The sequence below is a fragment of the Myodes glareolus genome, chromosome X (assembly GCF_982192425.1).
Source record: "Myodes glareolus chromosome X, mMyoGla1.1, whole genome shotgun sequence".
NCBI lineage: Eukaryota > Metazoa > Chordata > Mammalia > Rodentia > Cricetidae > Myodes > Myodes glareolus.
Genome location: NC_142053.1, coordinates 132,687,767 through 132,759,855, shown reverse-complemented (window position 1 = coordinate 132,759,855; position 72,089 = coordinate 132,687,767). Strand labels below are relative to the sequence as shown.

The following is a 72,089-nucleotide window of genomic DNA, read 5'->3' as shown; positions in this document are numbered from 1 at the left end:
AGAAAAAAACCATATGATCATTTCACTGGATGCTGAAAAAGTATTTGACAAAATTCAACACCTCTTTATGATAAAGGTGTTGGGGAGATTGGGGATACAAGGATCATACCTAAATATAATAAAAGCTATTTACAGCAAGCCGACAGCTAACATCAAATTGAATGGAGAGAAACTCAAAGCTATTCCACGAAAATCAGGAACACGACAAGGCTGTCCACTCTCTCCATACCTCTTCAATATAGTGCTTGAAGTTCTAGCAATAGCAATAAGACAACATGAGGGGATCAAGGGGATTCAAATTGGAAAGGATGAAGTTAAACTTTCATTATTTGCAGATGATATGATAGTGTACATAAGTGACCTCAAAAACTCTATCAAAGAACTCCTACAGCTGATAAACACTTTTAGTAATGTGGCAAGATACAAGATCGACTCCAAAAAATTGGTTGCCCTCCTATACACAAAGGATAAAGAAGCAGAGAGGGAAATCAGAGAAACATAACTTTTCACGATAGCCACAAATAGCATAAAATACCTTGGGGTAACTCTAACCAAGGAAGTGAAAGACCTATTTGACAAGAACGTTAGGTCTTTGAAGAAAGAAATTGAGGAGGATACCAGAAAATGGAAAGATCTCCCTTGCTCTTGGATTGGGAGGATCAACATAGTGAAAAATGGCAATTTTACCAAAAGCAATCTATAGATTCAATGCAATCCCCATCAAAATCCCATCAAACTTCTTCACAGACCTTGAGAGAACAATAATCAAGTTTATATGGCAAAACAAAAAATCCAGGATAGCCAAAACAATCTTATACAATAAAGGAACTTCTGGAGGCATTATCATCCCTGACTTCAAACTCTATTACAGAGCTACAGTATTGAAAACAGCTTGGTATTGGCATAAGAACAGAGAAGTCGACATATGGAATCAAATAGAAGACCCGGATATTAACCCACAAACCTATGAACACCTAATTTTCGACAAGGGAGCTAAAGGTATACAATGGAAGAAGGAAAGCATCTTTAACAAATGGTGGTGGCATAACTGGATGTCAACCTGTAGAAGAATGAAAGTAGATCCATATCTATCACTATGCACAAAAATCAAATCCAAATGGATTAAAGACATCAACATTAATCTGACCACTTTGAACCTGATAGAAGAGAAAGTGGGAAGTAGTCTTCAAGACATAGGCACAGGAGCCCACTTCCTAGGTAGAACCCCAGTAGCACAGACAATAAGAGAATCAATGAATAAATGGGACCTTGTGAAACTGAGAAGCTTCTGTAAAGCAAAGGACACTGTCAGTAAGACAAAAAGGCTACCTTCTAACTGGGAGAAGATCTTCACCAACCCTTCAACAGACAAAGGTCTGATGTCCAAAATATACAAAGAACTCAAGAAACTAGACACTAAAACTCTAAATAACCCAATTAACAATGGGGTACTGATCTGAACAGAGAATTCACAACAGATGAACTTCGAATGGCCAAAGGACACTTAAGGTCATGCTCAACCTCCTTAGCGATCAGGGAAATGCAAATCAAAACAACTTTGAGATACCATCTTACACCTATCAGAATAACTAAAGTCAAAAACACCAATGATAGCCTATGCTGGAGAGGATGTGGGGTGAGGGGAACACTCATCCATTGTTGGTGGGAATGAAAACTTGTGCAGCCACTGTGGAAATCAGTGTGGCGCTTTCTCAGGAAACTGGGAGTCAACCTCTCTCAGGACCCAGCATTCCACTCTTGGGAATATACCCAAGAGATGCCCTATCATACTACAAAAGCATTTTTTCAACTATGTTCATTGTTGCACTATTTGTAATAGCCAGAACATGGAAACAACCTAGGTGTCCCTCAATAGAAGAATGGTTAAAGAAGGTGTGGAACACATACACTTTAGAGTTTTACTCAGCGGGAAAAAACAATGACATCTTGAATTTTGCATGCAAATGGATGGAAATAGAAAACGCTTTACTGAGTGAGGTAACCCAGACCCAATAAGAGGAATATGGCATGCACTCACTCATAAGTGGATTCTAGCCATAGTTAAATGTCTTTGAGTCTATAATTCGTGATTCTAGAAAAGCTAAATAAGAGGGTGAACCTGAAGAAAATCATAGTTATCCTCCTGGATATTGGAAGTAGACAAGATTGCCAGGCAAACTTGGGTGCACGGGGGATGGAGGGGTGGAAGTATTGGGAGAGGGCTAGAGAGAAGAGAGAGGGGGAGGATTGGGGATAGCTTGGGGGAATGGGATGGGGAGAGGGAGGAAGGATGATTATGGGAGCGGGAAGGTATATATCTAAACTAAGGGAGTCATTTTAGGGTTTGCATGAGACTTGATGCTGGAGGGGTTCTCAGGCCCAAGGAGAGGTCCCCAGATTGTTTCCTGGGCAGCAGAGGAGAGGGTGCCTGAACCGGCCTTGGTCATATCCATACTGATGAATATTTTGCATATCACCATAGAACCTTCATCTGGCGATGAATGGAGATAGAGACAGAGACACACATTGGAACACTGGACTTAACTCCCTAAGTCCAAATGAGAAGCAGATGGAGGGAGAACGTGAGCAAGGAAGGCAGGATCAGAGGGAACCCTCATCCAATGATGAATGGAGATAGAGACGGAGACCCACATTGGAGAACTGGACTGAGCCCCCAAGGTCCAAATGAGGAGCAGAAGGAGGGAGAACATGAAAAAGGATGTCAGGACCGCGTGGGGTGCGTTCACCCACTGATACATGGGGACTGATCTAATGAGAGTTCACCAAGGCCAGCTGGACTGGGACTGAACGAGCATGTGATCAAACCGGAGTCTCTGAATGTGGCTGACATGGGGGCTGACTGAGAAGCCATTGACAATGGCACTGGGTCTTGTTTCTTCCGCATTTTCTGGCTTTTTGGGATCCTAGTCTGTTTGGATGCTCACCTTCTTAGACCTGGAGGGAGGAGGGAGGACCTTGAACTTCCCACAGGGCAGGAAACCCTGACTGCTCTTAGGACTGGAGAGGGAGGAGGAGAGGAAGTGGGGGGAATGGGAGGGGATTGGGAGGAGGGGAGAAAGCGAAAATTTTTATAAAGAAAGAAAGAAAGAATGAATGAAAGAAAGAAAGAAAGAAAAGAGGTGTCACTTTACCAATTCTGCTCAGAACAAGTGGTTTCATAAGCTACTAGTGTCGAGCTTTTGTTATATTGTGTTTATACAGCTCAATTAAAAATGTAATATATAATTAAATAGAAATTTGCAGACTTAATCATCTGAAATAATCAAACTTAAAGTCATATCAGTTAGTTTTTCTAGATATACAAAGATATATTTCAGATAGGTATTCTTCAAACATTTCAAAATATGGCAACTAAGATGTTTTAGTAACTTATACTTTTCATTACAGTGAAACACGTCTTTTCTTGGCAGCACCAATGTATTCCAGTGAAGATGATGAACATCAAAGAAACTCTGTGTGGAGTCTGATCTCTTAGTGACAAAAGCTAATTATGTGTGCCAAGAAACTGCCATTGCCTCAATTGCTGACAGTTACTGTAGGGGAACCTTCCCCAATCTCCTTGGTTATGGATGATCCTGGGTAGTGCCGCAGAAATCAGGATACAGGGGATGCAGAGTAGGAGATACAACTGCATACTTTATTGCAAAGCCAGTGCTCTTTTTATAATACTCAAATCACGATTCAAACTAGGTTCCCATAATACATGAAAATAGTTTCATAGACTAGTCACTTTGTTGCAAATAATTTCAAGAGCTTCGTGCCCTAGCTAATCTAAACAAAAAGCTTGGTGTTAAGGGAATAACTCTTGTTGTAATATAATATGTAAAAACACCTCATCAGAAGACAAATCATAACCTAATCAGAGTCTTTGAACTACAGTGCACATCTGTGTTCTCAAGGACTGACCATTGGGAAGGCACTCTACTGATGGGAGAGGTTTGCCTCCTCCTGACTTGATTTGTCAAGCCTATCAGTAAGAATGCTACCTCAAGTCGCCGTTGCACAGAATTTTTATGCAGTTCAAAACCAACCCTCTACAAGTTACTCTCTACACTGGATGAGGAGGACCCACGAAAGGCGACTGCTAACCTTTACAGAAAAGTCTGTTCGATATGCTAGGCCTATAGGCCAAAGATGGATGCCCCAATGTTACAGAGGAACCTTGGGTGACTCTCCAGGCAGCTAGTTAGCTGTTTCTGTCATTTTTCACACTTTCTGGAAGTCACTTTCTTACACTTCCTGCTTACTCAGGTAATATTTCCTTCCCCGGCCTCCAATTGAGATGAAGACTTTATAGTTATAATTATAGTTTTTCTTAATTATGATAAAAAGGAGATTAGATATAAAACTTTAAACTCACCAAGATAGAGTAGATAATTAAATATTTTCTTTAATTTTGTCAAATAAAAGTAGACTAAATATAAATTACTAGTAACTAACTGTAATTCCTACTTAATAACCTTTATTGTCTGTAGTTTCCTATGTTAAAGTTGAAATCTTCCTTTTTAATAAGACAGAAAATTGTAAATGCTGTGGGATAACCCTTCTATATGCTGTGAATATTTATTCTTCTCATTGTGTAATAAAGAAGCTATTTTGACCTATGGTAAGGCAGAATAGAGCCAGGCAGAAATTCCAAGCAGAGATACAGGAGAAGAAAGGTAGAGATACAGGGATGCCAAAAGCCGCCCAAGAAACAACATACCAGTAGACCAATAAAAGAGATGGCCACGTGACAATATATAAATTAATAGAAATGAGTTAATTCAAATGTAAGAGCTAGTTAGTAATAAGCCTGAATTGTCAGGGCCTGGGGTGACTACTGCTACAGTCCTAGCCACGGCGGGTTCATATGTTCCATGTTAGGGTCAGGAGACTTAGAAAAGTTAGACAGGAGGAATAGAGCTAAGAAAGAATCACAGAGACATAGGATAGTCCTGGGAGGGCAACTCCTGAATGCTGAATTCTGACTTCTGAGTCTGCCCATGTTTAATTATCCATGCACAATTATACCCCAGTACAACAAGGGGAAGAAGACAAAAGACTGTTTTAACATGATACAAAGAACAACTAGAGCACTTACTTGTGTCAATACTTTGAGACATCAAGTCATTAATTCTTGAGAAAAGCATTTTGTTGTTTAGGCAGTGAGCCCACCCTAGACCAAGCATCCTGAAGGCAACCACTTTCTAGATGAAACCTCCTAACTCAAAAGAAGGAGCAGAAGTGTGCTTGAATTCTCTGACATTTGGTCAGGATGGAGTCAATCTATCTGTGTGGACCATCTTAATTTTCAAAACACCTAGTAATCACACCCTAAGTCAGGGTATGTAGCCACACTTGTTGCCAACAACTTTGAGCAAGCCAAAACTCTCTGACCTCCAGGCAGGATGGAAATAGGCTCACATTTTTGGGCCTCCACACTGAATTATTGGCCAAATGGTTTATAATTAATATTAAGCTTCTGAGTGATTTAGAAGTGGCTGTGGGACAGGAGAAGGACAGAGAAACCTCCATTTATACACAGGCTCTTTGGAGATCTAACTGCTCAATTTTAATTTGGTATATATCTCAGAGTGTAGTGGCATTTCATTTATATTTTAATAAATAAAGCTTACCCGAAGATCAGAAAAGTAAAACAGCTATACTGGCCAGCCTTACAAACCAGGCAATGGTGACACACAACTGTAATCCCAGTAACCACAATGACACATACTTTTAATCCCAGTAGCCTTGCTAGTTTGCCATAGAAACCAGGTGGTAGTGGTGCATGCCCTTAATCCTAGTACTAGAGAGGATTATAAAAGGGGGGGGCACAGGGAGGCAGATCTCACACACAGTCTCATTCTGAGATTCCTGGAGACAGGATTTCCATTTTGGATTGAGATAGAGGTAAGAGCCAATGGCTGGTTCTTTTGCTTTTTTGAACTTCAGGTTGAACCCAAATTTCTGTCTCTGTGTTTTTATTAACTGTGCTACATGAGAGAGAACCTACCTCAGACAAAAAGGGATCAGGAAGTGTTTCTCCAGGAAGAAACCAAATGAGTTGATTCAGCCAACTCTGAAGGATCAACCAACTAGAGTGTCCTTGAATTCTCAAGGAAAGTGGATGAAGCATGCAAGGTAAGAATGGGAAGTACTACTCCAGGGTTGTATTCCAAGAAGTACTTCACAATGGAGAGGTGGTTCTCGAATGATCCTGCCTAAATTAGCATCTTTGATCTTCCTGACACTGGCTACCCCAGGATCTGTTGACCTGTTGAAATGCACGTGCCTATGGACACCCAGGATTTCCCGTAAGTCTAAATTGCATGATTCCAACCGGGTTTGCAGCTCTTCACCTAAAGAGATGGTCTGTATGCTGACGCTCCCCATCTCAATTCCTCACCTCAGTCTCTTTCTGCCATAGCTAGTCTATCTTCCCATTTCTCTGTAATAACCTCACAAATACTCAATACTTTATGAAGGTAGTATTAGATTTTAGAAACACACCATTGTGTGCCTTTTTCATCGAAGATCCCAGAATTTGAAAAATATTTACTGTTTGATTTTTAATCAATAGTACGAAAGAATTGATCTATAGTAGGAAAATCCTTGCATTTGATTAGAATTTGTGTGTTCTCCACTTGATTTCTAAGTAACATTGTCTCCTATGTTGGCAACATGTGAAAGCAATGACACCAGTCCCAAGTCCCTAGGCTTTACTTCTAGAGAGCAGAACTCCCAACTTTGCCTTTCACAGAGTGACAATGTCCCCTTCTCTGACATGTGCCCCACATTCAATCTTTCTCTCCTTTTGATTTTACTTTATTTAACAAGGGAATTACTTTCTCCCTTATTATAAATTGATTTTTAGGTTACAATTGAGAGTTGTGAGAGTCCTCATGATATCTTCATACACATATGTATTTATGCCTACATGTTCATGTGTGTCTGTAGAAGTGAGCTATCCATTATGACTACATGTGCACACAAAGATTGGCATGGCACTGCCCTCCTATGTAGTTTCTCTACTTCATTTTCTCCCACTGAACCTGTAGTTCACAGTTTAGGCTACCTTGAATACCTAGATTGGATGGACTATGTGTCCCCTCCTTTCAGTTCTGAGATTACAAGCATGTGGGGTCATGCCTGGCTTTTACATCCTTAATGGAGATGCAAACATAGTATCCATGCTATATCAGTAAACCTCATGTTACACTATCTTACTTAGTGTTCTGATGCTGTGAAGAGACATCATGAACACAACAAATTTATAAAGGAAACCATTTAATAGGGGTTGGCTTCAGTTCAGAGGTTTAGTCCATTATCATCATGGCGGGAACCAAATGGCATGTAGGCAGACATGGTGCTGGGGAAGAAGCTGAGAGTTCTACATCTGGATCAGCTGGCAGCAGGAAGAGACAGTGATACTGGGCCTGGCTTGGGCATTTGAAACTCCAAAGTCTACCCCCAGTAACACATGTCCTCCACCAAAACCACACCTATTCCAACAAGACCACTTCTCCTAATGTCATTCCCTAGGCATTCAAATATGAGCCTGTAAGGGTCATTTTTATTCAAACCACCACAGCCACTGACTCATATCCCAGGCCCCAAACCATTTGTGTTCTTGACAATTCTTCTATCAAACAAATTAGTTCAATATTTCAAAATTCAAATTTCAGTCAACATTTCAGGACAAACAGGATACAGCTAAATTGTTTTCCAGAATGTGACTCAAATGTCATCTAACCCATTTCCTAATAGTGTCCTTATTAGCATCTGAACCCTCCTGTGCATGGCCTTCACTGCCCACCTTCCTATCTGAAACCTGACCTTTAAAATGCCCAGCTGAATGCCCCACTAACCTATGTTTATAATTGTATATGCTTTTCTCTGGCTAGAATTTCCAACCCCACATATATTCTTTACAGACACTGGTTGACGGCTGAAGAACTTCACAGTCTGGTTTATTAATAGCTATGATTCCACTTCTGGTTGCGAATTTTCTATATGAACTTAATGAAAGAAAAAAAAAGAGACAAAAAGGAATGGAAACGAAAGGACCTCACTGTTCCTAGATATAATGGATGAGAAAGCTTATTGTAGATAGGTGAGGAGAAAGTGTGTTTATTGTAGATATGTGAGGAGAAAGTGTGTTTATTGTAGATAGGTGAGGAGAAAGCTTATTGTAGATATGTGAGGAGAAAGTGTGTTTATTGTAGGTATGTGAGGAGAAAGTGTGTTTATTGTAGATATGTGAGGAGAAACCTTATAGCAGATATGGGAGGAAAAAGTGTGTTTATTGTAGATAGGTGAGGAGAAAGTTTATTGTAGATACGTGAGGAGAAAGTTTATTGCAGATATGGGAAGGGAAAGCTTATTGTAGACAGGTGAGGAGAAAGCTTATTTTAGATGTGTGGGAGAGCATGGTCAGAGGCAGGGACATCGGGGAGAGTGCAGAGTGGACATGACTAGGCTGAGCTGGGCTGTGTAGGGAGAGGGGGAGGGGAAGGGAAAAATGTAATCAGGTGCTGCACCCAGGAGGACAAAGATCCAAAAATGAAGAGAGGGGCAAGTAATCAAAATGTCTGGATTATATAGGGAAGGGCCAATGGCAGAAGAACAGCTCAATCCCTGCACTGAAGGCTTCAGGGCAGAGAGAGGAGTTTGCTGTGAGCCACACCCTGAAACAGGTAGGGACTGAGAGGTGCTGGGAGAGCCTGGAGGCCAGGTCTGCTTTGATATGTGAAATACACCCTTCAGCTGTGTGTTCCTGGTGTGAAACTCAACACTTACTACATTATTTGCACAAAAACTTGAAAGAGGCAACTGAAGTGAGAAGGGATCTTTTTGGACTCAGCACTGAAGAGAACAATCTGCCATGGGTGGGAGCCTGGAAGCAAGGGCTCTCTCTGTGTTGGTAAGAGCTTGTGGCACAGCTCATTCACCCCATGGCAGCGGGCCAGAACACAGAGAGCCTGGGCAGGAAAGCCATCTGCCCGTAACCCCTCATGCACCATTCCTATTCCCCGAGTCTAATACCTTTCTCATGTCCAAAGGGTTCCACAGCTTTTCATAACAGCACCACTAACGGAGGTTACGGTGCCAAGACAAGAGTGTCTGGGTGGACATTTCACATGTAAACCATGACAGACTCACACTGTTTGGTGTCTTTACACAACTGCATCCTGTGGGATCTCAACATGTTCTTGTTTGGCATATTTCTTTATTCTGCATTGGAACACATTTGCATTTACCAGTTATCACACACACACACACACACACACACACACACACACACACTAATGTCAAAGCTTACAGAGGTCTTTGACATAAAGTCAGACCAGTGTGAACAGAGTGTGGGACATAGTCCATGAAACAATGCTAGCACAGTGCTTGCCACTCAGTGAGGTCAGTGTGATTATGGAGTGTTCCACAAATGGTGAGAACAATGTCCACCAAGCGGTACATGATGAGAACAATGGTAACACAGTGTTTGTGGTGGGTAAGAAAAAATGCTAGCAAATTTTTCACATTGTAAGAAGCCGGGTTGAAGGTGCCAGAGACTTCTCGGCAGTGAGAAATACTTTCTGCATTTCCAGGGGATCTGAGTTGTGAGTCCAGCGCACACATCAAGTATCACACAACCCCCTATAACTTCATCTCCAGAGGTTCTGCACCCATTTCCTGGCCTCCATAGATACACGCATGCTCTCTCTTTCTCTCTCTCTCTCTCTCTCTCTCTCTCTCTCTCTCTCTCTCTCACACACACACACACACACACACACACACACACACACACACATACACACACACACACGTGAAAATTAATATAAATCACATGAAAACAGAGAATCAGGTCTGAGAATTTTCTTGGAACAGAGTAAGAACACTATTGATTAACTCTTCATTGTGATAACCTTTAATTTCTTTGTGCCCATGATCCTGAAGACCCACCATGTTCTTACCATGAACTTTTGTGGGTTTTCCCCTCCTATCTGGAACTGAGACAATGTGAGAGAAGGAAAAGAAATTGCAGTGCATTCCCATTGTTGCTCACCCGGTCATCAACTCTCTCCAGTTCTCTGCAAAGCCTGAATACTCTCAGAGTATTCTGACTCCCCTCGGAAGCTTTGAGTTAGAGCAGAAAAGCAAGCAAATACATCTTGTTTCCTGTACCGTGGATACATGGGTTTCTTGAACATACAAGACTTTAGGATAAGGGCCGTATCCAGGGAAAAAGTATCAGGATCTGCTCTTGTCTATCTAGGTGGAGTGTGATTGTCTGTGTTGAGGACAGGGTACCAGACAATGTAGACTATAAACTGAAGGTGTTACATGTTTGCTATTTGCTCATTATCCATAATACATAATACATGTACATTTTTGTTTATGTTTTAAGATTATATGGCAGGCCTTCTAAATAATCTTTCTAATGAAATCTTGTCCACTCAGCCCTGACCCAAAGAAAGGAGCTTCTTACTCTTTAGTCAGGCATCCTGACTGAAAGGCCTTCGTAGACCCTCTCTGCCCATGCAACTTCACTGCTATGGATATGGCCTTTATCAGTATCATTGATGGAGAATCCCATGGCCTGCTTCTTGCAAGTCATGAAAACCAGGATATTGACTAAGACTCATGGAAAGAATCAAAATGTTTCTCCTTCACCACGCAGCATGAGCAGAGGGATACAGGGGGAGTTCTGGGATGTTTCCTATTTAATAATACCCACAGGAACTAAGGCCTGCAGGAGATAAAAGCCCAGGGCACAGACTTGATCACCGTGCTGGCTGATCTCTGCTTTCAGCCCTGAACAGAATGCAAAGGGTCAGGATGTTCAGCAACTCCCTGGACATTTTCCCATGAAGAGAAGGAACATGAGGGAGGAGGACCAACTACAGGCTCAGAAGAAGCCCCACCATAAAAAGGGAATAGGGGAACCTGAGCTTCTCTGACCCACAAATTCCCGCTAGTTAGGTTAGGCCTGTCATTCTGATGCAGTTTCTTTTCATAAACCCATTAGCGCAACAATCTCTTCTCAAAAAACTTTTAGGAACTGGGGAGTGATGGCTTAAATCCTGTCACTAGGAAAGCAGAGGCAGACAGATCTCTGTGAGTTTGAAGCCAGCCTCGTCTACAGAGTAAGTCCAAGACAGCCAGGGCTATATAGAGAAACCCTGTCTTGAAAAACCACACACACTTTTGTGCTGAGGCGATCCATTAAAACGAGTGAGTGTATGCCATCCCTGGGAGGGACTGTCTGGGAACAGAGTACAGGGCCCCTCCAACTCCTGGTGCAGGGGCTTCTTTGTTCCACACGACCCTGCCTCCCCCAAGCCTGCCCTATTGTCTGCAAGGTCCTTGGCCCAGGAACAGTTCCTGCTCCTGCACAGAGGTTTTCCACCCAGAGGGGTGAGTGTCTGCCCACCCAGCCTGAAGGTCCCCTGAAGGGAGTGCAGGGCACCTCCAGCTCCTGCTCCAGGGGCTTCTTTGTTCCACACGACCCTGCCCTCCCCTCAAGTTCACCCTTTCGTCTGTGGGGTCCTTGAACTACCAGAAGTCTCTGTTCCTGTGCTGAGGAAATCCATCCAGACAGGTCCTTGGCCCAGGAACAGTTTCTGCTCCTTCACTGAGGAGATCCACCCAGAGAGTCAGTCACAACAAAGATTGAACCAAGATGCCAAGATTCTCCTAGCTGCATTGAAGGAAGAGATGGGCAGACGCCAATGCAAGAATTCCTCCAACAACCTGAAAGGCAACATGACAACTCCAGAATCCAGGGATCACGCAACAAGATTTGAGCACCCTATTCCAGAAGAAGTAGAAGAAATCGACTTTAAACGTAACATTATGAAAATAATAGAAGACCTTAAACAGAATATGAGATACTGCTTTGAAGAAACAGAGAAGACAAGCAAAAAGGTAGAAGAAATGAATAAATCTCTCAAAGATACCCAAGAAAGCCAAGAAAAAGCAATCAAACAGGTAATGGAAACAGTTCAAGACTTGAAAAATGAAATGGAGGTAATGAAGAAAACACAAACTGAGGGAAGACTGGATATGGAAAATTTGGATCAACGAACAGGAACTACCAAGACAAGTATAAACAACAGAATACAAGAGATAGAAGGAATCTCAGAGACTGACGATACTATAGAGGAAATAAACTCATTGATTAAAGAAAATAAAAAATCCAACAAATTCTTAACACAAACCATCCAGGAAATCTGGGACACCATGAAAAGACCAAACCTGGGAGGAACTTGAACTTCCCACTGGGCAGGAAACCCTGACTGCTCTTAGGGATGGAGAGGGAGGAGGAGAGGGAGTGGGGGGGCTGGGAGGGTGGTGGGAGGAGGGGTGGAAACGGAAACTTTTATAATTTAATAAAATTACTAAAAAAAAAAAAGAAAAGACCAAACCTAAGAATAATAAGAGTTGAAGAAGGAGAATTACAGCTCAAAGGCCCAGAAAATATATTCAACAAAATTATAGAAGAAAACTTTCCCAACCTAAATAAGGATATTCCTATGAAGGTACAAGAAGCATACAGAATATCAAATAGACTGGATCAAAAAAAAGCATCCTCTCGCCATATAATAATCAAAACACAAAACATACAGAATAAAGAACGAATATTAAGAGCTGCAAGGGAAAAGGTCAAGTAACTTATAAAGGTAAACCTATCAGACTTACACCTGACTTCTCTATGGAAACCATGAAAGCTAGTAGGGCCTGGATAGATGTGCTGCAGACACTAAGAGACCATGGATGTAAGCCCAGTCTACTATATCCAGCAAGGCTTACATTCACCATTGATGAAGAAAACAAGATATTCCTGGACAAAAACTGATTTAAACAATACGAATCCACAAACCCAGACTTACAGAAAGTATGTGAAGGATAACCTCAACTCACAGAAGTGAACTACACCCACAAAAACACAGATATCTGATAACCCTCTACCAACATAACCCAACAAAGAGAAACACACAAACACTACTACTGAAAAAAAACTGGAATTAACAACCACTGGTCCTTGATATCACTTAATATCAATGGATTCAATTCACCGATAAAAAGGCACAGGTTAAGAGAATGAATACAAAAACAGGATCCAACGTTCTACTGTTTACAAGAAACACACCTCAACCTCAAAGACAGACACTACCTCAGAGTAAAGGGTTGGGAAAAGGTTTGCCAATCAAATGGATCAAAGAAACAAGCAGGTGTGACTATATTAATATCTAACAAAATTGATTGCAAACTAAAATCAATCAGAAGAGATAGAGAAGGACACTTTATACTCATAACAGGAACAATTTATCAGGAGGAAGTCTCAATCCTGAATAAATAGGTCCCTAATATAAAAGCACCCACATATGTAAAAGAAACATTACTAGAACTCAAAGCATACATCAAACCACACACTCTAATAGTGGGTGATTTCAACACTCCTCTCTCACCAATGAACAAGTCAACCAGACACAAACTTAACAGAGAAATAAGAGAACTAACAGATGTAATAAACCAAATGGACTTAACAGATATCTATAGAACATTCCACCCAAGGTATATAGAATATACCTTCCTCTCAGCATCTCTTAGAACCTTCTCAAAAATTGATCACAAACTCGGTAACAAAGCAAACATCCACAGATACAAAGAAATTGTAGTAACTACCTGTGTATAATCGGATCACCATGGAATAAAGTTAGAATTCAACAACAATACTAATCCCAGAAAGCCTACAAACTCATGGAAACTGAACAGTCAACTACTGAACCACCTCTGGGTCAAGGAAGAAATAAAGAAAGAAATTAAAGTCTTCCTTGAATTCAATGAAAATAAAGACACAACATATCCAACCCTATGGGACACTATGAAGGCAGTGCTAAGAGGAAAGTTCATAGTACTAAATGCCCACATAAAGAAAACGGAGAAAGCACACATTAGAGACTTAACAGCACACCTGAAAGCTCTAGAAAAAAAAGAAGCAGATTCACCCAGGAGGAGTAGAAGACTAAAAATAATCAAACTGAGGGCTGAAATCAACAAAATAGAAACACAGAAAACACTCCAAAGAATCAATGAAACAGAAATCTGGTTTTTGGAGAAAATCAACAAGATTGACAAACCCCTATCCAAACTAATCAAACGGCAGAGAGAGAACACGCAAATTAACAAGATCAGAAATGAAAAGGGGGACATAACCACAGACACAGAGGAAATTCAGAGAATCATTAGATCTTACTACAAAAGCCTGTATGCCAGAAAATTGGAAAATACGAAAGAAATTGACTTTTTTTAGATAAATACCATATTCAAAAATCAAAACAAGACCAGGAGAACAACTTAAACAGACCTGTAATTCACGAAGAATTAGAAGCTGTCATAAAAAACCTCCCTACCAAAAAAAAGCCCAAGACCAGACAGTTTCAAAGAAGAATTTTGCCAGAACTTCCAAGAAGAGCTAATATCTATACTTCTTAAGGTGTTTCACAAAATAGAAACAGAAGAGTCATTGGCAAACACCTTTTATGAAGCTACAGTTACTCTGATACCAAAACCACACAAAGACCCAATCTCACTCATGAACATCGATGCAACAATTCTCAATGAAATACTGGCAAACCGAATCCAAGAAAACATCCAAAAAATTATCCATTATGATCAAGTAGGCTTCATGCCAGAGATGTAGGGCTGGTTCAACATAGGAAAATCTATCAATGTAATCCATCATATAAATAAACTGAAAGAAAAAATTATATGATCATTTCATTAGATGCTGAAAAAGCATTTTAAAAAATTCAACACCCCTTAATGATAAAGGTCTTGGAGAGATTAGGATACAAGGTTCATACCTAAATATAATAAAAGCAATATACAACAAGCTGACAGCTAACATCAAATTAAATGGAGAGAAACTCAAAGCCATTCTACTAAAATCAGGAACGAGACAAGGCTGTCCACCCTCTTAATACCTCTTCAATATAGTGCTTGAAGTTCTAGCAATAGCAATAAGACAACATAAGATCAAGGGCATTCGAATTGAGAAGGAAGAAGTCAAACTTTGTTATTGAAGATGATATTATAATATACATAAGTGACCCTAAAAACTCTACCAAAGAACTCCTACGCTCATAAACACCTTTAGTAATGTGTAGGATACAAGATCAACTCCAAAAAATCAGTTGCCCTCTTGTACACAAAAAACAAAGATACAGAGAGGGAAATCAGAGAAACATCGCCTTTCACGATAGTCTCAAATAGCATAAAGTATCTTGGGATAACTCTAACCAAGGAAGTGAAATATCTATTTGACAAGAAATTTAACTCTTTGAAGAAAGAAATTAAAGAGGATACCAGAAAGTGAAAAGATCTCCCATGCTTTTGGATTTGGAGGATCAACAAAATAAAAATGACAATTCTACAAAAATCAATCTATAGATTTAAGGTAATCCCCATCAAAATCTCAACAAAATTCTTCACAGACCTTGAGAGAACAATCATCAAATTTATATGGAAAAACAAAAAAACCCAGGATAGCCAAAACAATCCTATACAATAAAAGTACTTCCAGAGGCATTACCATCCCTGACTTCAAACTCTATTACAGACCGACAATAATGAAAACAGCATGGTATTGGCATAAACCAGAGATGTTGACCAATGGAATAGAATCAAAGACCCAGATATTAATCCACAAACCTATGAACACCTGATTTTCGACAAAGGAGCTAAAATTATACAATGGAAGAAAAAAGACATCTTTAACAAATGGTGCTGGCATAACTGGATGTCAACCTGTAGAAGAATGAAAATAGATACATATTAGGACCACACACAAAACTCAAGTCCAAATGGATTAAAGACCTCAATATAAATCTGACCACACTGAACCTGATAGAAAAGAAAGTGGAAGTAGTCTGCAATACATGGGCACAGGAGCCCACTTTCTACATATAAACCCAGTAGCACAGACAATAAGAGAAACAATGAATAAATTGAACCTCATGAAACTGAGAAGCTTCTGTAAAGCAAAGGACACTGTCATTAAGACAAAATGGCAACCTACTGAATAAGAAAATATCTTCACCAACCCCTCATCAGTCAATGGTCTGATTTCCAAAATATATAAAGAACTCAAGAAACTAGACATTAAAGCTCTAATTAACCCAATTAAAACTGGGATACTGAACTGAACAGAGAATTCTCAACAGAAGAAATTCAAATAGCCAAAACACACTTAAGGTCATGCTCAACCTCCTTAGCGATCAGGCAAATGCAAATGAAAACAACTTTGAGATACCATCTTACACTTGTCAGAATAGCTAAACTCAAAAATACCAATGATAGCCTATGCTGGAGAGGATGTGGAGTAAGAGGAACACTCATCCATTGCTGGTGGGAATGCAAACTTGTGCAGCCACTGTGGAAATCAGTGTGGCGGTTTCTTAGGAAACTGGGAGTCAACCTATCTCAGGATCCAGAAATTCCACTCTTGGGAATATACCCAAGAGATGCCCAATCATACTACAAAAGCATTTGTTCAACTATGTTCATAGCAGCACTATTTGTAATAGCCAGAACCTGGAAACAACCTAGGTGCCCCTCAATAGAAGAATGGTTAAAGAAGGTGTGGAACATATACACATTAGAGTTTTACTCAGCAGTAAAAAACAATGACATCTTGAATTTTGCATTCAAATGGATGGAAATAGAAAACACTTTACTGAGTGAGATATCCCAGGCCCAATGGGATGAATATGGTATGTACTCACTCATAAGTGAATTCTAGCCATAAACAACAGACATTGAGCCTATAATTCGTGAGCCTAGAGAAGCTAAATAAGAAGGTGATCCCAAAGAAAAACATGTATTTATCCTTCTGGATATTGGAAGTAGACAAGATTGCCAGGCAAAAGTTGGAAGCACAAGGGTGAGTTGGATTGGTTGAAAGGGGAGATGGGTAGAGAGAAGGGAGAAGGGGGGATTTGGGAGAGCTTGGGGGAATGGGATGGTTGAGATGGATGAAGGGTGGATATGGGAGCAGGGAAGAAGATATCTTAACTAAGGGAGTCATTTTAGGGTTGGCAAGAGACTTAGCTCTAGAAGAGTTCCCAGATATCCAAGGGGATTTCCCCAGCTAGGTCCTTGGGCAGCACAGGAGAGGGTGCCTGAACTGGCCTTCTCTCATAGCCACACTGATGAATATCTTGCATATTACCATAGAACCTTCATCTGGTGATGGATGGAGATAGAAACAGAGACCCACATTGGAGCTCTGGACTGAGCTCCCAAGGTACTTATGAGGAGCAGAAGGAGGGAGAACATGAACAAGGAAGTCAGGACCGCGAGGGGTGCATCCACCCATGGAGACAGTGGGACTGATCTAATGGGAGCTCACCAAGGCCAGCTGGACTGGGACTGAATGAGCATGTGATCAAACCAGACTCTCTGAATGTGGCTGACAATGAGAGCGTACTGAGAAGCCAATGATAATGACACCGAGTTTTGATTATATTGCATGTACTGGCTTTTTGGGAGCCTAGTCTGTTTGAATGCACACCTTCCTAGACTTGGAAGCAGAGGGGAGGTGTTGGATTCCCACAGGGCAGGGCACCCTCACTTCTCTTAGGACTGGAGAAGGAGGGAAGGGGGAGTGGAGAAAGTGGGAAGGAAATGGGATAAGGGGAGGAGGTGGAAATTTTTAATAAATAAAAAAATTTAAAATCCACACACATATACACACAGAGAGAAAAGGAGTGCTATAGGTCTTCAATGCTGGTTACATGTTCTCCTCCCTCATATACAAGGCATTGAAACCCACCCAATTTGTGTGGTAATATGTCACCAATCTGATGTCTTCACAGACACAGGAGAAAGACATTCTGAGTGTGTATATGTGTGTGGAGAGAGATCTGAAGACATGTGTTTGTCTTTGGGAGCTTCATTTCCTTGTCCCAAATACTATAATTCCCACTTTCTGAAAAATCTTACAAAGACTCTTGATCACTGAACTCACCCTGACCAATCCACAGAATGTCTCACCTTACATGTCTCCTCTGGTTTACAAATGTCTTCCCCAGAACTCTTGAAACAGGTACTGTCTTCACATCACTGGGAACCGTGTGGCATCTATGTTCACAACCTGACTGTCCCTAAGTTCAGGACATGTTGAGATCATGTTGAGGAAGACAGCATGGAGGAATAGTCGCACCTAGCACCTGCAATCAGAGTGTGCTTTTCTTTGCCTTAGATTGCCTATTTCTGAGAGCCATCATGGTTGGGATGAGAGGGATTCCATTCAGCTTACATGAATTGACTTTGATTCTTTGAGAATAGTCCAGCTCCTGTTCGGAGTAGGTTTTCCTGGAGTATGTCTTAAACTATAGACAAAAGAGAAAGATGTTGATTTCAGCAGGCACAAACACTACATGCTTGTATCCACATGTGCACAGTGAAAAGTGATTTCATAGAAAATAAGACTCAAAGAGCAGTCAATGAGAATTTGGCAATGGAGGCCTGAGTAGAGAAAGGTAAAATGGTAAGTACCAAGTACAGCAAGTAGGAATAATGTCTAGTTGTTTTGTTTACTCCTTGACTGCGTGATTGGTTAATTTTCTGGTTTTTATTTTTGTGAACTTGAAATAAATTCAAGTGTTCAGGAAAAAGAAAAATAAAGTTCAGAAAATGCCTTCATCGGATCGGCCTGTGAGCAGGTCTGTGAGACATCTTCTTTAATAGTAAGTGGTGTGACAGGGTCTAGAAAACTGTGGGCAGTGCCATTTGTGGGAAGTTGGCCCTGGGAGGTACAACGAAGGTAACCAAACATGACCCTGGAGCACAAATCAGCAAGCAGTATACACACATGCCTTCTACTTCAGTTCCTCCTTACAGGATCCTGCCTTTTTTAGTTTTTGCTGTAAGCTAAAATAAACAATTTCTTCCCCAAGCTTTTAGTTAAGGTGTTTATCACAGCAATAGAAAGTAAACTAAGAAACTATTATTGAGTGTGTTCATGCAGCGTGGGATTTGTGTATGTGTGTGCTCGTGATGTGTGGGGTGTGTGTGTATGTATGTGTGTGTGTGCCTATGTTTGATAGAGCCCAGTGGAAGTGGAAGAAAAGTTGGGGAGTAGATTATATCATCCTACATGTAAGAAATAAAATCTTCTTTCTTTTTGAAAGATATCCTAAGCTAACTTAGGTCTACCAGATGCAGCTGAAAATAAAAAGAAAAAGGAAACTCAACTCTTGCTATTTTGTACTATTGCAACTATTCCCACCCTCACGCAAAATCTACCAAACTACTCCCATGCAGACTAGACAAATAGAGTAGAAATTCATCAACAAGCAAGTTTGCCTACATGATCACACACATGATAAGCTTTAAAATAACAGGACAAAACTATGACAGTTTTTTGGTTTGGAAAGGACAAATGTAATCATCAGAGAAAAAGGTGATGCCTACATTATAGAAAGCCCTTCTGACTACTCAGTAGGAGCTGATAGGGGGAACACATCATGCATTACGATTAACTGATTTCTGTGCTAAGGGTGCCTTCCCACTCTTCCAAGGTAGAGGATAACTCATTTCACTTTAAACTGAGACTGTACCTTTATTTCCCAAGCACCCAGACCTGAATAATCACACAAAAACTATACTAATTACAACACTGGCCAATGACTAAGGCATATTTAGGGCTCGCTCTTATATCTTAAATTAATCTACACATATTAATCTGTATATTACCACAATGCTATGGATTACTGGTAAGATTCTAACATCTTTCTCCTTTAGCAACTACATGGCATCTCCCTGACTCCAACTTCTTTCCTCCTCTATCTCTTCTGGATTGCCTGCATTGTTCTATTCTGCCCTGCCATAGGCCAAAATAGTATCTTTATTAACCAATGATAATAAAACATATTCAAAGCATACAGAGGGGAGTCCCACATCATCTCCCTGTTTCTGTCTAAATAAAAAGGAAGGTTTAAACTTTTACATAGTAAAATTACATATAAAAAAGCAGGTATCAAGCAAGAATTAGAGTTACAATAAATCTTTGTAAGTCTAAAGCTTCATATTTAATTTATTTTTTATCATAACTAAGGAAAACAAGTATAACTATCACCTTCAATTCCATCAAAGACCCCAGAAGGCTTATTTTACTGTTTATTTACTACCTAAATAAACAGGACGTACATTGTAAGCAACTTCCAAAACTCTAGAATTGACAGAGATGTTTTGTGGCCTGGACAGTCAAAAAGTTCTTCTGTCATATTGAGGTATCCATCTTCAGCCTACAGGCCCATAGTATGAAAGACTGTTTCTGTATCCTGAAGAATGTCTGGAAGACTCTTTTGAGAAGCAGGAACCCTGAAGAACTGTCTTCATCTTCTTTGGCAAGTTCAGCAGTCATTTTTAGGAGGGATCCTGCTTGTTCAGTTCATACAGCATAACATCAAGCAGTCCAGGCAAGGTTAGCAAACTCCATAAAGAGCCTCTTCAATGCCCATCATCCTTTTGAAGTAGATGGGTGCTGTCAGAAGCAGGCATATCTCACTTTCAAGAAAAGTCTAAGTTCTTAAAACATTTTAAATTCCATATTCTGTGGGTCTTTGAAGTGTTGAAGATTATCTATCTCACTGAAATATATCTCTGTATATCTAGAAAATCTAATTTAATTAAAAGTCTGATTATTATAGATGGATATTCATCTGCATTTTATAACTATACGTTATATTTTTAAATGAAATGCACGAATACAATACCTTAAACAAGAAACACATATACACAGTGCAACAAAATCAACCTTAAATTTTTATGAATAAACCAAGATCCTTATGAATGCAAAGTATTCATCTCTACATCATATCAACCTTATTTTTTTAGAAATAGACTGTGAATATTAACCACTTATGATCAACCCCTTTAAATGAAAACAAACATTTGTAAACAATCATTTTGGAAATTTGTGCATAGTCTTCTCCAAACTGCTTCCTGCCCTTTGTTGGAAAAAGTATTCTTCAAGTTCATGGAGATCCTTGGCCATTTTGGGCTTCTGATGCCCTTAAACCAAGAAGCTAAGAAAGGAATAATAGTGTTAGGAGGGGTGATTGATCCAGGTTACCATGGGGAAAATTAGATTGCTTCTCCACAATGAAGGTAAGAAGGATTATGTCTGGAGTGCAGGAGATCCTTTAGGGCATCTCTTGGTGCTACCGTGTCCTGTCATTAAAGTCAATGTGAAATTAGAGCGGCCTCATCCAGGCAGGATGACAAACGACACAGACCCTCCCTTCAAAAATGAAGGTATGGGTCACTCATCCAGGAAAAGAGCCAACGCCTACTGAGCTTCATGCTAGGGTGGAGGAAATACAGAATGGGTAGCATAGAAAGGCCATTATAAATTCCAGCTAAGGTCACGTGACCAATTACAGAAATGAGGAATATAATTGAAATGTGTGTTTTCTGTCGTATTTTGTTAAGAATGTGTTCGTACAGATAGTTTTAGGGTTTTTCTCAATTTCTTTACCATGTGATGAAACACCAATTAAGAGAATATCAATGATAATCACATTCGTCACTGAAGGGATATTGCCACCTATTCTAAATTTATTATGCATTTATGGTTGTAAGATAGGTAGTTATATAATGTTAGCTGTAATTATGACCTGGAAAAATACTTAATGTATTTGCTATTATACATGAGATAACGCTACCATGCTGAGGCATTATTATGACCTGGTTATCATTTTCATTTGGAGACTAAACATGATATAAGGAGATATGATTAGGTATCAAATTGGAGAGGGGTGAATTGTGATGACTATTTTGGTTGTCAACCTGACTCCATCTGGAATTAACTAAAATCCCAAAATTGAGGGCACACATGTGAGGGATTTTTGCTTAATTTGATGTAGGAAAATCTAATTTTAATCCAGATCTAAGATGTAGGAAGATACACCTTTAATTCAGGTCTTTTAAGGTAGGAAGATACACCTTTAATCTTTGCCACATCTTCTCTGGAAGTTTATATAGGGACATGGAAGGAGAAAGCTTACTCTCTTTGCCTGCTTGCTCTCCCCTTACATGCAACTTCTATTCCCTCACTACTATTACAGCCTATGTCTTTGGTAATGTGTGATGCCCTTCTGTATATGCACTGCTTTTATTGGTTGATGAATAACGCTTTTTTGGCCATTGACTTATCAGAGTAAAGCCAGGTGGGAAATCCAAACAGAGATATAGAGAGAAAGTAGGTGGAATGAAGAAGATGCCATGTAGCTGCTGAAGGAGAAAGACACCGGAACCTTACCAGTAAGACCCTGCCTCGTGGCGATATGCAGATTAATAGAAATGGGTCAATTTAAGATATAAGAGCTAGGTAAGAATATGTCTGAGGTGTTAACCGAATCATATAGTAATTACTATAGTTTTTGTGTGATTATTTGGATCTGGGTGACCAGAAATGAAAGGGCAGTCTCTGATTGCAAAATGGTGCCCAACATGGGGTGTCAAAATGTAAGCATATTAAAGAGGTCCACAATAGCCCAGAAGGGAGTATAACAAAGGTTTATTTATTTGGGGATAAAACTCACAGTAAGGATAGAGATCCACGTTCCTTTGTGTGTGCTGGAAGCTGGGAACTGAATCCAGCACAAAAGGGACCATACACACTTTTCATCTGTGCCTAGAGTATCTCAGATCATGCCCAAAATGGGCCAGTATCTAAAAGGCTATTGGCTGAAGGAGTTCCCACAACACTTTGGAATTTTGCTTGATACTGCAAACCAGCTGAGATATCCAGCCTCATGCTCTGAACAAATACTGGATTCCTAGACCTTTCTATAGGTAGACAGTCATGGTTGGCCTAGCTAGACCACAGCCTGTAAGTTGCTCTAATAATGCCCTTTTCTATTTATTTAGACAGATTCATTATATAAGTTCTGTTACTCAAGAAAACCATGACTAATACATTTCTACACAAATGAAAAGAAACCTAGCAACAAACAAGGAATAACCTAAATCAAGCATGTTTCCAGGACAACGAGGTTTGTCTTTATATTCTGCTAGACTGATATTTGTGCAAGTAGAAAAGATGTGCATGTAATCAGGAGTGTGGTATAAAGTCAGTTTGGGGAAGAAAAGCAATGGATGGATCCACAAGTCCTGTGAAAGGCATGACTTCTATGAAATATGAGGCACCAAACCGAAGCTAGTGTGCTAGGTGAATGGTAAATTTAAGAATGACTGGAGGGGAGAAGACAGTACTGTGCCATGATGGTGTCTGCTGATGAATGCAGGGGATGGAAGAGAAAGAAAAGAGACACTGTGATCTTTATCAGAGAATGTGGTGCCAGGTGTGGAATGACACGGTGAGAAGACTCATGTGGCATTGGGCAAGGGAGTACAGGTACCAACTCTGCCATGACAACAGGATTATCTTCTCTGGAGGCAAATCTTTCATTAACATTGTGAAGACTGCTTTCCTATTTTAGTGAAGAAAAATCAAATGATTTAATTAAAAATTCTATAAAAAGAGAACCATAGAAAATGTGTTTTCACTAATATCTACATAAGATATTTCTGATTTCTGATTTATGACATTATATTTTGTGAACATATTTAATATAGGATTTCTATAATTGCTGGGGAATTCAATTCTGTTGTAGAATGTTATTTTAAGATGTGTGACATTTGTCCATGCTGTGGAACATTTGATAATGATGCAAACATGTCCTGCATTCTTTTATTATATATTTGTTTAACTCTGTGAAGCTGTGTTACTTTGCCTGACTAGAACACCTGATTGGTCTAATAAAGAACTGAACAGTTAATAGCAGGGCAGGAGAAAGAATAGGAGGGGATGGCAGGGGAGAGAATAAAAGAGGAGAAGAAATTGTAGAGGATGGAGGAGCAAGAGAACAAGGAGAGAAGGTTGCTAGGGGCCAGCTACCCAGCGACATAGTCAACCGTGGAGTAAGAGTGAATAAGGAATGAGGAATAAGAAAAGGAAAAGGCCCAGAGTTAAGAAAAGCTGGGAAGAAATATGTCAATATGTCAAGCTAAGACTGGGTATTGTAGTAGTAGTAGTAGTAGTAGTAGTAGTAGTAGTAGTAGTAGTAGTAGTAGTAGTAGTAATAATAATAATAAGCCTCTGTGTGGCAGACCCCTAAAAAAACAATGAGCCAAAAGAGTAAAAAGTAAAAAACAACTGACACCACAGTTCTATTTTTGTTATAAGCACATTTAACACAATTCCACATTTGAGTGTCTTAGCACATTTCCGTGATATTTTTACTCTATTGAAAATGTTTGAAATCTTCAGTATTATATCCCTTTACAATAATTTCTATCATTCTAATAGAAACTCTGTGTATTAGGAGACAATTCCCATTGTCTTCTCTGTCACCCATTACTGTCTAATCCAAATTCTTTTAAACTAATTTGGCTATTTATACATTTTATTTCATGATAGCCATTACAGAATATGTTTAACAAAAGATAGCAGAAGAGAAATTTGCAGGCCTGAGTCCTATTGGGGTTCATCTCTGCTCCCAGAACTGCAAAAGACTGACAGAGTAGGATGCTCATCAGCTGAATCTTTGACATTTCTCTCTGCGTAAAGGAGTATGGATGGAGGGACCTGAAAAAGGCTGAGAGTCCATAGCATGGCAAGAGATTGGGAGACATCCAGGTTTATCTGAACCATATTTTTCTGTTAGCTACTTTGGTCATTCTGGTGTAGATTCTTTTCATAATAATAAAGGTATTTTAATGTGATTTGGTCAACTTTGTATATTCTTCCTCAGAGAAAGATGTGGACATATCCTTGAAGGCCTAGAAAAGACAAACATGTGAATGTAGTCATTCTGCTGGACATGTGTGTCATTCAGCCCAGACTTCCTTCTATGTTGGAAGATCTTGGTGGTGTGCCTAGAAACTCAAGATAACCTGTCCGGACAATATCAAGGTCCCATGACAGACCTAAGCAACAGCCTCTTCCCAAGGACACTGGATGGGCCAATACTGGTTACTTGTGCTCTGCTCCCAGTTACAAGGGGCTGAGAGTCATCCAATGCCTTTGGGACTCGGCTGCCAATCTGAGGCCTTCAGGGACGTTGTACATGGACACGCCGAGCATTTGTATGTGGAGAGATATCCCCAGACTTGTGGAGGTCCTGTGGAGACCACAGTCTTGTCCCAAATGCTGCTGCTTCCACTTTATGAGAACTCTTTCTACAATGGCCCTTGGTAACTCAGCTGCTCCTGCTCACACAAAGTCTGTTCACCCCACCTTGCATGTCTTCTCTAGTTCATGAATATATTCCCCAGGAACTCCATGTCTGTGTGACACTGGGGTCGGTGTGATGTTGAGACACAATCTGATTGTCTCCAGGCCTGAGATTCAATGTATGATGGAGAAAGACACTGTGGAGTGACAGTAACAATTAGTACCAACAGTTGAGTTCTTTCATCGTTACCTGTAATGAGCTGAGGAATGTCTCTAGGAGAAGTAATGCATAGTGCACACTATGAGAGCTACACAATAGAATTACCATTGTTAGCCTCCCACAGGTTCTAGGTTCCAACCACAAGCCTACCATAGTATTTGCACCATGAGTTCTCTGTTATAGGTGTAAAGTTCCTACTGCACATGATCCATGTAATCTGGTATACAGATGCCACCCCCTGTCAGCATGCATTGTGAGGGATGGGTTGCAGGCTGGAGTCTCCCAAGTAATGTACCATGAGTTCTATGTTACAGGCATGTGTCTTCCACAGTATATGCACTATGGGTGGGGCATTGCAAGTGTGCAATTGTTGAATATATGCATTATGAGTGCTGGGTTATAGGCATGAGCCTCCACATGACTTGTACCATGAGTGCTTGGTTAGTGGTTTGAGTCTCATATAGTACATAAACCATGAATGCTGGGATATAGCCATGAGCTCCACACAGAACAAATACTATCAATCCTGGGTTATAGATATGACCATCCCAGAGAACGTGAACCACAAGTCCTGGGTTTTAAGCATGAACCTCCCATAGTATGTGCATTATGATTGCTGGCTTATAGTTTTGAGTCTCCACAGTACATGTACCCTGAGAGTTGGATTAGTGGTGTGCGTCTCCACAGTACATATACCATGAGATCTGGATTAGTGGTGTGCATCTCCACAGTACATGTACCATGAGAGCTGGATTAGTGGTGTGCGTCTCCACAGTACATGTACCGTGAGAGCTGGATTAGTGGTGTGCGTCTCCACAGTACATGTACCATGAGAGCTGGATTAGTGGTGTGCATCTCCACAGTACATGTACCATGAGAGCTGGATAGTGGTGTGCGTCTCCACAGTACATGGACCATGAGAGCTGGATTAGTGGTGTGTGTCTCCACAGTACATGTACCATGAGAGCTGGATTAGTGGTGTGAATCTCCACAATACATGTACCATGAGAGCTGGGAAGCTCACATAATTGTTATAAACAGAGTTTCAATTTTGCTGTATGTTGGTTTCACAAATAAACCGTTGTGAGGTGTTCTAGTCACAAGTGCATGTGTTTTCCAAGGACACCACTGTGTACCGCTTCAGATATAGATGTGCTGTGCTCTCATATTCCAATCTTGTCCAATCAGTGTCCTGGTGCGATGCTACAATAACAATCTCATATCCAATGCCTTTCTATAAATCAGTCACCACTTACATTACAGTACTCCTCTGTGAGCTGTATTGCTATCACAATGTTGCTGCTGTTCTCAAAGAATTATCATTTCCACGATGTTCTTAACAATCCTGGTCCTCTTTGGAAAGTATGCACTCAGTTCTGATGCAAGTCACTTCAGAGTTCTATGAGTAACTAGTACCCTTTTGTTGTAATTGGAGTTTAGAAATAGCTGCAATAATAGTACATTTTCTTTGCAAATATGTTATTGTGGGTCATTTTAATCACATGTGCATGTGTTTTACAAGGATACCTCTGTGTGCAGCTTCAGTTAGGGATGTGAATGCTGTGCTCTTCTGTTCTATTCTAGTTCAGTCAGGGTCCTGGTTCGGTGCAACAATCAGAATCTCAGGTCCTCTGCTTTTCTTTAATCAATCATTGCTCATGGTATACTACATCTCTGTGAGCTGCATTGCTATAACAAAGTTCCTGCTGTGAAATTACTACAATTTCTACTGTGTTCTTAACACTTAGTCTTGGTCCACTTAAAACTGTATGTGCTCTTGTTCTGGTGTAAGCAGCTTCACAGTTGTGTTAGTAAACCAGTTCATTTCTCTGTAAATGGAATTTAGATTTGACTGTAGTTGAAGAACATTGGTTTTGCAAATATGAATTGTTTAAGTCATATGTACATGTGTTTTCCAAAGAAGTCATGGTGAAGTGCTTTATTTATAGGTGTGTAAGATCTACTACTCCATTACAGTCCAACCATTGTCTACTTGCACTTCTATAGAGATAATGTTGTCTGCTCTCCTTTCCAGTATATCAATTACCACTTCTGTTATAGTACAGATTTGTGAAGGAGAACACAAATAAAGTAATCCCACACTAACTTTGAATTGGGTATAATAACGGGTTCTTTATTTCAAGGGGAACTCACAGATCACAGTCCCCTGTATGAATGGGAAACAGAAGCAGTATCCAGCATCCAGGTGTGAGAGAAGAGAGGGCAAGAGAGTGAGCAGCAGGCTCCTTTTTGATACCCAAGGCCACGCCCAACCTGGTCCAGCCTCTCAAAGGTCATTGGCAGGAGGAGGTCCCATACCACCTCCCCCCTTTGTCTAAATAAGAGAGTTCCAAACCCAATACAAAACTGTATACAATAAGAACAGATATCAAGTATAAAAATTAGAATTGCAACCATAAAAAATATAAAACAAGAAACACATGCTAAATGTTTCAATAATTATTCTATGCTAAGGAGTCTAAGTCTTGTATTAGAAATGGTTTGCCTAAGTCATAAGAGGAAAGTAACTATGACTATCTAATCTTCAACCCCATTGAAGACCTGAGAAGGAAGGTAAAATTATTTGATTAGGCAGGAAGTGCAATCAAGCAGCTTCCAATATGTGCAGGAAATGAGAGAGACAACATGATATTAAAATACCACACAAAGGTGTATTTTTCTATACTTATGTATTTCTACTGCAACAATATCTAAATGACTTTCACAACAACTATGAAGTTGCTTGTTTCAGAACAGCAGAGCACACATTCCTAAATGGATTTGGATTGTTAAGAATTACAGTGAATTATGAGATAACATTGGATTCCACCCAGAGAGTGGTTTGCCTACAGAATGTTTCCATCTAGGGTGTGAGCATGACTTGTTTTGTTCTAGCAACAGAATGTTTAAATATAGATGTAGCCCATGATCTTCAGTTGTTATGTTCTTTTCCCTGTATCATGTTAATGCAGTTTTTTGTTGTTCTCCTACTCTTTATGGTCAGGGATTTAAAAGCAACTGGAAATTAAATACAGGCAAATTTCAGTAATCACTGGAACTCCCTCCCTATCCTATTCTATATGTTTCTCCATTTTATTATTTTCATTCAAGTCTTCATATTCTTTATTAATATTTTCTAAATCCCCATGTCTCTACCATGACAAGAGGTCATTTGATGATGCAGGTCCCCGATACAAACTGAACTCTAAAAAATATGTTAAATAAATAGAATAGGATGATAAAGACCCCCAGATATAGATTTCATTTTCTTTGGTGAGTATATATCTATAAAACCCTCTACATTAAGACAGTCATTCCCTCATGTATTTGATATATGCTTTAAATACTGTATTGACCAATTGGATTATAGTCTACTAAAAGAAATAAGACATCATTTGTTTTAGATATAATCTAAACACAATATTAGCCTTCTTAAAAGATCACTTAATTTAATACTTGTACATATACTCATAATAAAGACAAAAATGGACTCTTAAAAAGCTAATTTAATCAATTTTATTCATTTAATTTAATAATTAAAAAGCTTATTTTTCATAGCAGTGGCAATAGAAAAATGTTAGAGGACATTGAGTCACCATGACTAATTATATTACCCATAGAAAGGCATCAAAATGTCTATTTTCTCAGCCACCTTCAACATTAATGAAAAAAATTTTACTTTCATTATTGAAAAACTATTTTAAAATCCTATGTAGAAGTTAAGGTTGCCAGGCAGTAGTGGTGCACACCTTTAATTCCAGCATTTGGGAGGCAGAGGCAAACAGATCCCTGTGAGTAAAAGGCCAGCCTGGTCTACAGAGTGAGTTTCCAGACATCCAGGACTACAAAGAGAAACCCTGTCTCAAAAAAAAGAAAAAAAAAAGAAAGAAAGAAGTTAAGGTCATCACACAGTGGCCTGGTTTACTAAGGGCACTGTGCACTGATGACCCTTCAACCTAGGGCCAGGTAAATACTACCTGAGGCCTGTGATGAGAACTGTCATTCAAATAAAGCCTTACGATATGAAGTTGACTTAAGGAAAGCAAATGGCAGAATGTGGAGAGAAATAACATTGTGGAGATATTCAGAGAAACTGTTTTATAAGCATTCAAAGGATTTAGCCTAAAACTTTGGACTTTATTCATAGAACCCTTTAAAACATGGCTTATGTCAGTCAGGGCCCAGCAGGCCCTGCTGCTATGCAAATGAGCGTTCTTGACCCGCCCCCTCCCCACTCTAAGCCCTAGAGCCAAAACGACGTCATCCTCAGGCGCCAACAATCATTTCCCGTGTTGCCCTGGGCTTTCCTCAGAGCTTCCAGAGGCTTCTCTGTTGAGCTCCACTGGGGACTTCCTTTCTTCTGAGGGACCCAGGGACTCCGCCTGTCCTCATCACCCTGCCCCTCTGATCAGGTACAGAAGTTGTTGAGATTGTTGTGGTGTTCAAGTGCCCACCATGGCTGAAGCATCCTCACAAGTGGGACAGAACTATGACTGTGACTGTGAGGACGCTGTCAATACCTATATTCAGCTGCAGCTCTCTGCCTCCTCTGTGTACTTATCTATGGCCTTCTACTTCGACCGTGATGACGTGGGCCAAGAGAACTTGAAGCGTTTCTTCTTGAGCAAGTCACACGACCACAAGGCCAATGCCGAGATGTTCATGATCCTGCAGAATCAGTGTGGAGGCTGCCTCGACCTTCGTAACATCTCGGGACGAGACCGCGACAGTTGGCATGGGGGCATCCAGGCTATGGAGTACGCCTTCCACATGGAGATGACCATCAATCAGAGCCTGCTGAACCTGCACGAATTGGCCAAAGGAAAAGGCAACGCCTACCTCTGCAACTTCCTGAAGCAAAGCTGTCTGAATCAGCAGGTCCAAGTTCTGAAGGAGGTGAGCCAATATCTGACCAACTTGCGCCAGATGGGGGCCCCAGAGAACGACTTGGCTGAGTACCTCTTCGAAAAGCTCAGCCTGTCCTAAAGCTTCATGTGGACTGAACTGGGATGTCCCCACTGCCATGGGGTCTTCCTCTGGTCATTAGAACTGATGTCCACGTTTCTTTTGAAGCAAGTTCACTGATCTTCTGTTTCTGTTTGACTGCTATTTGAAATAAATTTGTTTTCAGCAAAATTAAAGTGTCAAGTTGATGTACAAACTCACATTTTCAGGGACTATGTGAAAGTGTTGCAGCTCTGAAGGGACAGGGTGCCCCAATAGAAGTGTTACAGCTCTGTTATGGTGGGGGGGGAAAGGTCTCCACAATGTAAGTTTTACAGCTCTGAAGGGAAATGTATCCTGGCCGTGAGGAGCCAAGGAATACCACAAAGTCACACTGAACAACAAACCTCACAAATGAGATTTACTGGCAGGGAGAAAAACCAGGAGGGTGTCTGCCTCTGTTCAGGTGAGGAACAGCAAGGAACTGAAGAGATGGCAGAGTTTTTATAGAGTGTCTTGGAGTGTGGGAGAGGGGTGGAGCTTTCTAGGGTAGCCGGGAATTGGTGGGATTTTTTTGTGACCTGAACTTGGATCAAACTTAGTGATTGTGGGATTCTGTTGCTTGGCCCTGGTCTTGGTTTGGGGTCAAATCAGGGTCAGAGAGTTTTTTTCCTTGGCCCTGGTATGAGGGTCAAGTCAGGATCCTTTGGTTCTGGTCTTGGGGTCAAGAGGGGGTCAGCGTGTTCTTTCTTTGGCCCTTTTACCCTACACTGTGAGTGTGGCTTAATTGTTATAGTGCTTGCCTAGTATTCAGAAAACCCTTGAATGCATAGCAATAAACTAGGATACTGATACACACCTGAAATCAACACCATAGAGATGGAGGCAGGAATATCAAATATTGGATGTAATCCTCTGCTTTACATCAAGGTTGAGGCCCTCTGAGCTACAAGACACTGTTTCATAAAAGAAAAAAATCCTCTCACCTTGAAAAACATGAATGTGGATCTCATGAAAGTTTTTAAATTGATGTCCAGATGTCAGACGGTAGTGGCACATGCCTTTACTTCCAACGCTCGGATCTCTGTGAGTTCAAGGCCAGCCTGGTCTACTGAGTGAGTTCTAGGCCATCTAGAGCTGTTATACAGTAGAACTCTTGCTCAAAAATCCAAAAAAAAAACATTGATGTCCAGAATTGTTAGGGTCAGAGAGAATCACCCAAAGAAGGCCAACAGCCATGTGTGCAATAAAAAAAAATTTCTTTATGATTTCCACATTAGGGTGGATCTTGGTGACACCCAAGGAAGGCCACAAGCTTCTTTTAAGCAGAGATAGGGGAATTCCAGAGAGGAGGGATTAATCTGGGGTTGATTGGTGGAGAAAAGTTTAGTCTGGGAGCTGATTGGTGAAAGCTGACTGGTGGGAGGCCTAGTGGAGAGATACTTTCCGGTGGCTGGGTAGGGGAAGCTATCTTTAGCTTGCAGAAGTCTGGGGGCATCTGCTGAGCTAACAGAGGGGCTTTGGGGGCTTGCTGAACCAGAAGAAGGGTTTTGGGGATGCTTGCTGATGGCTACCCATAAATTGTGGTTTTCCTGAGACCTCTGTCCCATTCTAGTGAACTGAAACAAAGGCTTAGATTTCTTTCAGGCTACTAGGAGAGTCTGGTTTGCCCCCCTCCCCTGCACCAGTTCTCTCAAAAGTATCTCTCCATAGTCAGCCCTCAGTATTTTGCAGCTTTGATTATCCAACAGAGCTTGAGTGGAAAGGACAATCATTTAGCCCCGGGAGAAGTTCATATTACCTTTTTGTCATCACCTGTGGGAGCACGAGGCTTCTGGTATGATTGGGTGTGATAGGTTGAGTCATCAGAAGCACATTATTTCATGCATGGTAGCTGTATAAGCATCTGGTGTCACTGAGGCAGAAGATAAGGCTCTTACATAAGGAAATGTTTAAAATAAAAGATCCTAGGTTGTGGGTGGGTAACTTACTGACAGTACTTGCCTAGCCTGTGAGCTTCATCATTGTAATAAATTAATTAAAAATGCTACGGAACCCCGGCAGTGGCAGGCAGTGGGCCATGTGGCTGCAGGCAGTGAACAGCAGTTGTCGAGAGCAGCCAGTCCTAGGCAACTATCACAGTTTCCTGAGTAGCTGAAGCAGACCACGAGGAGAGACAGGCAGATGGGCATGTCACAAGACCACACTGCAAGTTTCCAAAGCCGGCTGGTCCTGGGCAGGGAACCACGAGGTGTACAAGAGACAAAGACATGGATAGGCACACCATGCGGGGTGGGGGGGGAGAGGGGAGAGGAGGAGAGGAGGAGAGGAGGAGAGAGGAGAGAAAGAGAAGAAAGAGACAGAACCTGCCTTTTCAAGAGAGAGACAGAAAAAAGAAAGAGACTCAGGCTGCAAGCAGGAAGGAAGATCGGCCTGCCTCAGTGGATGGGGGAGGGAGTGGGCGTGGCTTTTCTTTTAAAGAGACAGAAGAAATCATTACATTCCCATCTCTTTTTTATGATAAAAAGGCAGGAAGTTAGGTATCACAGGCTAAGGGAAATGGGGCAGTGGATTCTCAAGACTGCTTCCTGTTTATTTATGGGCATCGTCTTTGGTGGAGGGAACCTGAGAAAGCTGGGTGCTGGTCACATCCTGGCGTAACTGGTCTGTTTGTTCCTGTCCGGTATTTGTGGTATGGAAATGTCTGGTATCTCTTACACCGGTTTAAGGTATTGGCAGAACAGAGGAAAAAGTTATGGAAAAAAATTTAGAACCAGGTAATTGAGAGGAGTGTATCTGACCTGTTTAAGGTGGATCTTTGAATTCGGCTCCCTAGAACTCACAAGAATTCTTCAGGTTTGTGAAAACATAAGTTTTAGACATATACATTGTATAAACAGTAGCATATTTATGTCAAAATGACTGTGACAGATATTTTTGTACAATGAAAAGTATTTTTAAGATTATGGAAGGCAGCATGAGAGAGAAATTTGATAACTTGTATTTGTCCTCACACCTTTATAATTTGTGGGTACACACCTTAATAACTTACAACTGTAATTTACTGAAATTTGGAAGGTTAAGTTGTCCTTTTAAACTGACAAAACCTCTCAGCTGTCAAACTGCATCAGAGATCTTTGAGAAGGATGAAATTTTACTTGAGTTACAGATTTTTAAAAAATGACAGAGAACTTACTTGGTTGGCACTTAGAGCTATTCCTCAGGGTCCTCCATGGTCGCTGAAGGTCGCACTTGCCTTTTGCTGTTTAGTGCAGGGCCTGCCAGGCTCCAGAAGATCCTGTGGGCTAAGAAATCTGTAGGAAGACAGGCCTACCTTGACCTGAGCAGCAAGGATGTCGATTCCAGTGATTCTGTCCACATCTGGAGGTCTTTAGTTTAGATGAAAGGCAGTTTTGTCCAATGGTCAGCGCTTGGCAGTTGAAGTGAACTGCAGATGGACGTTGTTCTGTGACCGTTTGTCTTCTGTCTTCTTTGGAGGAAACAGAGTGCTGTTGCTGGGAGCCAACCTGTCTCTTTTTGTTATGAAATTTTTTTTAAATGATTAAATATTTAAATGTCATATTCCCTTGATTTCTGAGCAGTTGAGGGCTGTTTATCAGGTACAACTACAGTATAGAATCTGTCTGGGGAGCTGGGTTCGAGTTTGACTGTACTGGCTCTTAACAGGTAAGATTTACACTCATAAAAAGACAGAAAGAAGAAAAAACTGCTTGCAATAAAAGGTTAATGGCAGAACTGAAAATAGTAGAGAACAGCTTAATATATTTAAAATGAGGGTTGGATTAAGTAAAAGTATTTTTGTAAGGGACTAAGAAGTACATACTAGTTTAAAACATGAGACTTGTTTTTGTACTCTGAAACAAGATGTAATGAACAGACAATTATAACATTTAACAGAAAATATAAGTACATTTACATTTTATGTATGAACATACATACACACACACACACAGAGTAAACAGGAATTGGGTTAAGTGGATGATTTGGTGGACCCTACCAAAGGCATGCCACCGCACAAAGCACACATGCAATAGAATCAACAAGAGGAGTTTAGAGACAAACACATAAGTGAACTGGGGGACCAGGCAGAGTATAAAGATAGCAGGATTTGGTTACCTGACCTGGCTCTCAGTTAAGATGGCGGTAAAGTTACCTGACCTCTGTTAAAATAACAGCAGTCAGACGTTGTAAGGAAAAGTCACACAGTTAAGATGACGGTGAAGTCATTTGGCCTCAGTTAAGATGATAGTAAATTCACTTGACCTCAGTCAAAATGGCAGCGGTCACATGTTGTATGGAAAAGCCACAAATTTGAGCTGCAGGGAATGTCCAGTAGTTATTTGTACCATGTTTGTGGCTAAACTGAGCAGTGGCTACCATAGGTTCATCACTGATCATGTGTCTATCCTCATGTTCACTGTCAGCACCAGCAAGACAAATACTGTATTTCTTCTTTTATGCAAAACCTAAATTTAATTTATAGATTATTTATCAGTTACATATGTGCACATATGCATGCATGTGTATATTTGTATATGTACATTGGTAGATCATCAAACTACAAAAGGGAATCATGAAAGAACAGGAATAGGTAGGTGCAGAGTAGAGAGGGTAATTGGATTCATGTAATGGGCAATCAGAAAGGGAACTAAGCAGGAGGAAAAATTAAGATGGAGGCTAGAAGATGATATAAGCGAGAGCTGTGGGAGAAGATAATAATGAGAAGAATTTGTAATGGCACAGTGTAAGAAGAAACCAATTATTTATCTACATAAAAGTTATATAAAAAGAATTTAAAATTAATTTTTAAAAATAGTAAAGGAAGACTAAATGATTAAGAACACATACTGCTCTTGCAGAAAACCTGAGTTGGTCTCCAAACACCCGTGGGTGACAGCTCACAGCCATCTCTAACACCAGTTCCAAGGGAACAGACACGCTCTTCCAGACTCCTGTCTACTGAACTCACAAGCACAAACTCCCCCAAAGATCCATGCACATACAACAAATAAAAATAGTATTTGAAAATATGAGAAATCAAAGAGCTTTTAATTTTCAAATTTCTGAGATGCTAGAGGATCTTGAGTCTTTGACAGAAAATTAACATATAAAAGCAACTTCAACACTGATAATTCCTTTATAAGCTGCTTAAATGTTGTAAAGTTATTTCAGAGAGATCCCAGGCATGTAGATAGTAGTTGGGGGTTATTTGGTTTTGCTTTTTTTGTTGTTTTTTTAACTCTTTGGGGGCCCACCACCCAGCTCAAATAAATACACAAAGATTTGTTCTTACTTACGAGTGACTAGCCTTAGCTTGACTTGTTTCTAGCCAGCTTTTTTAATTTAAATTATCCCATCTATCTTTATGCTTTGCCTCTGGACTTTTTTACCTTTCTTTGTTCTATACATCTTTCTTTCCTTCTTACTCCATGGTTGGATGCATCGCTGTGTGGCTGTGTGGCTGACCCCTGGCATCCTCCTTGCCTTCTCCTTTTCTTTTTTCTCACTCTTTTCTAGATTTCTCATCCTATTTATTCTCTTTGCCTGCCAGCCCCACCTATTCTTTATCCTGCCTTGCTATTAGCTGTTCAGCTCCTTATTAGACCAATCAGGTGTTTTAGATAGGCAAAGTAACACAGCTATACAGAGTTAAAAAATGCATCACAAAAAATGCAACATATCTTTGCATCATTAAACAAATATTCCACAGCATAAATGAATATAACACATCTTAAACCAATATTCCACAACAATAGATCATTTATTCAGATAAATTACTAAAGACCAGAGGGTGTAATGATGGAGTCTAGACATAAGGAAACCTGGGCAATATGGGAACATGTATTTCAAAAGATCAGCAGATTCTGGAGTAGTCAGAGCTAGAGAAATCAAAGATGCTACTTATGGATGGACCTTGAGTAACTACATGCCCTTTGCCAAGTACCTCCTGTCATGTAACTTTGTATTAGTGCACACCCATTCTTTCTTCCATTGCAGCACCCACTTTCCTGAGCAGTTGGAGGACACTGACTACTCTGGTTGGTCGATCCTTCATGGGTAGCTGAATCAAGACACTTGGTCACATTCTGGTAAAAATAAATACTCTCTCATCCTTTCAAGTCTAGTGTGTGTTCTTTCTGAGGGACAATCTGAGCAACTTAAATGTGGGCAATTGGAAGGGCCAGAGTCTCTATGGACCACATTCTTAGATGTGAGAGACTGCTCTATCATTACTTCTAATGTAAACAATACCCCTCTCATCTTCACATGCTTCAAAATCTTCCAGATGCCTTGAGATTTCTTCAATCTGAGGTAATGCCAAATACCTTCTGTTAACTATCTGCTCTTGGATAAAGCCACAGTCTTCAGAGGAAGGGCTAGGCCATACCTGGCTTCTCCAGAGACCTCTTAATGTCAATTTCCTCAAAATTTCCCAATGGATTGAGTTTGGAGAGCCCCAGATTCACACATATTAAGACATCCACACTCCTCCACCTGAGTGACAGCTGGTCCTATAGACTTGTAGATTCCATCTCTCCTCTTTCTGGCACTTTTTAAATTAGATCAGTTACAGCCCAACAATTTACTAATAAACCATTCCACCTGTGGCAACCACCGCATCCACTTTACCTAAGAACACATCACAAAAATGCACACATAGAGCAGGACACTACAGCATTAGACTGTAGCCCCAGACTACTTAACAGCTTGGAGTAGGAGTATCCTTTCTGATCAAGGTTTTCCTGTCAGCTTAACATAATAGCTACACTGTATCTCAAAGGAAAAGAATCAAGAACTATTAGGGGCACAGAGACACTTATGCTCACAGAGAAGCACTAGGGAAAGTCGAAATGTTAAATGTGCTGTGATATCTCTTAAAAGAAAGATGTATAATCTTTATATGCCCAGAAGACTCTGAGAATGAATCTGTTTAATTGTTCTGGTGACCTCTGTGCTATATGTAATACCAGACCATACATGGCTTCCCCAGATTCTTAAGTGTATCTCACTTATGCTAGACACCCACCTTGAGCATTGTTTCTCTGTCAATCTTTTTGGAAGAGGTCGCATGCACTTAGAAAAGTGTTTCTATTTAATCGTGTCCTAAGCACAAGATCAAGTTAATTATCATCAGGAAACATTTTTCCAAATTTTCACAGTGTTTGAATATGTTAAAAGTACACTGCCCAGGGTCGGAACCAGCACTGGCTGTTGAGTCTGTTGAACTAGACTTCCTTCTTAACCTCACTCGGGTTGACACTGTTGGCCGTGGTGGTCACAGAGGACCCCCACACACAAAGAACACAGCAAAAGAAGCATGTGCATGGATTAAAATTCTACTGTTTTACCATATATACACAATTGCTTGTGTCAATTATTTTCTTTTATTTATTTAAAAAATATCAATCCAGGCTTTGGGCCGTGGCAGGGTCCCGGTGAGGAGGAGCTTGGGCGTTCCCCGACCCCATAGACGCCCAGTGCTGGCTCCCCCCTCCCGCCTGCCATCCAGGTACGAATTCCTATATTTCTCCCTTCCCCCTGGGGCCAAAAAATTTCCCCAGCTCAGCTGCCTTGTGAGCTGGGCCTGGACTGTAGGCGTATCCCGGCTGGAGGCAGTTCCTGGGTCTTAAAGGCCTCCCTGAAGACAGGTGGACCAGGTGCCAGCCCAGCCACATTCCTGACCAGCAGGGGCCCTGACTTCTAGCAGAGGGCCATCGGAGGGGTGAGTTTGCTTCGGGCCCGTGGCAGGGTCCCGGTGAGGAGGAGCTTGGGCGTTCCCCGATCCCATAGACGCCCAGGTCACCCTGCAGTGCTGGCTCCCCACTCCCGCCTGCCATCCCAGCTCCCATTCAGGTACGAAATCCTATATTTCTCCCTTCCCCCTGGGGCCATAAAATTTCCCCAGCTCACCTGCCTTGCAAGCTGGGCCTGCATTGTAAGCGCATCTCGGAAAGAGGGAGTGCCTGTGTTTCAATAGCCTGCCTGAGGAAAGGTGGGCATTCTATCAGTGAAGTTCCTGCCCAAGAAAGGAACCTGACACGGTACCAGAAGTTCCAATAGAGAGCATTTGAAGTAAGAGATGGGCAGATGCCAAGGCAAGACCTCATCCAACAATCTGAAAAACAACATGAAAACACCAGATCCCAAGGACCCTACAATAGAAGGACTGGAATACCTTAACCCAGAAGAACTGGAAAAAAGTGCCATTATGAAAACAATAGAGTCCCTTAAACAGGATATGAATAACTCCCTTAAAGAATTGGATGAGAAATATAACAAAAAGTTTGAAGAAATGAGTATAGAAATAGATGAGAAATATAACAAAAAGTTTGAAGAAATTAGTAAATCCGTGAATGAGACCCTGAGAAACCAAGAAAAAACAATCAAAGAGGTAAAGGAAACAGTTCAAGAATTGAAAACTGAAATGGAGGCAATGAAGAAAACACAAACCGAGAACCGGCTGGATATGGAAAACCTAGGTAAACGAACGGAGACTTCAGAATCAAGCATAACCAATAGAATACAAGAGATAGAAGTACGAATCTCAGATTCTGAAGATACTATAGAGAAAATAAATGCTCTGGTCAAAGAAAACGGCAAATCCAACAAATTCTCTTCACAAAACATTCAGGAAATCTGGGACACAATAAAAAAAACCAAATCTAAGAATAATAGGGATTGAAGAAGGAGAAGAACTGCAGATCAAAGGCCCAGAAAATATATTCAACCAAATTATAGAAGAAAACTTTCCCAACCTAAAGAACGATATTCCTATGAAGGTTCAAGAAGCATACAGAACACCGAATAGACTGGATCAGAAAAAACATCCCCTCGCCATATAATAATCAAAACACAAGACATACAGATTAAAGAAAGAATATTAAGAGCTGCAAAGGAAAAAGGTCAAGTAACTTATAAAGGTAAACCTATCAGGCTTACACCGGACTTCTCTATGGAAACCATGAAAGCCAGAAGGTCCTGGATAGAGGTACTGCAGAAACTAAGAGACCATGGATGCAAACCCAGACTACTATACCCAGCCAAGCTATCGTTCACTATCAACGGAGAAAACAAAATATTCCAGGATAAAAACAAATTTAAACAATACGTAGCTACTAATCCAGCCTTACAAAGAATATTAGAAGGAAAATCACAACCGAAGGAATCCAACATTTCCAACACTGCCTACAATAACTCAAACATCTAGCGACCATTCACAAGCACAAATCAAAGAAGGAAAACACATACACTCTACTACCTAAAAAAAAAAATGACCGGAGTCAACAACCACTGGACATTAATATCACTTAATATCAATGTACTCAATTCACATATAAAGAGGCACAGACTTAGAGATTGGATACGAAAACAGGATCCAACATTCTGCTGTTTACAAGAAACACACCTCAACCACAAAGACAGACACCTACTCAGAGTAAAGGGTTGGGAAAAGGTTTTCCAAGAAAATGGACCTAAGAAACAAGCGGGTGTGGCCATTCTAATATCTAACAAAATCGACTTCAAGCTAAAATCAATCAGAAGAGATGGAGATGGACATTTCATACTCATAACAGGAACAATTCATCAGGAGGAAGTCTCAATCATGAATATCTATGCTCCTAATATAAAGGCACCCACATATGTAAAAGAAACTCTTCTAGAACTCAAGGCGGTCATCAAACCACACACACTAATAGTAGGAGACTTCAACACTCCTCTCTCACCAATGGACAGGTCAATCAGACAGAAACCAAACAGAGAATTAAGAGATTTATTGGAGGTATTGAATCAAATGGACTTAACAGACATCTATAGAACACTAAACCCAAATAGGAAAGAATATACCTTTTTCTCTGCAGCTCATGGAACCTTCTCAAAAATTGACAACATACTCGGTAACAAAGCAAACTTCCACAGATACAAAAAAATATTAGTAACCACCTGTGTCTTGTCAGATCACCATGGATTAAAATTAGAATTCAACAACAATGCTTCCCCCAGGAAGCCAACAAACTCATGGAAGTTGAACAGTCAACTACTAAATCACCCCTGGGTCAAGGAAGAAATTAAGAAAGAAATTAAACTCTTCCTTGAATTTAATGAAAACAAAGATACAACATACTCAAACCTATGGGACACTATGAAAGCAGTGCTAAGAGGAAAGTTCATAGCACTAAGTGCCCAATTAAAGAAAACGGAGAAAGCACACATTGGAGATTTAACAGCACACTTGAAAGCTCTAGGAAAAAAAAGAAGCTGATTCACTCAGGAGGTCTAGAAGACTGGAAATAATCAAACTGAGGGCTGAAATCAACAAAATAGAAACACAAAAAACAATCCAAAAAATCAATGAATCAAAAAGCTGGATCTTGGAGAAAATCAACAAGATTGACAAAACCCTATCCAAATTAATCAAACGGCAGAGAGAGAACATGCAAATTAATAAGATCAGAAATGAAAAGGGGGACATAACCACAGACACAGAGGAAATTCAGAGAATCATTAGATCTTACTAATAAAGTTTATAAGCCACAAAGTTGGAAAATGTAAAAGAAATGGACATTTTTTTAGATAAGTACCATATACCAAAGTTGAACCAAGAACAGGTGAACAATTTAAATAGACCTGTTAGTCGCGAAGAATTAGAAGCTGTTATCAAAAATCTCCCTACCAAAAAAAGTCCAGGACCAGATGGTTTCAATGCAGAATTCTACCAGAACTTCCAAGAAGAGCTAATACCGAAATTCCTTAATGTATTCCACAATATAGAAACAGAAGAGTCATTGCCAAACTCCTTTTATGAAGCTACAGTTACCCTAATACCAAAACCACACAAAGACACAACCAAGAAAGAGAATTACAGGCCAATCTCACTCATGAACATTGACGCGAAAATTCTCAATAAAATACTGGCAAACCGAATCCAAGAACACATTAGAAAAATTATCCATTATGATCAAGTCGGCTTCATTCCAGAAATGCAGGGCTGGTTCAACATACGCAAATCTATCAATGTAATCCATCATATAAATAAACTGAAAGAAAAAACCATATGATCATCTCACTAGATGCTGAAAAAGCATTTGACAAAATTCAACACCCATTTATGATAAAGGTGTTGGAGAGACTGGGGATACAAGGATCATACCTAAATATAATAAAAGCAATATACAGCAAGCCGACAGCTAACATCAAACTGAATGGAGAGAAACTCAAAGCCTTTCCACTAAAATCAGGAACGCGACAAGGCTGTCCACTCTCTCCATACCTCTTCAATATAGTGCTTAAAGTTCTAGCAATAGCAATAAGACAACATAAGGAGATCAAGGGGATTCGTATTGGAAAGGATGAAGTTAAACTTTCGTTATTTGCTGACGATATGATAGTATACATAAGTGACCCCAAAAACTCTACCAAAGAACTCCTACAGCTGATAAACACCTTTAGTAACATGGCAGGATACAAGATCAACTCCAAAAAATCAGTGGCCCTCCTATACACAAAGGATAAAGAAGCAGAGAGGGAAATCAGAGAAACATCACCTTTCATGATAGCCACAAATAGCATAAAATATCTTGGGGTTACCTAACCAAGGAAGTGAAAGACCTATTTGACAAGAACTTTAAGTCTTTGAAGAAAGAAATTGAGGAGGATACCAGAAAATGGAAAGACCTCCCCTGCTCTTGGATTGGGAGAATCAGCATAGTAAAAATGGCAATTCTACCAAAAGCAATCTATAGATTCAATGCAATCCCCATCAAAATCCCATCAAACTTCTTCACAGATCTTGAGAGAACAATAATCAAGTTTATATGGCAAAACAAAAAATCCAGGATAGCCAAAACAATCTTATACAATAAAAGAACTTCTGGAGGCATTACCATCCCTGACTTCAAACTCTATTACACAGCTACAGTATTGAAAACAGCTTGGTACTGGCATAAGAACAGAGAAGTCGACCTATGGAATCGAATAGAAGACCCAGATATTAACCCACAAACCTATGAACACCTAATTTTCGACAAGGGAGCTAAAGGTATACAATGGAAGAAGGAAAGCATCTTTAACAAATGGTGCTGGCATAACTGGATGTCAACCTGTAGAAGAATGAAAGTAGATCCATATCTATCACCATGCACAAAACTCAAGTCCAAATGGATTAAAGACATCAACATTAATCCGTCCACTTTGAACCTGATAGAAGAGAAAGTGGGAAGTAGTCTACAAGATATGGGCACAGGAGGCCTCTTCCTAAGTAGGACCCCAGTAGCACAGACAATAAGAGAAACAATGAAAAAAATGGGATCTACTGAAACTGAGAAGCTTCTGTAAAGCAAAGGACACTGTCAGTAAGACAAAAAGGCTGCCTTCTGACTGGGAGAAGATCTTCACCAACCCCTCATCAGACAAAGGTCTGATCTCCAAAATATACAAAGAACTCAAGAAACTAGACACTAAAACTCTAATTAACCCAATTAAAAAATGGGGTACTGAACTGAACAGAGAATTCACAACAGATGAACTTCGAATGGCCAGAAGACACTTAAGGTCATGCTCAACCTCCTTAGCGATCAGGGAAATGCAAATCAAAACCACTTTGAGATACCATCTTACACCTGTCAGAATAGCTAAAGTCAAAAACACCAACGATAGCCTATGCTGGAGAGGATGTGGGGTGAGGGGAACACTCATCCATTGTTGGTGGGAATGCAAACTCGTGCAGCCACTGTGGAAATCAGTGTGGCGGTTTCTCAGGAAACTGGGAGTCAACCTCCCTCAGGACCCAGCAATTCCACTCTTGGGAATATACCCTAAAGATTCCCGATCATACTACAAAAGCATTTGTTCTACTATGTTCATAGCAGCACTATTTGTAATAGCCAGAACCTGGAAACAGCCTAGGTGCCCCTCAATAGAAGAATGGTTAAAAAAGGTGTGGAACATATACACATTAGAGTTTTACTCAGCGGTAAAAAACAATGACATCTTGAATTTTGCATGCAAATGGATGGAAATAGAAAACGCTTTACTGAGTGAGGTAAGCCAGACCCAAAAAGAGGAACACGGTATGTATTCACTCATAAGTGGATTCTAACCATAATTAAAGGTCTTTGAGCCTATTATTCGTGATCCTAGAGAAGCTAAATAAGAAGATGAACCTGATGAAGATTATTTAGCTATCCACCAGGAGGTAGGAAATAGACAAGAGTCCCAGGTAACCTCGGGTGCATGGGGGGGAGGGAGGGTCGATGGAAGGGGAGAAGGTTAGAGAGAAGGGAGTAGGGGAAGAAAGGGGAAAGCTTGGTGGCCTGGGATGGGGGGGGAGGGAGGAAGGATGAACAAGGGATCAGGGAAGATTATATTTCAACTAAGGGACCCATTTTAGGGTTTACAGGAGACTTGAGTATATATGGGATCCCAGGTCCAAGGAGAGATCCCCCAGATTGCTCTCTGGACAGAGGAGTGGGTGCCTGAATCGGCCGTGGCCCATGTCCATACTGATGAATATTTTGCTTATCACCATAGATCCTGCATCTGACGAAGGATGGCGATACAGTCGGAAACCCACATTGCAGCACGGGACTGAGCCCCCCGAGGTCCAAATGAGGAGCAGAAGGAGGAAGAACATGAAAAACGAAGTCAGTACTGCGAGGGATGCCATCACCCACTGATACAAGGGAACGGATCTGATGAGAGTTTACCAAGGCCAGTTGGACTGGGACTGAAAGAGGACGTGATCTAACCAGACTCTCCGAATTTGGCCGGATTCTCTGACTGTGGCTGACCCGAAGTCTTTCTGAAAAGCCATTGACTATGACACTGGGACCTGTTTCCTCTACATATAATGGATTTTGGGGATCCAGTCTGTTTGGACACTCACCTTCCTGGACCTGGAGGGAGGGGGTAGGAACTGGAACTTCCCACAGGGCAGGAAACCCTGACCGCCCTGGGGGACGAAGAGGGAGGAGGAGGGGGAGTAGGGGGAGTGGGAGGGTGTTGGGAGGGGGGGTGGAAATGGAAACTTTTATAATTTAATAAAATTTACTAAAAAAAAAAAAAAAAAAAAGATATGGGCACAGGAGGCCTCTTTCTAAGTAGGACCCCAGTAGCACAGACAATAAGAGAAACAATGAAAAAATGGGATCTACTGAAACTGAGAAGCTTCTGTAAAGCAAAGGACACTGTCAGTAAGACAAAAAGGCTGCCTTCTGACTGGGAGAAGATCTTCACCAACCCCTCATCAGACAAAGGTCTGATCTCCAAAATATACAAAGAACTCAAGAAACTAGACACTAAAACTCTAATTAACCCAATTAAAAAATGGGGTACTGAACTGAACAGAGAATTCACAACAGATGAACTTCGAATGGCCAGAAGACACTTAAGGTCATGCTCAACCTCCTTAGCGATCAGGGAAATGCAAATCAAAACCACTTTGAGATACCATCTTACACCTGTCAGCATAGCTAAAGTCAAAAACACCAACGATAGCCTATGCTGGAGAGGATGTGGGGTGAGGGGAACACTCATCCATTGCTGGTGGGAATGCAAACTCGTGCAGCCACTGTGGAAATCAGTGTGGCGGTTTCTCAGGAAACTGGGAGTCAACCTCCCTCAGGACCCAGCAATTCCACTCTTGGAAATATACCCTAGAGATTCCCTAACATACTACAAAAGCATTTGTTCTACTATGTTCATAGCAGCACTATTTGTAATAGCCAGAACCTGGAAACAGCCTAGGTGCCCCTCAATAGAAGAATGGTTAAAAAAGGTGTGGAACATATACACATTAGAGTTTTACTCAGCGGTAAAAAAAACAATGACATCTTGAGTTTTGCATGCAAATGGATGGAAATAGAAAACGCTTTACTGAGTGAGGTAAGCCAGACCCAAAAAGAGGAACACGGTATGTATTCACTCATAAGTGGATTCTAACCATAATTAAAGGTCTTTGAGCCTATTATTCGTGATCCTAGAGAAGCTAAATAAGAAGACGAACCTGATGAAGATTATTTAGCTATCCGCCAGGAGGTAGGAAATAGACAAGAGTCCCAGGTAACCTCAGGTGCATTGGGGGGGTGGGAGGGTTGTTGGAAGGGGAGAGGGTTAGAGAGAAGGGAGTAGGGGAGGAATGGGGAAAGCTCGGTGGACCGGGATGGGGGGGGGAGGGAGGAAGGATGAATATGGGATCAGGGAAGAATATATTTCAACTAAGGGAGTCATTTTAGGGTTTACAGGAGACTTGATTATATATGGGATCCCAGGTCCAAGGAGAGATCCTCAGATTGTTCTCTGGACAGAGGAGAGGGTGCCTGAACTGGCCTTGGCCCATAACCATACTGATGAATATTTTGCTTATCACCATAGATCCTTCATCTGGCGATGGATGGCGATACAGACAGAGACCCACATTGGAGCACCGAACTGAGCCCCCCAAGGTCCAAATGAGGAGCAGAAGGAGGAAGAAAATGAAAAAGGAAATAAGGACTGCGAGGGATGCTATCACCCACTGATACAAGGGGACGGATCTAATGAGAGTTTACCAAGGCCAGTTGGACTGGGACTGAATGAGGACGTGATCTAACCAGATTCTCGGAATTTGGCCGGATTCTCTGAATGTGGCTGGCCCGAAGTCTTTCTGAAAAGCCATTGACTATGACACTGAGTCTTGTTTCCTCTGCATATACTTTATTTTGGGGATCCATTCTGTTTGAATACTCACCTTCCTGGACCTGGAGGGAGGGGGGAGGAACTTGAACTTCCCACAGGGCAGGAAACCCTGACTGCCCTAAGGGACAAAGAGGGAGGAGGAGAGGGGGGGGAGTGGGAGGGTGTTGGGAAGAGGGGCGGAAATGGAAACTTTTATAATTTAATAAAATTACTTTCAAAAAAAATATCAGTCCAAATTACTACTCTCTCCCATCCTCCCATTCCTTCCACACACCCTCCTACCCCACCCCCCTAATCCTCAGAGAGGGTAGGGCACTTTTCTTTGTGAAAGGTCCAATGCCCTCCTACTACATCTCAGCTGAGCAAGGTATACATCCAAAGAGAATAAGATCCCAAAAAGCCAGTACATGTAGTAGAGACAAATCCCAGTGCCACTGTCAGTCAGTGGCCCCTCAGTCTGCTCCAACTGTCAACCACATTCAGAGGGACTAGTTTGGTTCTAAGCTTGTTCCTTCCCAATTCAGCTGGAGTTGGTGAGGTCCCATTAGCTCCGGTAAACTGTTTCAGCGGATGACCCCTTCATGGTCTTGACCTCTTTACTCATATTCTCATTTCTTCTACTCTTCAACTGGACCTTAGGAGCTCAGCCCAGTGCTCTGATGTGGGTCTGTGCCTCTGTTTCCATTTGTTGTTGGACAAAGGTTCTACAGTGATATTTAAGATGATCATTAGTCTGACTACAGGGCAGTGCCAGTTCAGACACTCTCTCCTCTATTGCTTATGGTCCTAGCTGGGGTAATCCTTGTGGATTCCTGAGAATTTTTCTAGAGCCAGGTTTCTTGCTAACCCTATAATGGCTCCCTCAATCAAGATATCTCTTTCCTTGCTCTCATAACTGTCCTTCTCCCAACTCGACTATCCTAGTCCCTCAAGTTCTCCTCAACCCTCCCCTTCTTCCTTCCTATTCCCCTTCTCCCATTCCTTCTACTTCCCACCCCCATGCTCTGAATTTTGTCAGGAGATCTTGTCTGCTTCCAATTTTGAGATGGATTTATATATGTTTTTTCTTTGGGTTCATCTTATTACTTAGCTTCTCTAGGATCATGAACTATAGGCTTAATGTCCTTTGTTTTGACTAGTATCCACTAATGAGTGAGGACATACCATATTCATTTGAATATCTTTTTCCATTCAGTAGGTTGCCTTTTTGTCTTATTGACTGTGTCCTTTGCTTTACAGAAACTTCTCAGTTTCAGGAGTTCCCATTTATTTATTGTTGCTCTTAAGTGTCTGTGCTACTGGGGTTATATTTAGGAAGTGGTTTCCTGTGCCCATGCATTGCAGGACAAAGAAGCCCCTGCAGCAGGAGCTGGAGGGGCCCTGTGCTCCTTTCCAGAGACCTTACTCCTCTGGGTGCAGGAGCAGGAACTGTTTTTGGGCCAAGGACTTCCCAGACAATCTCAGAGCTGTTTTTAAGGCTCCAAATACCTTTGTTTAGTGTCAGTCCACAATGGGGGCTCAGTGTCCCCCTTTTTGTTTGCTGGTATATAGAGGTCTTGCTATGTCAAGAGGCAGCAATATCCAGCTGTACCTAGGAACGCTCGACCCTATCTCTTAGTCTTTGGAGTTGGGATCTGAAGGACGGCAACAATCCTACCCTGAGACGGGCTCCTTTTGCCTCCCCTCAGCTGGCAGCCAGAATAGGTAGCCTCTGATGTACAAAGTTGGACTTTTTTAACTGACATTCTGTAAAATGTCTTACAGCAGTCCCTCGGTGGCCCTCTTATAATCTATTTTGGTTTTGGAGGCTAGGAGGAGGTCATTTACATATTGTAAGAGTATGGTCCCAGGAAAGTAGAAAAATTCAAGATCTCTTGAGTAAATTGGGAGCATGGGGGCCTTGGAGGAGGGTTGGAGTGGGGAGGAGAGAGGCAGGGAAAGGAGCAGAGAGAAATGTAGAGCTCAATAAAAATCAATTAAAAAAGAGTAAAAAAAAAGAAAGAGTATGGTCCCAGGAAACTTCTGACAGAAGGGCAGTAAGTCAGCACTTAGTGTCTCATAAAACAGGATTGGAGATTGTTTAAACCCTGGGACAACTTGGTCCTGGTATGTTGTTCACTGGAACCTCCATCTGGGTTGTCCATTTAAAAGAAAAGAGGGGTTGATTCATCTGTGCCAATGGGAGGCTGAAGAATGCATACTTCAGGTCCTAGACAGTACATACATGTTTCTCTGAAAGAATCAGACTCATGAGAATCAGAGGTTCCAGGTTTTCACAGGTGGGAGACATGTAGTCCAGGGTGAGTGGTGGGTGTCCAGGATGCCTATCTCTCCAAGGCAGAATTTGGAATCAATTTCCCCTTTTTGTATCTGGTATCACTGGGTATTGTTTAATATGGATGGGGTAGTTAACTGCTTAGTTGAACAATTACAGGAGCTTGGTGTTTGGCCAGTCCTGGGGCTTGATTTCTGCCCAAAACCCCAGGAATCTTCACTGTCAGTCTAAGAGATAGTCTAACTGTATCTTTGGATTAGAAGCAGAACTTTCAGCTAGGAGATATTCTTCTTACAGAGGTAAGACACTAAAATTTTTCTGGGTGTCTGCTAACTTTATCTCATTACCAGAGAAGGTGTTGGTGTCTTTCAGTTTATGCAAAAGGCCTTGCCCCAGTCATTTCTCTGTTGTTTTGAACCTTTTGAACTACCTATAGAATACCTATAGCTGGGGTTGACATGCACCTTTACGTTTTACTAACTTTTATAACTGTTTTCTAATATCTGGAGCCAACTGGGTGACAAAGGAAATACTTTTAGCAGCTGTCTTTAAATGTCCTAAAAAGGACCTAGGGAAGATTGTTTAAAGTCTCCTTGATGTGTCTTGGACAGAAGGAAAAACCCATTCTGTCCAGACTGCATTGTCCAGCAGCAACCCCCCGCCTTGCCTGGTCAGGAGGAAGGTTTCATGCTTTGTTTGAAGCATGGAAGTTTGGAGTTTTCCAGTTATAGAGCTCATAGGTTGATCATGAAAAAGGAAGGAGTGGAACTTCCTTTTTTCCCATTCCACAGGATTGTTCAAAGCAGGCAGGAGAGCAGAAGCAATGCACGCCTTCAAAAACTATTTCCCCTATCCCTGTATGTGTTCTGCTTAGATGTCAGGGGGTCCTGGACTTCTCCCCAACTTTGCACAGGGACCAGGACAACCTAGGACTGTGAGATGTCATCAAGTGACAAAACAAACAGGAGCTCTAGGAGTGGGACGGGTGGAGGGTAGATCCGCCACTGCAGACAACCTGACAGAGCCAAAAGGAATCAGATACTAAAAAGAAGGAATATGTCTTAAACTCAAATAGGGGTGGGGTTCTCACACCAGAGGAAGCTACTGGTCAATGCAGGAAAACAGGACTGACAGAAACACATAGAGAAATGCACACGGAGATGCACACAGAGAGAGATACATAGTAAAGACAACCTGGGGTGACTACCACACATTTATCTGAACAGACGGGGGAGGGGGGACCTCATGATGTCTCACGTGGATCCTGGACACTGGATCAGCAGCCGTGTCTGACCTCTCCTATGTCTCCAATCAGAAGTCACCCTAACCAGACTCACCTCTGGGGGTAACAGACCAGGTAACTTTCTAATTTGTTTCCTTTTGGGGTGGAGGTGTCAGACACCTCTGAAGCATTAGGCAGCTATTGATCAAAGGGAGCCCTGGGACCTGGAACATCTCAGGCTGTTCACCCCTAGGAGTCCCCTGATCATTGCACTCTTCCTCACTCCAAGGGGCTCTGAGATCCCAGTGTCTTAGGTCTGGTCTTCGGGATCTCGGTAGAACCTCCTGAAATGTTGTGGGGTATTCACCAGAGAAGACTGCTCAGACATGGGTTTAAGTCAATAGAAAATCTTTATTAGGGCGCCAACTATGCTGGGTGTTTGGAATCTCAGTGCTGTCCTGAGCCTTTCTCAGAGTGATCTTTAAAGCACAAAAACCCTATCCTGGGTTAACATACTTCTATTAACAAGAACAGTTAGCCAGAAGTGGAACTACAGAAGCCAAAAAGCAAGGTTAGTACATTTAGAGACCTTCCCAGAAATATGGACTTTGATGGATTAGGTCTTTGGTTTTCTTTTGGCACTAATTCTAGGATCCTTATGCTGAGGAGATATTTAAATGAGTTGCATGAGATTTACAATGCAGATTATGCTATCATTTCTGATGTTAGTAATATTTAGTAGCTTTGGTAACTTTTCCAAGATGTTGGCCTTATTAAAAAAGTGCTATATCAGTGAACATCCAGTCCTCACATTATTGTTTTCTTTCTTGTTTTTTTAATTCAGATTAATATTTATTTTATATCATTAGTATGTGTGTTTTGATCGCATATGCTTGTATTCCTAGTGTCTGGAGAGGTCAGACAAACTTCCAATATAGTACAACTTCAATTTTCATGTCTTTTTGGGGGGGGTCATCAAGCCTTCTAAAATTTAATTTAATTATGGCTACCTAAAGTTGTGTGAGTGGAGAGGTTATTTACAAGAAGAATGAGCACCTTACTAGTGGTTACACTTTGAAGTAAACGTCTCTAGCCCCCAGATAGAGGAATGTGGCCTCATAAGCCTCATCCCTCAGCAACTGTTAACTGCCTACAAATCTTCAGGGAGAGGAGGGACCTCCTAAGCTTCTAACCCTTCCTTGAAAGAATGGTCAGAGGTCAGTCGTGTGCAGGAAATCATAGTTGCTCAGAGTGCAGGATTGCAGTGATCATGCCAAGACTTGCAGACTGTGAACTATAGGGAAGTCCCCTTTCTCCATTTTATACATTTTTAAGCTCCCTCTTAAATGACATTTCTTGGCTCCAGGAGTATGTCATATATGTCCCATTTAAAGCTGAACATTCACCAGTAACCATTCTCAATGACTTGGCCAGTTCAGAGTCTCTGCAGTACCTGTTGTCTAATGCAAAAAGACAGCTTTCTAAGCAAGACTGAAAATAGCCCTAAATTATGAACATAAACATAAAAATTTAGAAGACAATTGGACTTCACATTACATTTTGGCAACAGACTTACTTTTATATACAAGTTTGTCCTTTTTTAATGTATACCTCTTTTAATATATTTAACTGAAAAGACTACAGAAAATCAAACCATTTCAAAAGAACTTTCACTACCAATTTGCTCTCATGATCAGTGAATATTTAGTATTCTTATTCTCAGTCCAAATGTTTGCTCCTTCCCTCCTATCCTCAGGATGTTTGGACTTTCTTCTCACAGTTGGTGTGAGACATAGTCATTGAATCTGAGGGATAGAGATCAGTGACACTTCTACACCTCCAACAGTGCACAGAACAGCTCCCCACCAGATAGTCTTCATTAGAAACAAGTGCACAGAGAGCCACACTGCTCATAATACATAAACTTGGCCAAATAGTCCAGTGTGAGCTGTTGTTACAGAGCAAGGATAATTTAAAATTCACCCTTCAACAAATCCTATGATAAGTAAATAAATCTATCCTGTAATAAATAAATAAAATCCTGTAATAAATAAACTTTTACTTTGTTTTTGGAAACACTCCAGGATACTCTTGGCCTTCAATCATCCTCATTGCAAAAGAGAATAATTTTGGCATGATCAAATATGTTTCTTCTTAACGTTATTAAGCCAATCAAGCTAAGTGAAATGGATGGCACAGAATCCAATCCTCCACTCTAAGAGATGTTTCTGGGAAAAAGCTAGTCTAGACATTTTAAGAATTAAAATGGGAAGGTGGAGAGCATTTCAAACAAGGCTCTGAAGGCAGGAAAGAGAGCTGAGTAAAGAGCCCAGTTGACCAGCATCCAGAGCTGAAACAATCCCTCTAGCATTGACCCTACCTTTTACTTTCCTGTAGCAACAATTTCTTCAGCATATGGAACCTTAATTTCTGGCTGATAGCACCACATTGACTGCTCAACTTTTGGAAGAACTGATATGTACCTGGGCGGGGATGGCACACACCTTTAATCCCAGAACTTGGGAGGCAGAGGTAGGTGGATGTCTGTGAGTTTGAGGCCAGCCTGGTCTACAAGAGCTAGTTCCAGGACATAGTTCAAAGCAACACATAGAAATCCTGTCTCCAAAAACCAATAAATAAATATGTTCAAAGGATAGGTGACTTTGTGCTGTGGGACAATGGTCTTGTACCCTGTAAAGATTTGTCACTTGTATTGGTTTAATAAAATGCTGATTGACAAGAAGCCAGGAAGTATAGGCAGGGTGACCAGAATAGGAGAATTCTGGGAAGAGGAAAGTCCAGTCTGCAGTTGTCACCCAGACCAAGAACAAGCAAGATGAGAATGCCTCACTGATAAAAGGTACCAAGCCACGTAGCTAACACAGACAAGAATTATAAGTTACTGGAAGATATAAGAGTTAGTAAGAAGCCTGAGCTACTAGGTCAACTAGTTTACAATTGATGTAAGTCTCTGAGTGTTTCTTTGAGAGTGAACAGCTGCAGGACTGGGTGGGACAGAAACCTCTGTCAACAACTTTGGACCCCATAAGAAATTCCCTATTCAGTCAGTTCATCAAGCACAGTATGGAATGCTGGAATCCATGTCAAATATCAATGTCCTTTCAGGTGCCTCCAGGTTGAACCAGCCAGATGTCAGTGAGTGTTCATCCAATCCTGAATAACATGATACACATTCATGTTCCTCCTACCAAGAAGTTCTACTTATTTCATTGGCCTTTGGATCAAATAAGTTATACTGGTTGTGTGATCAGTGCTTTCACCGGTGGCAAAAATATAAAATAGTGAAGTACATTTACTGTTTATTTGGCACTCAGTGTGTTCAAGTCACTTACTTGATATGTATCCTCACAGATACGTAATCAAATATAAACATGCATAAAACATTTGTGCCCCGGGTATCATTACTTGCTTCTAAAGACTTTTAGTTAATGCAACCAGATTTAGGCAATCTTTCCTAAAACATCACAAGGTTTTCCCAGGCAGCTTTTTATTAAGTTGCTGTACCTAGAATTGACATACCCAAAGACCAACAGTTGGACAAAAGGACCTGCTTGGGCACAGACACTACAGCAATTAAACACTTCCTGTAGCCCAGGACTAATAGTGTTGGGTATCCATCCTTTCTTCATGCTCTGAAGATGTATCTGCTGGTTGTGGGAGGGGTATGTTCCACTGCGTAAAACTCTATAGTCTCTTTCACAATGTATAGAAGATGGAAGACATGGTGCAGTCCTGGCTCCTGGCTATCACAACCGCTTGAAGCTATGTGTAATTCCCCAGTTTTGTTGGGAAACCCCTGTTTTGTTGATGTAATCCACCACCTCTTACAATCTTTCCCCTGAAACTTGGGGAAAACTAAGGATGCATATGTCACATTAAGGACTAAACATTCCGGTCTCTAATGCCCTCCGTGGTGAATAGCTGAGGATCTCTGTGTTAACTGCCATCTACTTCAAGTTCTTTGAAGGCTGAGAGATGCTCTGATCTATGGCTTTATCAATAAGTTATTAGAGTCATCTTAATACTATGCCTATTTAGCATAATAATAGTATTGGGTTGTCCCCTGGTGCCTATGACTTGTTGAGTTTCAGGTTCTTAGCCCTTTAACAGTACCAGGTATGTATTCAAAATCATGTAGTGGGCATTACAGCTTATCAGAGAGTGGTGGGTTGCTCTCATAATGTTCCTGCCACTATTGATCTAATACACATATCATGTCAGGTCACATGATATCGCTGTATTGCTGTAGGCTGAAGGGGTCATAGGTGAGTGAGACTGATGATTAATTTTCCCTGTGCTGGTATGCACAGCACCGTGAAAAGCACACTTTGAGGTGGCTCCCATTTTGATTTCTCCATGTTCTATGATACAGTTTCATTTTTTAAGGCTGAAATATATATATACAGGAGGATTTGGAGAGAAAAAAGGAAAGGGATAGTTGTAAAAATAAGCAACTTTCAAACTCTAGAAATGACAGAGACATCTCGTTGCCTGGACAATCACCCAAACTTTTTTTGTGCCATTGGGGCATCCATCTTCAGCCTTTAGGCCCATAGTATCCAGTAGACATTTCCATGAAGCAAGAATTTCAAAAGCAGTTCAGTCACTTTTTTTTTGAGGTGATGCAGTGAACTTTATTGATGGTATTCAAGAGAGTAGGGCTCCCTAAGCCCCTCCTGCTATCTGGGGGTCTGGGATGGAAACTATGAGGGAGAGCTCAGTGTCAAGGGTTGAGTTAGGACAGGGACTGCTCAGCAGCGGAGGGCTTCCAAGGTGGGCTTCTTACTCCTTGGAGGCCACGTAGGCCATGAGGTCCACCACTCTGTTGCTGTAGCCGAACTCATTGTCGTACCAGGAAATGAGCTTTACAAAGTTGTCATTGAGAGCAATGCCAGCCCCAGCCTCGAAGGTGGAAGAGTGGGAGTCACTGTTAAAGTCGCAGGAGACAACCTGGTCCTCAGTGTAGCCCAGGATGCCCTTCAGTGGGCCCTCGGATGCTTGCTTCACCACCTTCTTGATGTCGTCATACTTGGCAGCTTTCTCCAGGCGGCATGTCAGATCCACGACAGACACATTGGGGGTAGGAACACAGAAGGCCATGCCTGTGAGCTTCCCGTTCAGCTCTGGGATGACTTTTCCCACAGCCTTGGCAGCGCCAGTGAATGCAGGGATGATGTTCTGGGCAGCGCCATCGCTGTCTCGCCACAGCTTCCCAGAGGAGCCATTTACAGTCTTCTGGGTGGCCATGATGGCATGGACTGTGGTCATGAGTCCTTCCACGATGCCAAAGTTGTCATGGATGACCTTGGCCAAGGGGGCTAAGCAGTTGGTGGTGCAGGTCATACTTGTCATGATTCACACCCATCACAAACATGGGGGCATCCCCAGAAGGGGCGGAGAGGATGACCCTTTTGGCCCCACCCTTTAAGTGGGCCCCAGCCTTCTCCATGGTGGTGAAGACACCGGTTGACTCCACAGCATACTAAGCGCTGGCATCACCACATTTGGTGTTAGCGGGATCTCGCTCCTGGAAGATGGTGATGGTCTTCCTGTTGATGACAAGCTTCCCGTTCTCAGCCTTAACTGTGCCTTTGAACTTGCCGTGGGTGGAGTCATACTGGAACATGTAGACCATGTAGCTGAGGTTGATGAAGGGGTCATTGATGGCAACAACGTCCACTTTGCCAGAAGTGAAGGCAGCCCTGGTAACCAGGCATCCAATACGGCCAAATCCGTTCACTCCGACATTCACCATCGTGTCTCTGGAATGAGGCTGGCACTGCACAAAAAGAAGCAGCTGTCTCTAGAACAGGGAGGAGCAGAGAGCCAGTCGCTTTCTTTTGTATCCTGCAGAATGTCTCTTTCATGAATCAGGAACCCTGAAAGACCATCTCACCTTTAGGCAAGTTTAGCAGTCCTCTCTCTGTGGATTCTTCGTGTCCAGTTTATGCATCAGTCCAGGCAAGAGCAGTTTCTTGCCCAAATGGCTAACCAACTCCACAAGGAGCCTCTTCGATGCCCATCTTCCTCTTGAAGTAGATGGGTGCTGTCAGGAGCAGATGTGTCTCATTGTCATGAAAAACCCTAAGTTATTAAAACATTAAATGCCATATTCTCTAGTCTTTGAAAGATATGAAGAATGACTATCTAACTGAAATATATCTCTATATATCCAGAAAATCCAACTAACATGACTAAAAGCTAGACTATTATTATTATCTATTAACAACCTATATTTCTTAATTATATATTACATTTTTAAATGAACTACACAATCACAATACCTTAATTAAGATCAGAAATACATACACATATAACAAAATTGACCTTAAATTTATCAATAGAGTAAAATTTATATCAATGTAAATTATTCATATCTATATCATATCTCCCTTTAAATGTAAAAGAATATTTATAAACAATATCTGGAAATATGGACATAGTTATTTCTCTCCAAACTTCTTCCTGATGTATAGGGGCACTATTAATCAGGTCTTTTATGGTGTATTCTATGTGCCAGGTTCATCTCAGTCAGCAGTTGAGTGAAGTAATTTTTTGAGAGTGTTCACAGCAACCTTTCAGGAGGGTGTGGTCTATCATACCATATTGGGATAGAAGCAATCCACAGGGTCTCATCCTCTGTGAAAACAAAAGAAGAACCTCCTTTCCAAAGCATCATATCCCTTAGATCCAAATTCTGAAGTCAAGACAGCTTTACAATACACATGTTGGATTAACTTATCAGACCACGCAATGAAATGTCTCTCTGTATTTAGCTCCTTCGCAGTCAAAAAATTCAAAGAAAACACAATACACAGAATCCAAACTCTCTGTAAATTTTCCATTTTTACATGGCTTATTTTTCTTTATTTCTTTTAATCTATAACTATCTGTACTTTGTCTCTTTAAAGACTTCACCCTTTTTTAAGGCATTAACTTTATTCTCTATATTCTTTTTCTTCTCTCTCCCAAGCCTATGTATGTCTAACACTATGACCCATTTAGAGGTCTTTTATGTCTGAATCTGTCCTATTGCATTGCCTGTAACTTTTTTACTGTCCAGGAGCACTTCTTAAAATGCTAAGCACTTCTTAAAAACTTAAGTTATGCCATGTAGGGAAAATACGGTACCGTCTATTTCCTACCCAGTCTAAACCTTAACTGCGCTGTTATTCTGATAATTATGACAGTTCCTGCCTGTGATCAGCACAGTTCAGCGTGGAGCAGCCACTCCTGCCTCAGAGCCATTTGGTGCCCCTGAGCCGAACACAGTTCCAGGCACACAGCAGTCCACATTGCAATCAAGCAAGCCTTAGCACTTTACTCACAAAACCCCATCCAAATTCTTTGTCTGCCGCAAGAGACAGAGGTCGCAGTAGGAGCATAGCCCAGAAAGCTGGCGTTTTAAAACTGTGCGGCTTTTTTTCCCACCTCCAGGTAGGAGCCACACTCAACACTTTAACTCTGAGAATGAGCTTTTTATCTCAGTTACAGCCTAATCTGCCAGGCAGACCACTGCGCAGCCTAGAAACATCTCTCTGTATGGTGGCAGAAATCCGCCATGCTCTCCCTCCTGCCTAAGCCTAATCCCACAGTCTGCCCAGGCGGGGAGTGCAGGCATACTCTCAGAGAAGTTTCTTCCGGACCCCAAGTGGGAACAGAAACATTGAGTCCCATAAAAGCCATTGAAATGCTATATACAGGGAGTTCGCACTGAGGAAGCTGCGTTTTTTCTGATGCTTTGGCTGAATCAGGAAATCTCTCTACAGCACGCCCTAGCAAACAGCAAAAAGCTGTGTTAAACTCTGTTTTTTTTTTCTGTGTTTAAAATTAAGCTCTCTCAGGTTTTATGTGGAGTTCATTACCATGTTGGAGCGCCACTTGTTGTAATGAGAAGCAACGGGCTGCCTCCCATCACCCAGTTAGCGTTACCCAAAATAATTACACAGAAACTGTATTCATTTAAACACTGCCTGGCCCATTATATCTAACCTCTTCTTGGTTAACTCTCACATCTTGCTTTAACCCATATCTAATAATCTGTGAATCATCATGGGGTCATGGTTTACCAGGAAGATTATAACCCACGTCCATCTAGGGCCGGAGCTTCATGGAGTCTGCCTGACTCTGCTTTCTTTCTCCCAGCATTCTGTTCCTGGCTCCATGCACAGGGCACAGGCCGTGGCTGAGGGAGGACTCATGCCAAGCTGAGCTGGCAGCAGGCAGCCAAGCAGGGGGAAGGGGAAGTTCTAAAACCAAACATTTGGGTGCCAGATGAAGGCGAAAGTCACAAACAATCCCACACCAGTTTGGAATTATGGTTAATGGAATGGTTATTTATTTAAAGGGGAAAAACTTACAGATCACCGTCCCAGACAACAGCCCTCTGTGCAATCAGGGAAGGAGTTTAGGAGCCGGAAGTAGAGCCTGAAGCAAGAGAGCAAGCACAAGGCTGACGCTGTTTTTTTAAAGAGATAAAGACCACACCCCAGTGGACTGGTATCTCAGTGGCTATTGGCTGAAGGAGCAGAAGGAGCTCCTGCAGCAATAGGATGGCCAGAGGGCTACGTAGATAATATGGCAGTTATCAGTTGACTATAGGACAAGGCTTTGCAAGGAATCTGGAAGTCCACGGGACAATCTTCAGTGCTTTAGTCCACATTCAACTTTGCACAAGTTACTTAAGCTCTCCAAACCTGTTTCCCCACTGTAAGCAGGGCTTACTCCAGATCTTCACATCTCCGTGGGTGTTCCCAGGTTCCTACTCTGTTCAGATTCTGTCCTCCTCATTGTCAGAAGTAAAGGTAGGCACGCACTGGTTTTTGTTCCCCAGTGACAACCAGGTCATGTTCACTACTTACATGGGAAAGAGATTTTTCCTGTATCCCAACATAAGAGTGTTCTCTTCTAACTTCCAGTAATGCCACAAAGGTAATAAACCCTAAGAAATTGATGAGAACAATGTGTCTAAAATCTCCTAAAAAGCATTTTCTCTGATGGTTCATGACCTGTACAGTTCTTCCTTTAGTATGCCTCTGTTGTGCAATCTACAGACGATTTTTTGGTCCAGAGAGAAAGAAGAATCAAATCTTAGACTCTTTCCTATTTCCATAGAGAATAAAGTGGTGCTCTGCACTTGTCTCTACTTTGCTGCTCAGCTAACTTTCTTCTTCCCATCAATACATGCACACACACACACACACACACACACACACTGCCTAGCTCTATCCCCCCTACCTGGCTGCCACCTTTCATCCTGTTATCTCCTCACCCTACTCCCCACATTCTGAGGGTCCCCCTCTTAGGAAATAATCTCACATCCTGTGTACACATGTGTGAATCAGATCCTATTAAATTCAGTTATGTCCAGACACACACACACACACACACACACACACACACACACACACACATACACATATGCTATGGCCTCTTCAACATTCCTGACATCAAAATGAATTCTAAATTCCTTGATTCCTATGGGTGATAAGTCCAGGAGACCTGCAACATGCGTCACATCTACAAGGATCTCCAGCTCCCGTGAATACAAGGGGGAGAAAGCCAAGTTTCTACCTTCCAAGGCTGGGTGACCTACGAGTGCAAATCCAGTCTGCTCCACTAGTGACTCCAGTTGAGTATGTTCTCTCAAGACTATTGGTAATGTTTCTTTATTCAATAATAGAGATCAAAAGCAAGACTTTAAACACAAAAGGGGGTCCTCTAATGTTGTTGGACATATCATCTAAACAAGGTTGGCTTTAATTTATTTCAACATACAATGGTATGATCCAAAAGAGTCCTCTCCCTCTTCTTACTTGCCCAGAGCTGACTGCTTCATGTCTACACCTTGTACGTGTATACTGGAAGAGGACTGCCCCAACCCTAGTCTTCATCCAAAAGCCAGTCCTCAAGCCGTGGTTGGGAAATACCTGATGATCTGCGTCATGCCTGGACCCAGAGGAAGTCCCCACTACTGGTTCCGACACTTTTTTCTGAATGCTTTTATTCCTCTCAGCCACATGGCCCCTTCACTCACGTCCCTTCAGATTCCAACACATGACAAGGTGATGGCTTTCTCTATGGCTCCACAAATGCCAAAGGACCTCTTTCACTTCCTGAACCAGAACATCGTTTTGACAACAACGGTCAAGGAGGAGTCCACCTGCCGCCAAATCTAGCTAAAAGTACGATGTCTACTCACATACAAGCTGAAAACTTCCTCAATCTCAACAGCTCCGCACTGGCAGGGACATTTGTCACCTTTGCTCCTTGCTAACACAACCCTACCACTCCGGAACCTAGGACCTTGACAGAACACAATTCATGTACACTTTCTTTTGCTTTGTTAATACACATCAGCTTTCATGAATCAAGTTAGTTTCTAAAATTTCGCCAAAAATGGTATTCTCACAAACAAATCTCTGTGCTTAAAATAAAAGAAAGTATTTTAATTGGGGTTTCTATTGCTGTGTTTTAAAAAAAAAATCAAAACACTACCAAAAACAGCTTGGAGAGGAAAGGGTTTGTTTCATCTTAAAGCTTGTAGTCTGCAATTCATAAAAGTCAGGGCAGAAACTTAAGGTAGGAACCTGAGGCAGGAACTGATGAAGAGGTCGTTGAGGAGTGCAGCTTATCAGCCTGCTCTTCATCACATGCTCAGGGGGATTTCTTACAGCATTCAGGACCAACGCACAAGGGTAGCACTGTCCCTAGTATGTTGGACTCTCCTACGTCAGTCATCAATTAATAGAAAGATCTACAGACTTGCCTAAAGGTCAATCCTAAACAGAGAGGTTTTTTTCAACTAACATTACTTTATCCAAAACGACCCTAGATTGTGTCAAGTTGATATACAAGAAGCAATAACCGGGGGACTTTTATAACTTTTGCAAACACTTTGTACGTGTCAGTAGCTGATGCAGGGTCAGGGAAGAACGGGAGTTTCTCCTGCGCAGCAAGTGCTAACTAGAAAACACAGCAAGAGGGGCTGACCCAGATGCCTTTCTAGTGGAGGAAGAGTGCCCATACCTGCAAAAAGTGGGTCTCTCTCTCTCGTATGTGTGTGTGTGTGTCTGTGTGTCTCTGTGTGTGTCTGTGTGTGTGTGTGTGTGCATGGAAGTGCATATGAAATTATCTGAAATTACAAAATAGCCATGTCTACATTTGGACAAGAGAAGGGTAATGAACGTCAATACAGAAAATGAGTCATAGGATATGAGTTCTAAGATAGGCTCAAGAAAACAGATAACAACATGCTTTACAGGTAAGCCTTGTTCACTGAAAAATGGATGACTAACATCGTTGTCACACGGTAAGGAAAAGAATCCGAGAGGCTCCTTACCACAGAGAAAGCATAATGCTGGCAGAGTTCAAGGCAGAAGGGCAATTGCACAGTCTGGCCCACACAAATGATTGTTCAGGGAGTGCATGACGCAGAGTCAGACCAGTAGGAACAGAATGTTTTAAAGCAAGCCTGAAAAGAAATGTCAATAGGGCACTCGCCACTCGGTAGAGTGTTCTGCAAACGGTGAGAGCAACGCCTACGATGTAAACACAGAACAATTCTGATGTATTTGCAATGAGAACAAACAGCACTAACACATTTTTTTTTTCACATTGTCAGAGCCAGGTTTGGAGAGCTGCAGAGATGACTCAGCAGTGCAAAGTGCTTTCTGCCTTTCCAGAGGACCTGAGTGGGAACCCATCATTTCCAGCAGACAGCTCCCAACCAGCTGAAACCCCATCATCTCTGAGGACTCCAGGGCCATCTTATGGACTCTGTATGTGCTCACCTGACCCCACATGCAATTACACATGGCTTAAACATGTGCAGAACAACACACACATATCAGTAAGAGAAAATTAAATGAGTCCAAAGAGAACAGAGAAGCAGGTTTGAGAGTGTGCTTGGCACACAGGAAGAACAATAACCCTTAATGCCTTACTGTGGGAATTATTCATTTCTTTATTGTAACGTTGATATTCAAGATTCCAGGGCTTTACTTATGATCCGGAATGACCGCTACATTCTTCTCATCATCAACCTCCTTTCTGTCTGAGGCTGAAGAAACAAGAGAAAGACAAGAAATGCTAATGAATTCCCACTGCTACTCACACAGTCTTCAGCTCTTGCTCCTGCCCTACCAAGGCTTCACATTCTCCTTCTGCCCCATAGCAGAGCCAGAATCCTGAGAAAACCCTCTGCTCAGACCACAGAGGCAGCTTTGCCAGGTCTCTATTCTTTCACATTCTCCTTCTGCTTCATAGCACAGCCAGCATCCTAACACAACCGTCTGCTCAGACCACAGAGGCAGCCTCACCGGGCCTCTGTGCTGCCTACACATTGAGAGCTGACCTTGGCTTTGGGAGCCCAGATCATCCTGGCTAAGGACAATTCCTATTATCCACAATATAATCCTATTATTCAGAGAAAGCTTCAATGTTGCACTTCAAAGAATTAGAGTAATCAATGATTTGGGGGGAACCAATCACCACAATATAGAAGAAAAGTATATTTTTAAGGGTCAGGGAGAGATGTTGAGGGTTCATGTACAGCTGTAGTCACTTTCTTCATGGTTTCTGTCCTCTGAAAATGTTAGGAGAGCTCTCTGTTTTGCAACTTGTGGTTTGTGGTGCTCTCACGTCTCCACTTGGGTCCTGATGTGGAGAAAGGTTGCCAAATGAGGAGTGGTTCAGGAAAGAAGTGTTCACCCCCATTTCATCAGACAAGCAGAGCGCTGGTTCCAGGCTCATGGCCACAGGCCTTCTCTGTGCTCTGTCTGATAGCTCTCGCTCAGAGAGGATAACAGATTTAGAATAGCAGCTATACTGTTCAAAGGTCAGTCCAGCTATGAGCTTCTGCCCCACCGCTACTGCTATGTATGGATTTGTCATCTCTTCCCTCACTAGAACATACTCCCATCTGTATTTCATTTAGCGAGATTTTGTGAAGGCAATGCTGTATAAATGACACCGAGTAAACATGACGTATTCCAGGTTACCCTGGTTTCCATCAGAAGTGCAGGCACCCCCTGCGCCCTTCCTGAGCCATGTGGACCTGTCACTCTCTTTGGGTCATCTCCTTCCCATGCTGCTTCCTTCCACATCCTTTAAATATTAAGGATACATATCAGGTGTGTTTCTACAGTGCTCTAGAAATTACAAAGCATCTTCTCATGCATTTTCTGTTTCTAAAGTTTTTTCAGCATATATTGCTTATATTTGTTGAGTTTCATTGTGGCATTTTCACATTGAATATAAAGTATTTTATGTCATTCACTCCACATTATTCTGTCTTCACTGCGTCCCACTCATAATGATGTGCTTTTACATATCACTCATTTCTACTTTCTGCTTTCACGTTGGTTTCTTTAAGGGGAACCAATGTTTTGATCAGGGTTTTTTTTTCATTCAAAAATTTACACTTCCTCCCCTCCTCCCAATACCCTCCCACTCTCCCAGTCACCCTCCTCCCTCCCCCTCCCTCATTAAAAGAGGGAAGGGAATCCTGCCCTGTGGGTAGTCCAAGGCTCTCCCAACTACATCCAGTCCTAGGGAGCTCTGCATCCATACAGACTAGGGTCCCAAAAAGCCAGAACATGCTGTAAAATCAAGTCCCAGTGCCTTTATCAATGGCTTCTCAGTCAGCCCCCATTGTCAGCCATGTTCAGAGTCTGGTTTGATCACATGCTCATTCAGTCCTGGTCCATCTGGATTTGGTGAGCTTCCATTAGAACAAGCCCACTGCCTCAGTTGGTGGACCAACCCCTCGTGGTCCTGACTTCCTTGCTTGTCTTTTCCCTTCTTCTGCCCTTCAACTGGACCTTGGGAGCTCAGTCCGTTGCTCTGATGAGGGTCTCTGTCTCTAACTCCAGCCATCACCGGTCAAAGATTCTATGGTGATAATCGAGATAATCATAAGTGTGATAGTGGGGCAAGGCCAGTTCAGGCACCCTCTCCTCTGCTGCCCAAGGACCTAGTTGGGGACATCCCCATGGACACCTGGGATCCCCTCTAGAGCCAAGTTTTTTGCCAACCCTAAAATGGTTCCCTTAATGTAGATACCTTCTTCTCTGCTCTTGGGGGAGTTTCTTAGGAGAGCCTAGGTGAAGGGTTATTTATATTGCTGTGCAAGTGACCAGTGGCTACAACACTAGAGAAAATCTTCCCCGCTCCTTGGGCAAATGGTCCTTAGAGGGGTATGAGACAATTTTTGCCCCTTACCAAGGAACTATTAACTGCTATACACTCCTTGGAAACAATAGAGCCTGGTGAGCCCCTCCCTTCCAGACAAAGTGTGGAATGATTCATTATCTGTAGGTCTTGTTTGTGCATCTTTAATGTGCATCCTCACATCTGAGGTATGATATTTCATTTCTACTAAATAAAGAGGACCCCAGACGTTTAGAATAATAAGGGGTGCAGTAAATGAGTCCTGAACTGAAGCTTCTGACTTTATCCTTGTTCCAGTGTGAGATTCACAAAAGCTGAAAGTATGTTCACATAACTAGGGGTGTGAATCAAAGAAGATTTGGGAAAGAAAAGCAATAAAGGAATCCACAGGGTCTGTGAAGGGCAGAGATCCTATGAAATATAAATCTTTGCACATCAGCCTGTGTGGAGAGTAAATAAAAGAACAAACAGAGGGGAGAAAACACTGCTAGACCAGGACGGTGTGCAGAAATGATGTCAGGGAATAAGAAGGCATGACTGTGCAACACAGATGTAGGTGTCAAAGAGCGTGGTGCCAGGTGCAGCATCACACCTGATCCCACTGAGAACACTGCATGAAGTATTAGAAAAGGTGTCACTTTACCATTTCTGTTCAGATCCAGAGGTTTCATAAGCTACTAGTGTCGAGCTAACTGTCACTCTTCTTGCTCATTCGTAGCACAGGGAAACCGTGCACAATTTGCAGGAACGAAGATGCATTGAGCTTAGAAGCACTCTATTCCTGTTGTGTCTTCTTCAGTTTTTTATGATTCTGCCTTCTACCCTGAAATATTTCTATTTTAAACAAAATACTTTCCTTTTTATTCAATGAAGCATTTTGTTTTACCAAACGTATTGTTTTGAATGAACTTTCTAGAGTTAGCACCCAAAGGCTGGCATTCACTATGACACATTCATAGTGCACATCATTATACTTTCCCACATTGCTCCTGCCATTATCCTTTGCTGTGGCCTCCTCCCCTTTGGGTACTCCCTAAAATATAGATGATTCCTTGTGTGAAAGACAATCTGAGATATTTATCTCACCTGTCATCTCATTTCAGTCACTGCTTCAGTCAACCCCCAACAATTTTAATCTTTATCAATGAAATTTTAATGGGTTATGTAAAAAATTAATCAACACTAGAAATTGCATGGCTTTCTGGGTGCATATTGAAACTTCTATCCATCTTCAAGAGTTGTGTAATTTGATTTTTTCTGTTGAGAGAGAGAGCAAGGGAGGGAGAGCAAAAGAGCAAGGCAGGGACAAGATCTATGATAGTAAGTGAACAGGGAAACGCTGGGCTAAAGGATTCTCCTAAGCCAGGCTATTAGATAACTTACACTACAGTGTTGTGCCGCAGAGTCTGACTCCATGTGTATGTAGTGTGTGTGTGTGTGTGTGTGTGTGTGTGTGTGTGTGTGTGTGTATACTCCTGTTCTGAGGGAAAAGCGTTGAGATGATGGCTGCAAATTCAATGGGAGGTTGGGCTTCCTCAGTTCTCTGTCTCCACTATAAGGAAGAGAAGTAGATCTATTAAATGAAATGGATTTCAATACTGCTACTTAGCTGTTTGCAAAAGAATTGTAGCATAGAGTTAAGATCTCTGATTCTGCCAAGCCAGACTCATGCCAAATGATTGTGGAGTGTTTCAAGATCCATCAGTCTGATGGCTCTCAAAACTTTGGGAACATTTTTGATAATACACTTTGGGGGTCCATGGGAACTTAAAGATTGGAGCTTTTCACAAAGAATGTGCCAAAATTAGTCCCTCAGACTGAGGGTAATTGGTGTTAACCCAGACTGAGGAAATCTCAGGACATTTGGTTGATACTGAAATTTATTAAGCTAAGAAGAGTAGTGTTTTAATGTGTGAAAACAATCCCACACCAGTTAGAATTTAAAGGGGTATTTATTTTGGCAGGTAAAACTAAAAAAACACCAACCTTCAGGAAAGGAGCCTAGTCGCTGGAGCAGGAGCTAGAACCAAGCGCCAGAACCAAGAGAGCAAGGCGAGGCTTGCCACTCTTTTTTAAAGAGAAATATACCACGCCCCAGTGGGCTAGTATTTCAGCGGCTATTGACTGAAGGAGTGGAAGGCGTTCCCACAGCACCATGGGCTAGTACTTTAGCGACTATTGGCTAAAGGAGCTGAAGGTACTCCAGCAACAGAGTTTCCCTCAGAAATAGGCAAACCTGGAAGTCTTTTAGCCATCAGATGGTTATAGTTTTTGGGTTCCATGGCTGAATGCCAAGAAAAAAATTTTTACTTAGAGTTCAATATTAAGATTTTAGAATAACTGAAGCCACAAGAAAGGCAAAAGGCACTTGGCTGGTCTATCCAGGTATAAACAGAGGCAGTGCTTTTGTTTCCAGGCTGCCCAGTCCCAAAATAATCACACAGAAGCTTAATATTAATTACAAACTGTTTGACCTATTAGCTAAGGCTTATTACTAGCTACTTCTTTTTTTTAAGTAATTTTATTAAATTATAAAAGATTCCATTTACGCCCCTCTTCCCAACACCCTCCCACTCCCCCCCTCCCTCTCCTCCTCCCTCTTTGTCCCTAAGGGCAGTCAGGGTTTCAAGCCCTGTGGGAAGTTCAAGTTCGTACCCCCTCCCTCCAGGTCCAGGAAGGTGAGTATCCAAACAGACTGGATCCCAAAAATCCAGTATATGCAGAGGAAACTAGTCCCAGTGTCATTGTCAATGGCGTCTCAGAAAGACTCCGGGCCAGCCACATTCAGAGAATCCGGCCACATTCAGAGAATCTGGTTGGATCACGTGCTCGTTCAGTCGCAGTCCAACTGCCCTTGGTAAACTCTCATTAGATCCGTCCCCTTGTATCAGTGGGTGATAGCATCCCTCGCAGTCCTTCGTCATTTTCTTCCTCTTCTGCTCCTGATTTGGACCTTGGGGGGCTCAGTCCGGTGCTCCAATGTGGGACTCCGTCTGTATCGCCATCTATCGCCAGATGAAGGATCTATGGTGAAAAGCAAAATATTCATCAGTATGGTTATGGGCCAAGGCCGGTTCAGGCACCCTCTCCTCTGTCCAGAGAACAATCTGGGGATCTCTCCTTGGACCTGGGATCCCATATATAATCAAGTTTCCTATAAACCCTAAAATGACTCCCTTAGTTGAAATATATTCTTCCCTGATCCCATATTCATCCTTCCTCCCTTCCCCCCATCCCGGTCTACCGAGCTTTCTCCATTCCTCCCCTACTCCCTTCTCTCTAACCCTCTCCCCTTCCAACAATCCTCCCACCCACCCCCATGCACCCAAGGTTACCTGGGACTCTTGTCTATTTCCTACCTCCTGGCGGATAGCTAAATAATCTTCATCAGGTTCGTCTTCTTATTTAGCTTCTCTAGGATCACGAATAATAGGCTCAAAGACCTTTAAAATTATGGTTAGAATCCACTTATGAGTGAATACATACCGTGTTCCTCTTTTTGGGTCTGGCTTACCTCACTCAGTAAAGCGTTTTCTATGTCCATCCATTTGCATGCAAAATTCAAGATGTCATTATTTTTTACCGCTGAGTAAAACTCTAATGTGTATATGTTCCACACCTTTTTTAACCATTCTTCTATTGAGGGGCACCTAGGCTGTTTCCAGGTTCTGGCTATTACAAATAGTGCTGCTATGAACATAGTTGAACAAATGCTTTTGTAGTATACTAGGGAATCTCTAGGGTATATTCCCAAGAGTGGAATTGCTGGGTCCTGAGGGAGGTTGACTCCCAGTTTCCTGAGAAACCGCCACACTGATTTCCACAGTGGCTGCACAAGTTTGCATTCCCACCAGCAATGGACGAGTGTTCCCCTCACCCCACATCCTCTCCAGCATAGGCTATCATTGGTGTTTTTGACTTTAGCTATTCTGACAGGTGTAAGATGGTATCTCAAAGTGGTTTTGATTTGCATTTCCCTGATCGCTAAGGAGGTTGAGCATGACCTTAAGTGTCTTCTGGCCATTCGAAGTTCATCTGTTGTGAATTCTCTGTTCAGTTCAGTACCCCATTTTTTAATTGGGTTAATTAGAGTTTTAGTGTCTAGTTTCTTGAGTTCTTTGTATATTTTGGAGATCAGACCTTTGTCTGATGAGGGGTTGGTAAAGATCTTCTCCCAGTCAGAAGGCAGCCTTTTTGTCTTACTGACAGTGTCCTTTGCTTTACAGAAGCTTCTCAGTTTCAGTAGATCCCATTTATTCAATGTTTCTCTTATTGTCTGTGCAGCTGGGGTCCTGCTTAGGAAGAGGCCTCCTGTGCCTATATCTTGTAGACTACTTCCCACTTTCTCTTCTATCAGGTTCAAAGTGGACGAATTAATGTACTAGCTACTTCTTACAACTTAAATTAACCCATTTATATTTATCTGTGTATTGTCACATGACTCGTGACTTTACCTGTGGTCTAGTACATCTTCCTGCTCTATAGCACGCTGGTTTCTGCCCAGACTCAGTCCTTTTCTTCTCTTGTATTTTCAGTTTAGATTTTCTGCTTGGTTCCATCCTGCCTTGCTATAGGCCAAATCAGCTATTTTTAATCAATGGGAATAAAACATATTCACCTAATACAAAAGCGTTATACCACAGCATTTCCCCCTCATCTAAAACAACTTCAGGGCGGCTGAGATGATTCAGTCTCACAGACTACTCCAGTCAAGACTTAACAATTATCTTAAATCCTCTCTAGGTCCCTAAAAGATTGATGGCCAACCATCAGCAGGAAGTAGTCTAGAAACCTATGCCCAAATTCCCAATTTATTGTTTACAAATGTTTGTTTTCATTTCAACAGGGTTGGTTACAAATTGTTATTGATCATAGTCAATCCCTTTCTAAAAGAAGAAAGGGTGATATGATATGAAAATGGGGGAAAGGGTAGATTATAAATATACCTTAATCTAAAAAGCAATTGTTAATCTCAAAATATTTTACATTGGCATGGATTTTAGTTTATGGAATAAATTCAAGGTTAATTTAGTTATACTAAATGTAAATTTCTAATCTTGCTTAAGATATTGTGTTTATACAGATCAATAAAAATGTAATATACAATTAAATAGAAATTTGCAGTTTTAGTCATCTGTAATAATCAAACTTAAAAGTCTTATCAGTTAGTTTTTCTAGATATACAAAGATATATTTCAGATAGGCATTCTTCAAACATTTCAAAGACATACAAAATATGGCATTTAAGATGTTTCAATAACTCTTACTTTTCATGATAGTGAGACACGTCTACTCTTGGCAGCACCAATGTATTCCAAAGAAGATGATGAACATCAAAGAAACTCTGTGTGGAGTCTGTTCTCTTTATGACAAAAGCTAACCATGTGTGCAAAGAAATTGCCATTGCCTCAATTGCTGACAGTAACTCTCTACACTGGACGAGGAGGACCCAAGAAAGGCGACTGCTGACCTTCACAGAAAAGTCTGTCAGATATGCTAGGCCTATAGGCCAAAGACGGATGCCCCAATGTTACAGAGGAACCTTGGGTGACTGTCCAGGCAGCCAACTGTTTCTGTCATTTCTCACACTTTTTGGAAGTCACTTTCTTCCACTTCCTGCTTACTCAGGTAATATTTCCTTCCCCGGCCTCCAATGGAGTTGAAGACTTTATAGTTATCATTATAGTTTTTCTTAGTTATGATAAAAAGTTGGATTAGATATAAAACTTTAAACTCACCAAGATAGAGTAGATAATTAAATATTTTCTTTAATTTTGTCAAGTAAAAGTAGACTGAATATAAATTACTAGTAACTGCAATTCCTACTTAATAACCTTTATTGTCTGTAGTTTTCTATGTTAAAGTTGAAATATTCCTTATTAATAAGACAGAAAATTGTAAATGCTGTGGGATAACCCTTCTATATGCTGTGAATATTTATTCTTCTCATTGTGTAATAAAGAAGCTATTTTGACCTATGGTAAGGCAGGATAGAGCCAGGCAGAAATTCCAAGCAGAGGTACAGGAGAAGAAAGGTAGAAATACAGAGATGCCAAGAGCCGCCCAAGAAACAACATACCAGTAAACCAATAAAAGAGATGGCCACGTAGCAATATATAAATTAATAGAAATGAGTTAATTCAAATGTAAGAGCTAGTTAGTAATAAACCTGAACTGTCAGGACCTGGGGTGACTACTGCTACAGTCCTAGCCACGGCGGGTTCATATGTTCCATGTTAGGGTCAGGAGACTTAGAAAAGTTAGACAGGAGGAATAGAGCTAAGAAAGAATCACAGAGACATAGGATAGTCCTGGGAGGGCAACTCCTGAATGCTGAATTCTGACTTCTGAGTCTGCCCATGTTTAATTATCCATACACAATTATACCCCAGTACAACAAGGGGAAGAAGACAAAAGACTGTTTTAACATGATACAAAGAACAACTAGAGCACTTACTTGTGTCAATACTTTAAGACATCAAGTCATTAATTCTTGAGAAAAGCATTTTGTTGTTTAGGCAGTGAGCCCACCCTAGACCAAGCATCCTGAAGGCAGCCACTTTCTAGGTCAAACCTCCTAACTCAAAAGAAGGAGCAGAAGTGTGCTTGAATTCTCTGACATTTGGTCAGGATGGAGTCGATCTATCTGTGTGGACCATCTTAATTTTCAAAACACCTAGTAACCACACCATAAGCCAGGGTGTGTAGCCACACTTGTTGCCAACAACTTTGAGCAAGCCAAAACTCTCTGACCTCCAGGCAGGATGGAAATAGGCTCACATTTTTGGGCCTCCACACTGAATTATTGGCCAAACGGTTTATAATTAATATTAAGATTCTGAGTGATTTAGAAGTGGCTGTGGGACAGGAGAAGGACAGAGAAACCTCCATTTATACACAGGCTCTTTGGAGATCTAACTGCTCAATTTTAATTTGGTATATATCTCAGAGTGTAGTGGCATTTCATTTATATTTTAATAAATAAAGCTTACCCGAAGATCAGAAAAGTAAAACAGCTATACTGGCCAGCCTTACAGACCAGGCAATAGTGACACACAACTGTAATCCCAGTAACCACAATGACACATACTCTTAATCCCAGTAGCCATGCTAGTTTGCCATAGAAACCAGGTGGTAGTGGTGCATGCCCTTAATCCTAGTACTAGAGAGGATTATAAAAAGGGGGGGCACAGGGAGGCAGATCTCACACACAGTCTCATTCTGAGATTCCTGGAGACAGGATTTCCATTTTGGATTGAGATAGAGGTAAGAGCCAATGGCTGGCTCTTTTGCTTTTTTGAACTTCAGGTTGAACCCAAATTTCTGTTTCTGGGTTTTTATTAACTGTGCTATGTCAGAGAGAACCTACCTCAGACAAGAAGGGATCAGGAATTGTTTCTCTAGGAAGAAAGAAGATGGCTTGATTCAGCCAACTCTGAAGGATCAACCAACTAGAGTGTCCTTGAATTCTCAAGGAAAGTGGATGAAGCAAGCAAGGTAAGAATGGGAAGTACTACCCCAGGGTTGTATTCCAAGAAGTACTTCACATTGGAGAGGTGGTTCTTGAATGATCCTGCTTAAATTAGCATCTTTGATCTTCCTGACACTGGCTACCCCAGGATCTGTTGACCTGTTGAAATGCACGTGCCTATGGACACCCAGGATTTCCTGTAAGTCTAAATTGCATGATTCCAACCGGGTTTGCAGCTCTTCACCTAAAGAGACGATCTGTATGCTGACGCTCCCCATCTCAATCCCTCACCTCAGTCTCTTTCTGCCATAGCTAGTCTATCTTCCCATTTCTCTGTAATAACCTCACAAATACTCAATACTTTATGAAGGTAATATTAGAGTTTAGAACCACACCATTGTGTGCCTTTTTCATCAAAGATCAAGAATTTGAAAAATATTTACTGTTTGATTTCTAATCAATAGTACAAAAGAATTGATCTATAGTAGGAAAATCCTTGCATTTGATTAGAATTTGTGTGTTCTCCACTTGATTTCTAAGTAACTGTGGTAAGATATTGTCTCCTATGTTGGTAACATGTGAAAGCAATGACACCAGTCCCAAGTCCCTAGGCTTTACTTCTAGAGATCAGAACTCCCAACTTTGCCTTTCACAGAGTGACAATGTCCCCTTCTCTGACATGTGCCCCACATTCAATCTTTCTCTCCTTTTGATTTTACTTTATTTAACAAGGGAATTACTTTCTCCCTTCTTATAAATTGATTTTTAGGTTACAATTGAGGGTTGTTAGAGTCCTCATGATATCTTCATACACATTTG

At 41.4% G+C, this 72,089-nt stretch overlaps 1 protein-coding gene and 1 pseudogene across 2 annotated transcripts; one reads left to right on the top strand and one right to left on the bottom strand.

Annotated features, from left to right (window-relative positions):
* The first annotated feature begins 29,714 nt into the window (after nt 1-29,714).
* Nucleotides 29,715-30,570, top strand: LOC148117502 (ferritin heavy polypeptide-like 17E). The gene has a single exon (XM_087902696.1). The coding sequence runs from the start codon at nt 29,928-29,930 to the stop codon at nt 30,456-30,458; it is 531 nt and encodes a 176-aa protein (XP_087758822.1). The 5' UTR covers nt 29,715-29,927; the 3' UTR covers nt 30,459-30,570.
* Nucleotides 30,571-49,997: 19,427 nt separating this feature from the next.
* Nucleotides 49,998-58,055, bottom strand: LOC148117501 (glyceraldehyde-3-phosphate dehydrogenase pseudogene; annotated as a pseudogene). Its single transcript, XR_015736942.1, has 2 exons — nt 57,988-58,055; nt 49,998-55,711 (listed from the first exon to the last, which is right to left on the bottom strand). The product of XR_015736942.1 is annotated as a glyceraldehyde-3-phosphate dehydrogenase pseudogene (transcript).
* Nucleotides 58,056-72,089: the final 14,034 nt, after the last annotated feature.

What these genes read in the sequence shown, in the direction of transcription:
- LOC148117502 (XM_087902696.1), top strand. Translation starts at nt 29,928, where the DNA reads ATGGCTGAAGCATCCTCACAAGTGGGACAGAACTATGACTGTGACTGT.